Below are 72,089 nucleotides of genomic sequence, written 5' to 3' on the forward strand. Positions count from 1 at the left end.
AGTTAAGTGTGTATGAAAAAACCTTTTTGAATGCATGAATTTCTGAAATTAGGAATTATATTTGTTATACAAGCAATATTACTTAGTTTTAGAAATTTTTCTTGAAATAAATTGAAATCAAACTAATAGTATTAGAAGTGGAACAGTTTCTTTAAACGATTATTAATAGCAATTTTCATTAAATCAGTAAGTATTGCATACTTTTAGGGATATGAAAAAATTAATTTGAAATAACGGTTAATTTCAATGACCATTTTGTTACAGTAACACAAAAGAAGGAAATTTTCACTATTTTCACAGGCATCACTATACTCACTATTGTTATTAGTGTCATTACTGAAGAATCACTATTTCTGTGACGCATAGCTCAATAAGTCCGTAGATGAGGATACAAATACCGAATCCGTATGGTTTTTAAAAAGTACCAACCTTCAAACGAAAGTTGTCAAAGTTTCATTACATTCAGACCATTATTTACCAAGTTAGTGTGAGAACGATTGAATCAACTTTTGTGAATTGAAACAAAATCGAAAAATCAAAAATTCGTATGTTCATTAAGCATTGCTTTTTGATAGTAAATAAAGTTGGGTCAAACCAATGGTTTGTATTGTAGCACTTTTCCCTTCAACAAGTGAAAATACTGCTTTTAAAAATCTATGTATATCCACCACACTATTAAAATTATTTTCATTCATAAACGAAACTATTTCTAGGATTGCCTATATTTAGGATGAACGATTTATGCAGTCTTTGAAATAGATAAAAATTAATATAAAGAGGGGTTAACATAATGCTCGATTTTAAGGGTTAATTGTGTGAGTTAAGAAAAGTAATTATATTTTTTAATGTCATGGAATTTACCGTTAGCTTTTTGCGTTTATAGAAATTTGAAAAAGCTTGAGGTTTCGGAAATATAAGGTGTCAAAAATTCAAATTTTACGAATTTCAAGAGGCGATAACTTGAGAGGGGGTAGAGATGGAAAAAAATTTTAAACTATTTGTTAATGTCTAAAAGCTCCTAAAATTTCAAGCTTCTGCAGGCTAGGGTATAGGAGAAAAACGACATCAAAAATTTGGAAAAAAAGGACTTTAGATAACGGTAAATTTGAGCAGCCATTTTGTTTTTCTAAAATTCAACTATAGTATACCGCGCTAGGGAAAGCCAGCCGCTGCCTTTCTGCGTTTGCAAAATTTCAAAAATGCTTATGGTTTCATTGCAACAAATAGTTAAAATGGGCCATTTTTAGGGCTTTGGGGGGGTATAACTTCTAGAGGGGGGGAGATAGGTAAAAATTTTGTTCTACGGAAATAAGTTTCTAGTGAAGATCTATGCACGTATTAAATTTCAGCTTTCTATCTTTAAGAATGTAGAAGTTTTGTAAACAGACACACGGACACACGGACGGACGGACGGACGGACGGACGGACGGACGGACGGACAGAGTGAAACTAATAAGCACTTTTTTTCAAAAAATTTTTGGAAAAGTGCTAAAAACACGGTGCAAACCAAACAATGGCTTGATAAGTGTTATTCTGGACTCCGCTGGAAAGTGGTTTACTGACTTTAAACATGGTCATACAAACACCGATAATGCTAAACGCTCCAGTCGCCCATGTTCGGCAGTTACTAAGGAAAAAATCCATAAAATCGTCTTATCCGACCGCAAATTGAAATTCAATTGATTGAGAATTTTCAACAAAATATTTTTAGAACCATTCGTATACACAGAACGTAAAAATCTTGTAAATAGACATCAAGACGGACAAATAACCGAATGAATCTCAAGTGAACTTTTTCTTTACTCCATTTTTTTTTGAGCTTTTGTTATATTGTTCCATAAAAATCTTAATTATTGTCTATTTAAAAAAACATAAGGAACAATACTGCAGTAGATTTCCAATAAAAATTTAATAATGAAAAATTTTAATAAAACAAAAAAACAATTTTTTTTGATTTTACAATTATTTTGGTTCAGCAAATACATCCAGTTATTTTTCAAATATGTACATACACACAAACATATATCACAAAATATCAATAGCGCACACACTTAAAACAAAGCAAGGTATTAAAAAGACTCACTCAAAATTGTCGATTAATAAAGAGATGCGTGGTAACAGCAATCAACGAAGTCATGTCTTTGGAACACCAACAAAAATAAAATGGAAACTTCCTAATCTATTGAATTTATAAATTAATTTTCAAAAAATTGCGTGTACAATATTTGCTTCCCCCGATACGCCACTGATACAAATTTTAATATTAAAATACAAGAAATAAATTTAAAGATTTTTATCTCTAACAAAAAAAAAATCTCAATAAATTTAGTTTGGTTTTTGCCAACTTGAAAAATATAAATACTTTTATACATTAATCTCGATTTATTGCTTTTTTGGTTGTCCAAATATTTAAAGATATTTTCAGGAGTAAAATGAGAAAAAAAAACACAATGACTACAAAATTTCCTATATATATATTGTATTTACGGTAAACGGTATACGTATACAAAGTATGTTTATGCAGATATTTTTTGCCTTTTATGTACAATTGAAATTTACTCTTTTACTGTTTGTTAAGAGTGTGTATACGCAATACAAATAAAAATATTTTAAAATGGTACAAATAAAACGAACACACCCACACATTTCTAAAAGAATTTGTAGTTTTTGTTTTTAAAAAACAAAAAATGTCTGAATTTTCTGTTATTTTCTTATAATACTCGTATAATTGTGTACCGTAAAATTAATTTTCTACTATCATAAAATTTATTATATAGGGTAAAAGACCAGGCCAAATTTGTAGAATAAAGAATGGAAATTTCAAAATATAGCAAACACTGTGTCGAAAATTTTTCATAAACTTATTGCATAACAATTGTAAAATTTTATTCGAACTAATCGAGCTCCAGACAGTGCCGTAGTTTGAACCTGGAGTGGCTTTCAATGACATCTTTGAATATATTTTTAATTGGTATAGATACAACATTGCATTTTCTTTCATGTATCCGTCTTGTAATTCGTTATTTAGAAGTCCATCTTTGGGAACGATATAAAGAAGTTCGCTTCAATTAATGAAATGAATAAAAAATTAAAATTGATTTCCCATGCCATATTCTGGGCCAGAATATTGCACATATTATATTCTGAGGCATCTGTTGATATATGTCTGTGCCACTTTGCTGTGTCCATGTTTAAGAACCGTATATTAGTACATATTTTACACAGCTATTGCATATTTTGTTAATTTCGGTGTTCTTCACCGAGAGGAATGGCTTCCCCTATATATACCTTAAAATTTTATAAATTTTGTACTCAAAAATTGCAATTTAAATATTGTTATTTTTAGCAATTTATATTGCATACTTTTCGGGGCTTTCTTTTGGTTTTTATTATTTTATGTAAATTTTTACCTAAAAAAATGCATTTGCCATGCCTTGAACTACAAAAAAAAAACAAAAAAAAATATTTACCTTGGCTTCATAAGATAAAAGAATTTTAATAAATAAAGGTTTACAAGTCTTAAATTTAAAATTTTATTTAAATTTTTTTTCATATATTTATTTGCAATTTGTTAAAGATTGTTTCTCTTTTCCCCTCTCTCTCTCTCTCTCTCTCTCTCTTATTTTTTGATGCAAATATATATTTTGTGAGAAAAAACTGAAACTATATTTGATCTTGTGCTTAACAAATAATGCTCAGAACCAAAAAAAAAATAATAACTAGAGAGACGAAAAATAATTGTTTTCTATGTTTTAATTTTTTTTTTCATTATACTTTAGAGAGAATTGTACGGATATTATTGCATAACAAAATTTATTTGACCCCAAAACCCAAATGGATAATAGAAATTATTTTTTTTTTACTGTTTTATTGCTATATTCCTGTAAAAAACATATTTTATTAAAAGATTATTTTGTAAAGTGAACTTCTACCATTATTATTTCGTATATATTTTATGTAATATTTTTTGATATAAGGATTAACAGCTCTCGTCAGTTAGTAATTAAGTAATTTTAATAGTTCTGTATAGTTGTAAATATCTAGAATAGTTTGGTTATAGTTTAAAACCAAAATTCGTAAAATATCGTTTTATTTATTTCACAGTAATTTATTTTATGATGCACAATAAGAAGGAGCATTTTAAAATAAAACTGTTTGAATTATTTTGTAAAAATTATTGGACTTTATTACAAGAAAGATCAATAGTTTCAGTTATTTGGTTCAGTCCTCTTGCATTATTTGCATTAGCATTTGGAAGCAGAGGAATCTGTTAGTACATATGTAGGTAAATGAGGCATAAAATGACGAATGACCCTTTAATTTTAACAGTAGAACTTGTATAAGTTTAACTAGCGTACTCACTTTTCGTACTTTCTTTTCATACTTATTTTTCATACTCACTTTTCCATACTCAGTATTTGTACTCACTTTTCTTACTCGTTTTTTGTACTCACTTGCCATTCTCACTATTCGTACTTATTTTTAGTACTCACTTTTCGTACACGCTTTTCGTACTCGCTTATTACGCGCTCACTTTTCATACTCAATTTTTAAACTCACTTGTCATACTTATTTTTTTGGTTCATCTTTCGTACTAACCTTTCGTAAAAACCCTTCGTACTCGTTTTTTGTAGTCACTATTCGTACTCACCCATCGTATTTGTAGATTTGTAGATTTGTACAACGGGGGCAACAGTACACCGCGACCACATATAAGAATCTATTGTGCGCCCCATCCGAGTGCGGGCCATGCCCTACAACCCACACTCGAGACCCACCCTCCTGATGAACACAAGCAACTTGTGAAAGCCCCCAGCACCTCCCTCTTGCTATGAGCAAAAGCATCACACTCCCCCAGGAGATGCACCGAGGTCTCTCCATACTCCCCACAGAATCTGCAAGTATCCTCATTTTCCAGACCCAGCTGACTGAGGTGTCCCCTAAGCCTGCAGTGACCCGTCAAAAAGCCGGTGAGGACTTTCGCCTGGTTCTTGCCCATCCCTATAATTTTCTTAAAAGTAATACTCATCGTATTTACTTTTGCAATTACCTGTCATACTCACTTTCCATGCTCACTTTTCATACTCACTTTTCGTATTCAATCTCGTACCCACTTTTTCATATTTGCTTTTCGTAATCACTTGTCTTATTCACTTTTCGTACTTACTCTTCGTACTCGCTCGTTACGCGCTCACTTTTCGTATTAATTTCTCATATTCACTTTTTATACTTGCTTTTCGTACTCACTTGTCATGATCACTTTTCATACTCACTTGTCGTACTCATTTTTCGTACTTATTTTTCATACTCACTTTTCGTACTCGCTTTTCATAATTGCTTATTTCGCGCTCACTTTTCGTACCCACTTTTGTTACTCGCCTTTCTTACTCACTTTTCGTACTCGCTTTTTATATTCATTTTCATACTCACTTTCCGAACTATCTTTTCATACTCACTTTCCTTACTCACTTTTCACACTCAATTTTCATACTCGCTTTTCGTACTCACATTTTATACTAAAACACTTGTTTATTTTGCAATGTATTGTAATTGAATATTTTCATATTTTAAAATATTTTTTCTTTAAAATTAAATAATTTATTTTAAAAAAAAAAAATGTAAATAAACACTAATACTTTGTATAATAACTTACTGAAATTTTTCATAAATTTGAATTTATAACCAGAACTGAAGAGGTGAAGGGTTAAAATAAAAGAGAATTTTGAAAATTAAATATCCGATTTATAAAATTCATAATGTAATTTCCTAAAAATTAAACAATAAATCAATATATTTATACACAACATGTACATTATTACTAATATATGCATGTATGTGTATGTATATTAAGCATATATATTTCAAACATTTATGGAAGAAGATATTTATTTCCTCAATTATTATAAAACAATTTTTATTGCAAAAATTTTATTAAATTTAATAATAATAAGAAAATAATATTCGGTTTACATTCTCTTTTTTTTAGGAAATATTTAAAAAGTATGTTGGACATCAAGTCATTTTTGGCTTTCCAACTTTACGTTTACCTCGTGGATTCAACTCTAATGTTTGACGCGATATCACTGCCCGTGGCTTTCTTATGTCCCAACCGGCCCCATTTCCTTCTAGCGGTCTCTTCAACTGCGAGCTTTCACAGCTCAGTATTCGAAATTCTTTTTGGCCAGAAGATTCCTCATATCTTTTCGAGGAACTTATTTATGAATATTCCCCGTCAAATTTCCTGCATTTGATTCCACAACTGAATTTACTATACTGCTTTGAATACTACATTGAAAATTATTTTCAAATACCCTCTTGATTGCAAAAAAGTTATACGACCAATTCAAAAATATCTATTTCAATTTTAATTCAAAAATTTACCACACAATCTATAGCTTAAAATTTAAAATCCCATTATTGGGCTATTGACCTTATTTCACCTCTTTGTGCATCAAACTTTCCATTACAACTATTTTATATTTAATTTTTAAAATATACTCGTATCTACAATCTCTTACTTAAAACATCTTTTTATAATAAGAAAAATTCGAATACTTGGAAAATATTTTTAGCATAGGATAAAAGAGCATTATATAAGTTTCAATGGTTGTATTGAATTTAATAACCCATTGCGGATGTGAAATTTCTATTATACTCAAAAATTTTAGTAAATTTTAATCCTTCTGTTTTCAATTTCTAGCATTATAACCCTATTAATTAATTCCAATCCATTTATATATCTGATTTATGTATGCAAAATATTTTTATATGTATATAACAAATTTTGCAATATTCTCTTATTATAGAAATCCTCTTTTGACCTAATATTAATAAAATTAAATAAAAGGTTTCAGTATAGAAAAGCAATATTCAACAAATATATATACAATATTTTACCCTAAGACAGGAACACAGTGTACTGCAAATAAATTATTTTGCAAAGACTTCTCATGTGGGTATAGAAAGAAATGAGGAGGCCGATGCATTGGGGAGGAAACGGACTTCTTGGCTCGGAACTCTTTTGCGGACTCGTACCATATACGGTTCGTGGAGGATCAAAATGGAGAGGCGGCGTTCGGAGCTTCCGAGAAACTACAACAATGGGCGCATAAGAAGATCATAAGGTCGAGTAGGAACCTAGTCGCTGTGTACTGTTATCCCGTCTATACAATTTAAAATCTATAAAGGTTTTTCAAGTTTCGTTATGATCTACAGACAAAACAATGCTCATTTTCAGGTGTTAAAACTACTTCAATTCGATTCATTATCCCGAACTGCAACTCGAAAACAACACTTTAACTAAGCAACTTTCTATAGTAATTCTCTATTTCAAAATGCAAAGAATATTCCATTTAAGAATACTATTGCCACAGAGCGTCTTCTTCAATACATTCTCAAATAAGGTACCATACAGATTTTAAAAGCTTTGTTACCCATTCCTCATATAGCATGTAGTATATAGAACACGTTAAATAATCCTACACAGTTTCACATAATAGTTCGACGAAAATAACATTTTGCATGTATTCTAAAAATATTGAACTCAAAAATTGTCTATAATATTCTTCACATACTTTGTACAAAATTATACCATATATGCATATTACTCGTATATGGTATAATTTTGTACTAAGGTATAGAGAAGCTCCTTCCAAATATAACCACAGTAAAACAAAAAACAGATATTTAAAAAAAAATTAATATTTATAATATTTAAAAATAATAAATTTTCGAAAAAAAATATATTTTTTTAATTTGAAGTGCAAAATAAATATTTATTTCTTAAAAATGTTAAAATAAATATAAATTTCCTGTCAGAAAATCAATAATTTTTATAGAAGAAAATGGTAATATAATATTTTGCTTATACACAAAAACATACGTATAACAGACTTGTATGTGTATTTACAATAATATTAATTATCAGACACAATTATTATTCTACGTAAAATATTTATTATGTTTGCATACTTCTTGGATAACTATATTGCATACATATATAAGTACATTCATTTCAATAATAATAATGTTAACCCTTAATCACTGTATGGTATATTGCACAAATAAAAAAAAATATTTATTTAATAAATGCAGTCTGCATAATACGAAGGAGTAAATGAACTATTTTTAGTTAGTTAGTGAGTTAGTTATTTAGAGAAGGAAGGTGGCACCCTAAACAAAACCACCCAGCGCTAGACTAATAGAAGCCCCATCGACATTCATCCACATTACACTCCACGCCACTAAATCCATTCAGGTCCCTTGACAAAGTTCAGCAGATTACCTACAGACAGATCACCCCCGAAAGCACCTCCAATCCTATAAAAACTTAGATCCTCTCAAAAAATAGTTCTCTCCTTCGCATTACGTGTTACATGCTCCACCACTCAGTTGTTTTGTTGTTGCGCAAGTTCGCCCACCATCCCAGAGCAAGTACCTCCTTATCCTAATCTCTTCATCTATAACGAGGGCATTTTATTATTTATTAATTATTTTTACGTCAAAGGTGAAGCAATACTAAGAGCCCAATTTATATTTTTCGAGGTATGTTAACCCTAGTCTGTTCAAATTTGAATCAAATGTGCAGCACTTTCACTAAACTAGGCTTGCTGTCGTTTTGTTCTGATCACATCAGATTTTTTTATTTTAGTAATTCTATGATGCCTTCCAGACTCATCATATTTTATGATTCTTTTATGATTCTCTTATGATTCTGGATATGTAGTGAATAAGGGTTAATATATTTATGATGGAATATTTATTTATTCTGATATTTTTTATTAATTTAAAAAATATTTAATTTGTTTTTGTTTTAAAATTATTACGTTAGTCATTTAAAGGTTCAATAAATAGGTTCAATATATAAGTAATAAAATAATTAAATTTTTCTTAGGAAGGAAGAGATTCTAAGATATTAAATTCTTATTATATTTTAATTAAATTGTAAATATAGAATCTGTGTTTGGAAATAGTTAGAAGAGAATTTTGAGTTTTGCAATAAAAAGACTACATAATCGTATTTTACACTTAACAAAATCTAAAATAATAATTATTTAAACATGTACAAAACAACGTAAAAGGTGAGCAAAAGAATACTTTAACCAAAAGGTTATTTGCTACCCGCCTATATTAATATTCAATATGCCGCAATTCAGCCTGTGTGACTCGTCAATTGGCTCGACAATTGAAAACAAAAAGATATTCAAATATTTTTAAAAATTTATTCCTAAATTTTTTTAAATAGAAATCAGATTTTCATATCGTCTACAAAATCTATTGAAGTTATAAACAGACCTATAAATAATATCCTTGACATTGTATGAATGAGTTTTCATAATATGAAATCCGTTTTTTCCTATCTTACAATTTTATATTGGAAAAACAAAAATAATAAAAAGAGAAAAATTCTAATTTAAAAATAAAATATTTCACTTGTACCCACGTAAAATTTTACCAGAATTACCATTTATTACTGATTGTGACATTTTACATTATTGTGGCTTATATACAAATTGTAATCAATACCTTAGTCTATGTCATACTGTCCACATCCACAAAAATATATCTTTAAGCTACTAAAGAGGTAGGAAGAGAGCAAAACAAATCTTTTTATTGTTATATTTAGTTATACACCCACAAACATTCGTTTGAATCATTTTAAATCAAAAACAAATAAATCATTTTTTTGTTAGAAATATGGAATCGTAGTTGCACTTTTGAATTATGTATTATTAAATAATAGAAAAGAGGGGTACTCTGCAAGGCCACCAACGCGAAGCCCATTCAATAGGTGAACAAACCACGGGAAATACTCCCCTGATAGATCCCTCAGGCTATCGTAAAATGTGGCTCCCTGAATGCGCTTCCTATCACACATCAGTGGTGGACAGCGTCCACGTCCTCCACCTCCATAATATCCTTACATCGCCATTTATTGTGGTAATTCTTAACTGCTTGACTATTTGTGCAAGACGTATACGAACAACGTTTTCGTTCTATTCTCAACCTTACAAGACCCCCCTTTTAGTTTCTTTATCTATGATGTCAATGAATTACTTCAGCGGCAGACCCACAAACGCCCTAGCCCTTGCAAAACAATTCACCATTTCATTACCCTGTACCCCGCTGTGACAGCAAACAAGTAAACGGTCAGCCTGCATATATCGGGAAGTAACATCAGTGCGTCCCTGCATCTCTCCACAGAAAGAGTTCAAATCCCTGCCCTACTATCCACAAAGATAGCCGCATCACACCCCCTCACTGGCCTAGTTACTATTTCCGCCTGGAAAGCTCCACAGCCATCAGGCAGCCTAATCGACTCCTCTAACGCCATTTCGTTGGAAAAGACTTCGGCCCTAGTGTCATCTGTAGTCCTGGTACTATCCGTATAGATGGACAATACAACATGGGTGGAAAAATATTTACCAATTTGTCCGATCTACCACCCATTTTCTCTCAAATCATTTAGCTTCAATAACTTCATTTTCGTAAAGATGAGATGTCGATTTTCTTTTAAAGATCTATGATTTCCGTAAAGTTTCTTCTCCACCCAGTATTCACGTTCTTTATATACACCTTTGTAGAATTCATTTTATTAAACGATCCTTAATTGCCTTAAAAAGACATAAAATAAATTTTTTTTTTTTTAAATTAATAGATCATTAGATATTTATCAGAGAAATCTTCAATATAATATAATCCACGCGTATATTCAGAAATTTTTATATAAATTTTTGCATATCCTTGAAATTATTCCCATCTGGATCTGCAATAAAAAAGAAAATCTTATATAACAATATGTTTTATTTTAAAACAACAATAAAATTATTTTTTGAGAGTTTTCGCAGTAAAAGTCTAAAAATTCTATACTTTTGAAAATTTATTATTTGAAATATAGAAAAAATGTTGAAATAAATTTACGAAAAACTAATAAATATGAGAAAAATCTACATAATTTATAAACCAAAAAAAAAAAATCCCTAAAACGTTTTCATTTTAAATGTTTGTTTGTTAAACGTTGCATTTTATGTTATACTGCTGTATACCACTTTTCTATATATATAAAAAATATTGTGTAACAAATTAAGCAAGAACTTTTATAAATCGAAGTCAAAATTTTTAAAACATAGCAATAATAAATCTTAAAACAAAAGAGAAAAAAAAGTAAAAACAATTTTTCTACTTCTTTTTTTTTAAGATTTTTATTTTATTAAAATAGAAAAACAAAAACAAAACACAGTATAATAAATTGCACACTTCCTATACATTGAAAAATATTCCAAAATATACACACGCAAGCAAACGTACGAAAGGTATTAAATATACACGCAAGCATATATGTGCGTACTATATACGTGCTCTAGGTGTTGTATACGTACATCGGAATTATGTATCATTGGATGAGTGTTTATTTATTCTCTCGAAAAATATTAAATTTTTTACTTTTTCTTAATTTGGCAATCATATTAGCATTTCATCTGGCATCATAATACAATTTTTACACCCACATTCATACACACAATTCTTTCAAAATAATCCTTAACATTTCGATTCGTATGTGAATATTTCCTTGGAAATTTGATTTTCTATACTCTCCACTAAAAAAGTAATTTGAAAAATTTTTGTAAAACTATATTCGAGCAAGAATATTCAGGGAAAACCTTAATAAATTGTATGAAGTTCAATTACAAACAAAAATTATGACTTCGTAGAATATGACGATGGTATAAAAATAGCCAACAAAATTATAAGACTCTAACGCAACCGAAAATGTTTGCCTGCATTAAAACATTTGCGAATAGTCCGGATTGTATCAAACAATTTTTCCCGGATAATTATAAATAATTTTCATAGGAAATAACTCTGGCACACCGACATGAAAAAATTCTCCATGGTAGTTAATCCTATCAATAAAATCCAACTTGAAATATAATGATCCTGATGCTAACGAGAGTACAAGCTTCAATAAAACACAAACTTAAAAATTCTAAAAACATTTTCATCAATGAAGTCACACTTGATTCCTTTAAACACTAATTATAGAGTCTCCAGAATGATTTTTATTTTTCCGCCCATATTAAGTAACATATTCATCTTTTTCTTTCTCATTAAATGCATAACAGTATGTAGAGTATTATCTTGCACTTCAACTTCAGCCAGATATTCTTTTTTCAATTTATTTTTTGAATAAATATCCACTGACTTCTCTATTTTTTTCTTTATACGGGAGTTACCAAAAATATTATTTAGAACAGAATAACTGAACTAACAACAGAAACTGAACGAACAACAGATTGTTTTTCTAATGCTCATATTTTCTAGTTTGTTTCTCATTTATGCATTAGTCGTTTTTCTTTCGGAATGGTGAGAAGGGGTAAGGTGGATTTTGTATTGTGACTCCAGATTTGTTTCTCAACTTATGTCATTTCAAAACATCTCACGATCAGATAAGTTTCTTCTTTATTTATTTATAAAAGTTTTATATTATATTTTTTCTTGATTTCTTTTATTTTCCATTCAACTTCATTGTATTCTACTTTCCAACAATTCAACAAAATATAAATAAAAGAAAAACTTTATTGCCAAAGAAAAATATAGGAAAAAAAAACATTTTTCTTTAAATTTCTAAAAAAAGAAAATTTCCAGTGATTACCATAAACTATTCGTTCTATTTTAGTAGACTCTTAACTGGCACTAGCAATCGTCTATATAAATGCATAATTTAGAAAATAGGTTGTTGAACAAAAAAAAATTATATTTTAAATGATTATGAAAAAGCCGATTTTCGTTTCTTGATAGGCTTGTCGATTACTCCATATCAGAGTTCTCAATCGTTATGCATTCGGATTGAATATTCGTATAAGGATTTTCTTATCGAACAAATTCGAAACAATTAACTTTGATAAAGAACATTTATGAACAAAATTATTATACAGAGAAGTTGGTTAATGTTAGTTGGTCCTTCGGCATGAGCTTTTCATAAAACTAGTTTATTTATCCAAGTAACTACTCGGAAAGTGCTCTCATGTCGCAGGGATATTTCAAATATAATTCACTATGTTGATAAAAATAATAAATTTTGCATTAATGAATGAATTTTCTCAAATCAAACTACATCAAAATACATCTTCGAACTAGTTTGATACCATAATTTTTGTTTCATACAAAGCAATTTTTTGTTCAATTTATAATGAGCTTTCGATCTTTACACTCATCATTCGCTTCTCGAGTTGAATTTGTTTTCTTATATTATTTCAGTATCTCAGAAATTTTTAAAACTTACACTACTTCGAGTTAATTGAGATTCCTTTTAAATGGAGCACTGTATGAAATCCAATCATACAGACAGTTGTTTTTCTGGTGGTATTCCCACTACAGAGTAATAGAATAGACCCAGACAAACAATAAATGGTAAAAAATGTCTTGCGCATCCTGCCCGCTTTTTTCTCTCATATCTAGTATCGTATAACAAAAGCTCTAGATATTTCAAACAAAATCCCGATTTTCGAAATGTGATAAACGCCATCAGTTTATAACAATTCCGTATGAGGTCGCTAGCAATAATTTTTATGTCATATTCTACTTTATTTTCAGTTTTCAATAAATTTGTACATAAAATTTTCGTTTTTTTTTGTATTGCGCTTTCATTCGCATTTCCGTTGAAAAAAAAAGGTAAACAACGAAAAATAGTTTGACAACAACAACTCTTACGGGATAGAATAAAAAAATATAAATAAAAGGTTATTATTGTGTTTTTTTTTTTTTTTTTGGTAATATTTTATGTCATTTGGCATTTGCGTAAAAATCTGTAAAATCGAATTGTTTTCCTTCGAAAACAGAAACAACACACAAATCCCTTTTCTTTTTTTCCTTCTTCCTTTACAATTTCATTCATAAATTTTCGTATTTCTGTTTTCGTGCTTGCTGTCTTTTGTTTATTTTTTTAAATGTGTTTTTTGATGGGTTTCGGAAATTGGAAAATCCTTTTCTTTTTATTCTGAATATTATTTGATTTTCTGCCATATTTCCTTTTTCTTGTTGCTTTTTCACTTTATTTTTTTTGTTGTGTTAACTCTTCCCTTGTATATATTGATGATATATGGGAAAAGTTGTGGCAAAAATCCTTTTACATCCTGAAATATTTTATTTGATCCAGAAAATATAAAACAAAAAAAAAGCTTTAGAAAACGAGATCACAATTCATGTGGACATTTGCAGGAGAGAGAGTTTGTCTTCCAATCAACGTGTATAAGTCCCAGCTTTATAAATCTATCTGTAATTTTCAAAAATAAAATTAAATTTTTGACATTTTTAAACACAAATACAAACGTATATAACAATATAATATATACATACACAGTTATGTTATAGAAATTACAAATAATTTTAAATTTTAAATATTTGCAGAATTGTTTATAGTGATTTCGTAGTACCATGTTTCACAAGTACGTTCTTCAATATGTACTCATACATAAATGTAGAGAATTGTGGATTGATATTGGAAAGGATAGTGGTTTTTAAGTTCGGGAAAATATTTTTTTGCTTTTACTTTTAAAACAACAAAATTCAAATCAAATAATTTTTAAATTTGTATTTGATTACATTTTACATGGAAAATATCATAGTTGTTCTTATACAAATTGAATTTGATTTTTACGTGTACCAATACACAAAAAACGCAGAGCATTTAATAAATTCTGGACTTAAGTTAATAGCTCATGGTTAAAAAAGAAAATGTACCTTGCTCTTTAAATTTTTCAATAGTGGTCAAAGTAGGAATGGGATTGTATACCTTAAGACACTATTTTCAACATTTTATGATTTTCTGTAGAGCAACTTAATAATGAAGTAAATTCCTAGACAAACACGAATATTCTATCAGCGCTAATACCTTAGTACCTCAGTATTTCCCTCAGTACTTCCCTTCTCATATAAGGGAGGATTTCGCTATTACAGCGCCGGATTGGTGGTCTTCCTTACAGGGTGCTTGAGTTTTAGGACATGCCCGGCACTCAGAGGGCTGGCACGACACATCTTTATACGCAGTCACGTTGCACTGTTATCCCCGTTGGGCAAAGCTAAAACGACCTAATTTTATTTTGTTTTTTATATCCGTAATATTCATGTTTCATAATTTATTGACCAAACTACGTGCGAAAATAATTTACCAAAAACAAAAAGAATTGATAACATGGTAAACATTTGCTTATTTCTTATAGCATTTTCAATTATGGTCAAAATTTTCTCATTTAAATTGTCGATTTTATTTTTTCAATTTTTCAATAATATTATTTTCATGTTCTTATAATAATTTAATTTAACAAACATTAGTCAAAAAATATGTTTGAATAAAATTTACATTGTAATTTTGAAATTGCAGGAAAATTAAAAAAAACTTATTGAAAACGTTCCAATAAATCGTTTTGTCAACTTCATTTAAAACATTGCATTCCGTTGTCAAATAATCCTGAAATTGGGAATATTGCAAGAAATTGTATGAGAGCTCACGATACGATTTTAAAATTCCCGTTTCCCTTCCCCCCTCCCTTGTCCCACCGCCTGGGGAGCCGGGATCCTAAGACCCTTGTAACCTCGTCACATAGGATCTTTTGTGATTTTCGGCATCCATCCGAAAGAATTTAAGTATTCCGTCCACACAGAGGTATGAGACATCAAACAGGGCCACAAAACCTCCTACGAAGTACTTCAGTCTCAAGTGAACCACTGCCTCACATTCAAACAGCAGCATATTCTGACACTTCGTCATCCTCTTAGCAAAGACAGCACTGCCCATTCTCTATAGGTGAAGAATGTAGTTCTTATTAATTTCTGCATACTAACTAAAAGAAAACAACAAACGGTGTCTTTTCAATTAAAGCTTAATGACTTTCATTAACACAACACATTTGACAATAACCATTAATCATTCAACTAATTAGAAAAAAATTCCAAATTAAATTTTAAAGCTGAAAACTGAAAAAAAAAACTATTCCATTAATGCAAATTCACTAAAAAAATTAAAGAAAGAATATTCAAATTTTTGAATACTAATTTTGAATCTCTTCACGATGTGGATTATAACGACTGATTTTCCTCTATAAAATACACAAATATACACTTAACATACACTTACAAAAACTATATAGTCTAATGCAGAAAAATAAACAAAAAAAAAAAATCGCTTAAAAACCTTAAAGTGTATTCTTTTAAAATTTAGAACCAACCATCATCACCCATTACTCTTACTTCTTAATACAAATAATATTCTTAAATTAGCAAAAAGTAAAACCAATTCACAAAAAAAAAGGAAGCGTACATGGTACGATTTTGCAAAATGTCTTGTGAACTGACAAAACATATAATTAAAATGAGAGCATAAAATGAAATAGAAATTTATTACTTTCCATAGTAGACTATTACCTTTCCCTTTAGGTTTAAATCCTTTTTTTTTTTTGAGTAACTTACATTTTCTTCAAATATCAAAAAGAAGAATGTTGTAGCGGAATTTTCTCGATATTTTCAAAATTTAGGGGGTATTCGCCAATTATTAGGTTAATCTTCCGCTTTTACGTTCGGTGATGCTCAAATAAGTTGTTAACGTTGGTAAGTATAACACAATTCATATTTTGATTTTTCTAGCTGAAACTAATCCATGCAAATGTAAACTTTATACATCAAATTTTAAAGCGCAACTCTTTTTAAAAGATTCTGACAAATTGTTAAACTAGATCCAAGAAAAAGGTGATTTTCACGGCCCATTCAACAACATAATCAATCGAATTCGATATCATTCCAAAAATCTTAATTTGCATGTTCCGGACTAAATTTACACATCCAGTCTCTGAAATGTAAAAAAAATTCTTGTATTAACTAAAACTAACTTTAACTCACCTACGTCAGCAAATGTTGATAATTTCATGACTCCCAACATGAAATTATTTAACAGATCGGGAACCAAAAACCAAAGGATTTTACTCCTTTTCTATATTTTACATTATTATTCTCCAACCATTCAGAACCATTTTTAGAGGATAACCCGAAAATCCACCTCAAAAGGAGCAAAAAAGAAAAGGAAAACTAATATAAATTCTGTGAGCAGTTCATTTTTTGTGTTCCAGAAAAAAAGCAAAAAGTTAGTTCAAGATAAAAAAAAAACAAACAAAATGAAAAACTTGATGACTTGTCAAATTATTTCGTGTTACATTCCACCTTACAGATTATCATTCTTTCAAGTTTCATCTTAAACTTTGAATATTACCCAAGAAATCCTGATGATAAATTTTTTTTTTTTTGCATATATATGAACATCAACATACACTTATAAAATTATGTACATATATTTATGTATAAGAGTTATATATTGTTAGAGGTGAAATTGTTATATGTCCAAATTCAAGTATATGTGAAAATTCGTTGCTTAATTATGAAAATATTTGGAGACAAAGGTTTGAAACAAAATGGAAATGCCCGTGCGTATTAAAATATTTTGATGAAAGTCACGAAATTAAATTTTAATTTAAAATAAATTTAAATTACTCAGCGTCCTCCATGATCACATTTACATATTTTAAAAGCCAACAGTAGCCAAACGTTTTCTGCTTCTGTTTCCATGAAAACAATTTTGAAATTCAAGGTATTTAATTAAAATTTATTATATTGCGTCTGGTTCATGATCGAGACTATTAAGCTATCCAAGCTTTACAAACCGACTGACTCATCTCCCTCTCTATATGAGAAAAACAATATACGAAGCCATTTTGTTTTATGTATAGCAGTTATTCGACAATAACTCAAATAAATTATATCAGTAATCTATTATTATTATTATGTTAAGTTAAAAGTATTTTACTGTTTTTAAAAGTAGAAGGATTTTGGAAATTTTTTAAAATCCAAATAAAACTAAATTACCATTTCATATTATATTATGCTCGTAATGTACATAAAAATAAGTACCTACATATATGTGTACATAAAGTATGTAGAGTACATAAAAAAAACTGTTATTTTTTTTTTAGTTTACATCTGACAGGATGCGTTAGTAAGAATGTAAAACAATTCGAATGATTGTCATTTTCGAGAATTTCCTAATCTCCTATTCAAAATTATTTTCCTAAAACTCTCATTACGATTTTTTGTTACTATTTTGAGCCGTTCCACATTAAACAGGCAATAGTTGCAAAATTCGACATATCTGAATTCTGGAGATCTGCTCATTCTGAGACCTGTGATTTGCTTTAAGACAAGCATATCAAATCACCCTGTCCAATATTTCAAAAAGTACCCATGGTACATAGTATATATGCAAAATGAAAAAAAAAAAATTCTTGTACAAGATGACGAGTATATTGCCATGATAATGAAACTAAAGGATTCACGTAAAATATAATCCTTTTTCTCCCGAAGCTTTTTCCTTATCACAAATTTACTTATTTTTTTTTTTTGCTTTTACTTTTTATGAATTTACTGAATTTTATATTTTCTTTACTTAACTTTTTTTTCCTCTTACTATGTACAAATCTTTTTAATGTTAAACAGTTTATCTTTGAGTTAGAAGACGAAGAAATACACATTCAGATTATTTCACACAATATTATACAAATTTACTTAAATACAAGGTGATTTATTGTGATTCAGTTTTAATCGTAGTAAGAGGGAGGAGCCCCGTTTGGACACCCGTGCGAGGTCCATACGCAAAGCCAGCAAGATAGCCCATCAGTAACCCTTAAATTAAACGTTCGAAAACCCTCATACCAATCAACCATTCTAGAAAAAAATAAGAATCCTAAAAACACCTATCGAAACAGGTTAACCTCCTTAACGAAACCATTTCGATTAGTACCTCCATAATTTCGGCGACCTTTCGTTAAGGAAGCATGCCCATATCGCAGTGTGTATGCACAAAGAACACGTTGCACGTTCTTGTACTCCATTATCTTTTTCCTACATTCCGCTATGACCGAAATCTGATAAAACAGTGACCCTACAAACATTGAGAACTATCGTTAGCACGTCCCTCAAATGTCCCGTCAAAACTAACTTAACTGAATAACACTTTAAAGATTCGATGACTGCTATCAATAAAGATCAGGTGCCAGTATCCCCGCATGCAAAATTCCAGAGCCATGAGGTAATCTAACAGGCTACAGAAACCCTAGGTCCTCCGAGAAGATTTCCGCCCCTTGATAAATCCGTGTCTGTAGACATTCCCGAATGCATTCAAAGTCCTCCAGAATATCATTCCTTCCTTCGTAAACCACAACTCTGTAATACATATCACGAACGTTAGATTGTAGATTGCATATCGATAATTAAGACATTGACGCAGCCCGACCTAAAACATTTATTGTGTGCCCTCTTAAACTCCTAGTGTCTTTCCTAGTAAAATTTAACCACACTCTTGAAAAAACTAATTAATAAGTTCAATAAAAATTTTGGATCAACCTGTGCAATAATGTACTTTAGTAATAAAATATGTAAATTCGAATCGATGAATCAATTTGTATAGGAAACTGCATAATAAAGTTTGAATTTTTAAGAGTTTTTCTTTAGACTATAAAATCTTAAAATTTGTTTCCTTAAGAATTAGTTTAAATTGAAAAAAAAAAATTAATCAAAATGCGTTTCAATATTTTCTTAATTTTTTTTATAGATAAAAATAGAATAAAAGATAAAAATGATGTTATCCTGATTTGAGAATAAAAAAATTCAAAAAACAAAAAAGCGAATTTCGAATTTTAATGATTTTGGTATATTTACCAAGGTACTATGTAATTTCTTAATTGCTATTAAGAGGAATAAGGAAAAAAGTGGAGCTTTTGATGAGATCATCAAAAAAGAATAAAATTGAACAAGTTTTTTTTATTTGCAAAGCACTAATGGCCCGCATTCGATTTCATATAATCAATCAATAGATTTTCAATAATTTTTCATCATATTATTACGATTGGACAGTCTTTGTATACCAGCGTTTCTCCTAGGTAATCAACAAATTATCAATTACAATTACAATTAAATTTCAAATATAATTATTAAGTACCCATACAGTAGTATCTAATTAGGTAGGTTAGTTATCTAATTAGTTGGTTATTTGCCCAAGAAATTTTTGCCTGGAGTTTTCCAGCGTCGGTCTGGAATGTAGGAATTAGATGGTCGTTTCCTTCTTTCCTTCGTCACAGCAGCTTTTAGAGAAATCGTATACGGGACGGTCTATACCGCTTTCGTGTTTGCCAATCAGACAATGACCCGTCAGAACCCCTATTGCAGCATCTGCCATCGAAGAGAAATAACATCCCTTGTGCGACGATATGCCAATATAAACTTAAATATTAAATTATTGTATTGGAGCTGGTGTCGCTTTAAATATGTCAGAAGTTTTGTCAAATGACAAATTGTATGTGGTCTGATTTGTGTGACGTCCTCATATGAAAATTATTCCATACCATGTTCAAAAACTATAAAAACTTAAATTTTAATACAAACTAACACTTAATTCATTATTTATCACAACATTTCCATAAAATAATAAATTTAATTGAATTACTTTAAAATCACTCTAAAATTTACCATTATTTTTTATTATTTTTAAAAACAAAACTTTAAATTGTTTCATAATTCTAAACAAAAAATTTTCACTTCATTTAAATTTCAATTAAAATTCGAAATAGTTCAATAGGTAAGTAGCTATGTGCTTATAAAATAATTATTAGTATTGTCACTATAAAGTATACACTTATATATTGAGGATCAATAATTTGAGTACTATCCTTATTTTACTAAATATAAAATAGAGTTATTAAAAATCTTTAATCTAGTTTGAAAAATTTTTTGAATAAAATTATTGTCCTTTTTTTCATAAAAAACAAAAATAAATATTGTGAGGTATTAAAAAAGAGGATATTCATAAATTATTACAAAAACTTTCAAATAGTTGGAAGTTCAAAATTAAAAATTTGTATTGCAGATTTTTAGGATAAAATTCAAAACCTTGCAGATATTTAGGATTAATTTAAATGTATTGCAGATTTTTAGGATTTGGTTGAAAATATTGTAGATTTTTGCATAATTTCAGGAAAAATATCTTTAAAAAAATAAAATTCCATGGTATACGAGCTGGACTATATAGAAAAAACTAAGCATAGAAATACATTCATAGTGTGTATTAAGAAGTTATAATGATGTCGCCATTGCAGTTCAATTGAAGAGTTTTAAATCAACGCTTCACGGTAATTTTCAATAACCAATGAAGCTTATACAGTAAGATTCGAAATAACAGTAAGGGAACCGATTCACCGATTGAGGGCAGGACAATATTTCCTAATAGTGTCATCGCAGCCATTCGCAACTTATTGGAGCTGAGTATTAAGTTACCACACAATAATAGTAGACCACAAAATAATAATTGGAGAAAACCCTACCAAATTAAAATTTAACATCACAAAATATTTGGAATATTTTTGCACAAAAATTTCACCATAGCTCATCTGCTATTTATAATAAATTAAAACTCATACAAAACCTATGATTGTGCTTTAACTGCTTACGTATATACTTGTACCGAAAGCTCTTATACACAAATTCATCATTTATGCAATTTACACATTCTTAAATAAAAAATTTATAATTTATTCAAATTTATAATGTTACAAATAGCTACATATATAGAAAAAAATTTTTTTCTATTCACATTTAACATCTATACAAACATAAAATTTTAAAATTCAAATCTAAATATTCATTAAATGAATACAAATGACATACATATAAAAATTTATTATTTTACACACAATGTCATATACACCTTATAGCTTACATACAGACATAAATAATAATCCCACATGTCATACAAATTTATGTATAAAAATTTTCCAATAAATAGAGATAATGAAAAAAAAAAATATTTCAAGATTCTTGAACTTACACAAGTAATAATAATATGTTATTGACATTTGTTATACACATACATAAGCACACATGACACATATTATCAAAAATATTCTATAAATTCCAAGTATTCTATTATTAAATACATTTACGCATATTATGCACACATAATGCTTTCTATACAATGATTAATTTTACATTGAATATTGCATAATAATGTAAACAAGCACATACATATATATAAAAATTTAATATTGTCAATAAATGTCAATATTATGTAATTAAGAACACAATAATTTTTTTATATCCTTGACATTATTTTATTGCACATACATTCTTATTACAATTTAATACTTAATATATTGTGTAAGTTTTATTTTATACAAATTTGCTCTTTTTTTATTACCATATAAAAGATGTTATTAGCAGAGTCAAGTCAAGGAATCAAATGTCAAATACATTTTAGGATTTCCAACATTTCTTACACAAAATAAACGCTTTTCATATTTTACTAGACATGTTTTGGTGAGATTTTCAAAAAGTCGCTTGGCTTTTTGTTCTTCGAGAAAACTTGTTCAGAGAATTGCAAAATTTCTAATAAAATACAATGGTTTTCTCTTATTAGGAGTAAGATACTTCAGCAAAACAGCTTCATGGGCTCGAAGAAATGTCCTATGAGCCCTTGTTCCTCAATTTTTGTCTTCCTTTTTTTGGTTTGTTCCATGATCAACCGCTTATATAAAGCTAGGTAAGGTTGACGCGGCCTCCTGAATGAAACATCTAGGCCACTTAGACTCGATGTGGTGCCACCGGATATCTCCTTTTTTGTCTCTCATTTGAACCACCCCGAACTCCCCCAAAAACCGAAAAGGATCCCTAACATTTACATTTTTCAAGTAGGTCGCGCACTAGCGAACTTGAAAGAAAATCTTTTCCTAGAGCTCAGAAGCGTTGGACATAAGTACCCGAGGTCTGTTACCGTACCCTTCTCGTCTTCATAATAGAAACTTCTACGAAAATCTTTTGCGGAGCGGCCCATCCTCCTTGCATGTTCGCCAATCAGAAAAAGGCCCGTCAGAGCTCCTATTGCATCAGCGATATCCTCTCTTCGGAGAAATGTCAGATCTTTTCTCAGAAGAAATTCTAGCTTTCGCAACAACTTAATTGTGACTAGCTTTTTAAAGTTTAAATTTTTTTTTTATTAAATTAAGGTTGAGAGTTTAATTTTCAAATCTTTTAAAACATTGTTTTTTCTATACTAAAAATAACAAAGGAATAGCAATGCTTTAAAAATTCTTGTATTCCACAGCGCCTCCAGTCATTTTTAATTTTTTTTTTTTTGCAAATTTAAAGAAAAGTCATGAAAATTTTCGGAAATGATGTGAAGTTTTAGTCGTTTTATTTTATTTTTACATTTTTTTTTTTGTTGTTGGTTTGGTTAATTGTATATTTTACCCTTAAGGTTTAAACCTTTTTATTAAAAAAATTTTGTTTGTGGTAATAATGTAATTAGAAAATTTTCCACTCTTTTATTTTAAATTATGTTTTGTTGTTTTTATTCTGAACCGCGCGTAACACTACAAATGATTTCTTATTAAGTTATACGTGCTAAAAATTTTTTATCTCTACTAAAATTTGTTTCATTTATTTTGTTTTTTTTTTGTTTGTCTTAATTTTTTTTAATATAGTAATAACTTTAGGTTGCGGTTTATAAAAATGGTACATGTTTTTTTAATCATACACACACACATATAAGAAATACGTAGTATGTATTGTATGTGTGTTTGTAGATTATATGAAATATCGCTACTAAAGATAAAACAGGGAAGGTATTATAAAAATTGATTCCGATTATAGAGATTTGATTATCAGAATATCAAAATGTAGTCAAGCTTTTTAAAAAAGACCATAATAAAAATTTGAAATCACTCCAAATTTACGAATAACAAATAAGTTCTAGCCGAATATAATGTGGTCCGGCTTCCAATGAAATCTCACAACACTTAATAAGCAACAACTTGATATTAAATTTAACTTAATTTTAATTTTTCCCCCATGAAAAAGCAGAAAATATTGAACAATACTGCGAGATCAATGAAAAAAGCAATACAAAATTTGCAGACATATCAAAAACAACCACTTGAAAGAACTAGTTTCTAGAAAATTTCCTTTCTAGGTTTTTTTTAAATTTATTTTTGTTCTTGAACTATATGCGGTTCGATATCGTACTAAATATTTATTTCCAGGTTATTTCAAATAAAAAACATTGATCTAACTCAAGAGATCTAATATATTTCATTCTGCTAACAACATTTTGATTGCTAATCAATGCGTACGCCTAGATTCCGGCATTACATAAGATAAAAAAAAAAATTGAAAATCCTCACAGCATACCATAGGAAGGATAGAAATTCTTTAAGTTTTTATGAATATTATACTAGAATTCGGGGCGCATATCAGTTCAATAACTTCATTACACATTGAAATTCTTCAAAATCCTTGTATTAAATTACCTCACAAACCGCATTGCATATACTATGGCTGATTAAGACATTACTATACCTATACGGAAACGGAACTAACTAATAAAATTTCTTGAAATTAAATATTTAAGTTCTGTTTGTTACCGAAACTGACTGATGAATTAATATTCAGAGAACTCGGACATGTCCAAAGAGAAACTGTAGTCAATAAAAAGTCCGGCCGGTTATTTGCTTACCACATCAGATATTTTTATAATTATAGGCACAACTTCATCATAAATAATTATATAATTTTTCTTTACGATTTCCTTTTATAGGTGGGGATATAGTAGATATTTTTTTTTTTGTTATTTTTACATGAAAGTATACGAATATGTCAACTTTACTAAAAATAACAAAATGATATGAACACATTTGCTTATGTTATATAATATATAAGTATGTATATGTATAAAAATATAGAATTTTTTTTTAATATAGTAAACGTATGCATAAGAATACAAGGATATTGTTATAGAATTAATAATGTACATACTTTTTTTTTTTTGCTTCTAATTTTTTTGTGGTGTTTTAACGAAAGCACCCGAAAACACAATAAGAATAAAAAAAATTAAGATTAAAATCTAATATTAAAAAACAAAAATTTTGTGTCGTATAAATTTTGTTTGCTTTTTCTCCTTGAAAATTACTCCTTTGGGTCCACTTATCTTAAAAGTTTTTAAATATTATGGAAGAAAAATTTGTTTTTTTTTTTGTTCTTGTGTATATTTTTACTCCATTTCCTTTTTTCTTATTTTAAATTTTGTGTAATAACAATTAATTTTTTAAAAAGAAAAATATTGTCTTCAAATTTAGTTTATTCTTCTTCAAAATTTTTTATAATTGCTATTGTTCTTGCGGTATCAATTAAAAATAAAAACCGAACAGGATACAAAAAAGAGAAAACCTATACAATTAAATGACACCCCACTCGCACTCACCTGCTCTCAAGCATCTAAGAAATTTATTAAATAAAATTAAATTTCATAAAAACTTAGGGTAGTAAAAAAGATTTCTCTCAGAAATTTCATAAAATTTTAGATTTTATTTAAAAATTTCAGTTTCTTCAATTGAAAATCCTTGGATATCCTTGCAAAAAATCAAAATTTTTTTCCTGTAACAAAAAAAAAAAAAAAACCAAATTTTTATTTATTTAATTCTCAATTTTTTTTTTTCTTGGTTAAAAATTTGCATTCAAAATAAGTTTCCTTTTTTGTTACTATTATTTATAATTTAGTCCAAAAAAAAAAAATCTGGAAAAATCACAAGAAAAATAGAATTGAGAAACAAAAATGAAATTTAATCCTTATAACAATAATTTTATTTTATTTTTTTTTTGTCGAATCCTTTAACTTCATTTTTTTTTTCTGAAACTTTTATAACATGACCGGAAAAGTAAGAACGTTTCGTATATAAGTAGAAAACTATATAAAGAAAAACCATAAAAAGAAAATTAACTAAAACCGAGTAATTCTAGAGGAAAGTAAAATTTTCTTTCTCTTTTGTGCACTTGCACATTTACATATACAATTATATTATGCATTTTATGCATGTTGTATAACAGTTATTTTAATATACATGCTAGTATACATATGTAATCAAGTTTTAGTTATTAAGGCTAACACTATTATTAGCAATAAAAGAGAAATAACCGGAAGTAAAAATGTAATTCATGGTTGAGCTTCCTTAATTCTCTGTTTTTTTTTTTATTTTTTATTTTATATAACAAATTTAATCCTTTCTACTACAACAATTTTAAAGTAATTTTTTTTTCTATATTACCTTAATGTACTTTTAATAAATTTTAAGTGGAAAAACAATAAACGGGTAATTTTTTTTTAATTTAATTTTAATTAAATGAACAAAGAATTTAAGAGTGACTTATGCGACATCTATGTAGGATTGTAAGAAATTTAAAAGATATCATAAATGAGTTGTTGTTTAATTTATATATAACGCCATATCAGGCGCCACTTTTACAATTTTTGAATTAAGCTATCATAAATGAAAATCAATGATACACAAAGACTCAAAACGTAGTCAGAACTTTTGAATAATTGGTGACTTTGACCAAAACCTAAAAAATATCTGGTCATAAATTCCTAAAACTAATGAAACTGACTAACAATTACATGTCTACATTCTGTGGAGGAAAGCAAAAAAGTGTCGTACTAGCACTTTAGGCTAAACCGAAAGTCTTTCATTTCGAACCCTTTCCTTTTTAAATCGAAAGATCTAAATGTTCATATGCTGCTCGAAACGTACTCTATATTTCATGGTATAGCTTCTTATTTCTCAATTTACTAAACAGCTGGCGATTTGAAAAATGCTCTTTCAATTTAGTTCAGTTAAAATTTGGGGTATTAAGTGATGTTTGATTACATATTCAGCTCTTACCATAATTTTAATTTGATTTACTTTTAAGGTTGCGGTGCCGGTTAATTTAAGACTCGCACATTATTTCGCTAATTTTTACAAAAAAAAAATTTAAAGTTTCCCATTGAATTTCACTTTAAATGTCTCACTTATTAATTGAATATTCTATATTGTAGATATAGCTACTTATTATATTAAAAACAACTGTCATTTTAACAATATCTATAACTTTTAAGAGCACAATTTTAATAAATAAACCAACTTAATTGTCATCTTTACTTAATAATAATTCATTTTAACAGATTTTAACATTAATATTTCACCAAAAAAACTGAAAATAAGAATAACAGAAAAAAGAATTAAAGAAATTTATGACATATCTATGACAATTTTCCGTTTCATACCATAACATACACACATACGCACAGATGCGTTCCTCTCTGTGCTTAATCATATAGGGTTTTCATAGTAAATGTTTTTAGCATTTTAATACCAATTAACAATATCAGTTAGCAATAAATCAATATGAAAAACAACAATGAAAAAAAAAACAAAACAGAGTTTATTTAATAAAATTTACTAACCAGCAGTGGTTTTTAATACCAGCCTAAAAAATTGGTTCACTTCTGTTTATATTAACCTCCTTTTTTTTCTCATAATAGCCATACGAACCATGTATGTATTTTTTTTTTGAGCTGGTATTAAACATTTATGGTAACGTTTCTTAGAGGATTATTGTGGTTAAAGTAACTACCTGAACAATTTGCAAGAAAAAAATGGCAACAAAAAGAATGAGTTCTCCTCGTAAAATGAATCGCCACAGCCTCGATCGGATATAACCAGATTAACACAGAAACCCCCTCCCTTCCAAAAAAAAAATCATGTGTCAGTTTATATACCTTTTGGGGGGTGAAGCCGAACGACTTAATTCCCTTTGATAAGTAACCTTATATTTGTCTCCGACTACACAGCACGCAAAGTCAGAATCACCACAAGAACAAAAGAAACTCCTCGTGTTAACACACCTTAGCTGTCCTCATTCCAAAGACGGCCTTGCCCTAGGTTGACTTCCACCATAGTTGTTGCTAAAATACTCAATATCCATAGCGAGCGAGTAATTTTAAAACCCCTATTCTCTAAGATTCCACTTATCGCATCGTGCGGCCATTCGATTGTTATTGAAGAGCCATTCGATAATCAAAAATGCACATAGTGCAACCACTCTATACACTTCATTATCTCTTAAAACTTACCTCTTAAGAACAAACCAACCGATACAAAGCCGTTTCGGTCGATTACCAAGTCTAGTACACATGGTCATCATGGCTCAATGGACTCTTAAAAAATTCAGTCGTCGGAATCTGTTTGTTTATCATCTTCTTTATCGCTTTCAGAACAAATAACGTAATTAAGAAGACTAATCAATCTGAATGACATGGGCACCAGGTCTCTTCATGGCTTCAGTAACACCCAAGAGAAAAAGATAATTTACTTACCGTTGAATAGATAGTAATGTACTATTGCGAAATCCTAGGATTTAGCAGAATCAATTTAAATATTTCTCAAATATCATAGAGCGTTCGCGTGTTTTTCCTTTTTCTTTTTTTTTCAGCTTATTTTATGTATATTGCCTTCGTATTTATGAGCTGAACTGCTGAGATTTTATGTTAAAAATTATTTTTGTTCTTTATTAAATATTTTGTTTTTGTATTTTACTTTTGGAAAAAAAAAAAGAAAAAACCAAACAAAAAGGACAAAAATTTAAAATAAAATTTAAATTAAAACACAAAGATCCCACAAGCGACGGATTTTTTCCCTCATATATACAATTTTGATACCATGGCGGCCGCCATGGTATATGATTTTGCATTTTACATAATTTTGTATTATTGTTGTTTTTTTTTTATTCTTATTATTATTTTTAAATTCCTATCCATTTTCTGTTCTGCAGATAATGTTGCTTTTGGTGGTTTTTTAATACAACACATTTACAACATAGGACCTTTTTTTTTGGCTTATTTATATACCAAAAAGGAAAACAATTACGATATAAAAAAAAAATTATAAAAAATTAAACTTTAACATGTTTATTTTATTATGCAAACGCACAAAAGAATTGTGTCCTACCGAAAAAACTGGACAAAAAAAAAATATGATTGCAATTGATGTAGATCCCCTCTAAAATTTCTATTGTCAATTGAAAAGACTCAGAGTAGAGATAATTTGTTACTATTTGAGAAATATCCTATAGGATAATATGTTAATTGAGAGCATGCACTTTTATATAGCCAGGCTGATCACAAATTTTATGATAAAAAAAATCGTAGCAACACCAAATAAGCCTGGCAAACGATTCTACAAAATATTTCATTGTTTTACAGAAAATTTAAAGAAGTTTTCGAGCATAGGATCTGAGGCACCTTTCGTTTTGCCCGTCTCCATGTTAACTAACAATGCCTCCCATTAGCCATAAACTTGGTATTCTACTTGGTGTTTATTAAGCAAAACTGTTCCTTTCATCTTGCTCATGGATGTTCTCTTTCAGAGCCGCACCAATAAGATCGAAATCGGGTTCGTGCTATAACTAGCTTTTGCACTGAGCATTTTCCGGTGAAATATCACTTGCACAAACTGTACTAGTCGGACTTCTTTTTGCATGGATTCTGCCGGGATGACAAGAAAACGATCATACATATTTTGTTTGACGTTCCTACTCTGGCCGACAGGAGGCGCAGGTAGCTTGAACGGGGCTTTTCAGTGTTAGAGAGCTCATGTTCAACACCTTGAGGGACATCTCCGGGTATTTACTTGGAATCGGGATAATTTAAGAGGGATATGGGACGCCTAAAATGATCCATGGCTGAATACGCCTAAAATGATCCATGGCGATGAATTACTCTTCAGTAATCTACCTTAATTCCTTCGGATTTATGTCATATCCCAATGTTTTTATGAGAGATAAAATCATACAAAAAATTTTGTTTTTTCTTTTTTAGTTTGCTTTTCTATTTTAAGTATGGACATAAAAATATGCACATATCTAGATTTACATACACATAACCATTTTTTTTTTCTTTCACAATTTCATTTTCTTATTTCACACTGAAATTCATAATGGAAAAAACACTTTTTACTCAAAATATATAAAAAAAAAATCCCCAGAAATTTAAAAATTTTTAGAGCTTAAAAATAGCTTAAATTCACAATTTTAATATTACATTGTCAAAATTAAATAATATAGTAAGTAAAACATTTATGTATGCCATAACTACATAAATGTACATACATATATAAATAAATAATCGTATGCAAATATTCTCAAAACATGTGAATAAAAATTTTGACAAGAACAAGATAAATCTTTTTTAATAAATACAAAAATATTATTGCATGTAATCCTAAAGTTATGCAAAAACAAGAAATCAAAATTTTAATAAAAGAACAAGTGTAGTAGATAATGTAGTGAAAAATGTCAAGATAATATTGTGGAAAATATTGTTCTATAGAAAAAATACCTTGTAATGCTGAAAAAGTGAAAAAGAATTATAAAAGATTTTAATTTTCTAAATCAAATCGGAGATGAAAGATTCAAAAAGTTAATTAAATTTTTGAAGTTAAAGTCTAAGATATTACAAATTAAGATGAAAGAAAATTACAATAAAATAGTTTTTTTTTTCCTTATTACTCCAATTAGGAGCATAGCTGCAAGCTATCTCCATTTTGCTCTAGCGCTTTAATTTGTAGCTATGTTTTACCTGCTTTTGCGATTTCTTTTTCTTCCTATTCCAAGTATTTTTTGGTCTTTCAATATTTCTAGGTCTCTGGGGGCTCCATTCTCTCGCCTGTCTTGCTATAGAGCATTCAGATCTTCTTAGAATCTATCAGGGCCATCTATATCTTCTTCTCTTAATTTGTTTTTCTATTGGTTCTTGTTCACATACTGACCATAAGTTATTGTTTGTTATTAACATATATTTGGCCAGAACACTCTACATACGATTTGGAGGCACTTGTTGGTGAATACCTGTAACTTCTCGATTTTTTTCTTATTGCCTAATCAGGTTTAAATCCCTTATAGCATGATGGATTTCACACAGGCATTGAAGATTCTAATTTTAGTTCTCCTCAATATTTGTGTGGATTTCCACACGTTTGCAAATGTTGTTCTGGCTTTATTTAATTTGTCTCAATATCCAGTTTTGTGCTTCCGTCTGTACTAATTATAATTCGCAGATGGTTATATTTTTCCATTTCCTCTCTCAACGAGTTCTCTGAAATAGGATAGTAGTCGAATACTTTTTGGCCGCCTTTTACATGTTCAACACCTACTTGCAACAACAACATGAAATTGTACAATTAAAATATAAATTGTCTTGCGGAATTTGGTCCAAGTATTTGCAAAAGCGGAACTGTTGAGTTATTGATCCACTCAAATTAAAAATACTGGGGATCATATTTATTTTCCGTTTTCTTCTGCAAGTAATTATTGTTCAGAAAAGAGGTTTGTCCTGTAAGGTATCCTCCTTTTATGTTTCTCAAGTTTTCAATCTCAACTCTACAAATATATCAAACTAAATAAAAATTCAATAGTAACTACAAAAATTGTCTGATTTTTCAAAATATTTCATTAAAAAAATGGAAATTTTTAATAATTTTCTTCAGACCTGGTGCTGTAAACCAAATTTCCAGCAGAACTTAACTCTTAATCAAAATTAAATAGAGAATTAGTAATTCAATTTTCAATATGTACGTTTGATTCTACAGATTTTATATAATTTTATGTAGAGTACTTGTGTGGTAAAAGATACCGAAACTATTTAAATTTAAATAATTAATTATATTCCACTGTTATATTTATATAACAGTATAATATACATTCTGTTATATTTATATAACAAAAATGAATTATTTAAAGGTCATTTTACATAATTAGATCATAAATTTTTAATGATTTATAGCCTCGTTTTTATACATATTACAGCAATCTAAGATTATATAAACAAATTGTTAAATGAATAGATTTTAAAATTTCTCAAAATTTATCTTGAATAAATCATAGAAAAGAAGAAGAAAAAAATGGAAAATTAATATTCGGGAAATGAATGATTTATTCAATGTTATTAATTTAATAAAATCAATTTAACTTCTTTAGCGAATTTCCTTGTAATATATGCCTATAATGATAAAGAATAACTTCCAATTCATTACAATATTACAGCCATATCAAATGTATATATGTATATGCCATTACATAATTACATTAAATGTACGTATAATTTATGGTTCATTAAATGTTATTTAAATATTTTAATTGATATATATTAATTTTGTATATAGAAATTTTCATATAAAATTAAAATCAATTAAAGTTATATTATATCCTTTTTTCGTTAACGCAATGACACTATTACAAATATTAAATCTCAAATATCCTTACATGTAATAAATGTGAAAATAATGAAAATTATATTACAAATGTACTTAATGCTATAAGAATAATTAAATTTAAATGACTTTGTAATCAATTAAAAAAAATGATTTTCTGAGGGTGATGACAAATTCTTAAAGTAATTTGAAAAATATTTACTCATAAAACAAAATCTCTGCTGCATTAAAATAATAATTGTTTGATTCATTAAAGGTTCTTTAATATATAAAATAATGTTTTATATTTAAATTTTTATTTAATGTCAGTAAGTGATTTATTTTATGCGAACAATGTCCCAAAATTAACTGTTATTTACAAATATAGAGGCATTTTAAGCAATTTTCTAGATTTGCTTTTGCGTTTATACAGTCCTCAGCATAATTCTTGCCCAAAATTTGACAACAAGATGACAACAAAAGTAAAAAATAGAAAGTTAATTTAATAAATTTAAGCTTGTACACAAAGCCTACCTTATAGCCTGGGCTCTAACACATGAGCAAAGATTGTGTATTTGCGTTCGCTAAGTGCTCAACCCGCAAAAAAAAACGAAATTCAAAATAAATGACTGCATCGGTCATGTCAGTAACTCTTTTGTATTCCCTATCGTTACATGGTCTGCAAAAATTGTTCGTAAGACTGATCATTTTCGGTCATATTTACCAATATTTATTACAGCACGTTAACATCTTCTCGTCAGGTAATTTAGTTGCCTTTGTGCAAACTAAATTTTTCCTTATTTCCCATAATGTTCATACCAACACAACGAATGTTGTTGTTTTGGCCCACACTCAATTGGTTTGCAAATCAACACTGAATTGAGCAATAAGATTTATTTACAACAGCATCTGGTAATTTAAAGTATCAGATTCCAGCCACATATGCATTAGGAGATGAGAAAAGACTTTTACCACCTTTAACAAAACGCTACAGACTCCAGTAGCCTTTTGTGTCAATTAAAATATGTACGACCAGGAAATTGCAAATTCCGTTTATTGTTGCTATTACCATAAAATTTCAAAAATCGAATCACAATGCCAATAACGCGTTCGCAATACATCGAATTAAACAATACTTAATATCTGGTATCTTATAGTATACGGTTTTAACCAAAAATATTTTACATATTTATAAATTGTTACAACAACCACATTAATAAATTTATAAACAGTTAATGTCACTAAATAAATCACAAATAATAAACCAAACTGATAAAACATTTTATCATTTGATGAAAAATCGTATAAAAGGAACAAAAAAGAAAACAATCACCATCAATTATTAATCCAAAATATTATTCGACTATAAATATACATAGCTCTATAGAGCCTACCATCAACTAGATCCTTACATACATACCATATATATAATAAATCGAATAAGAATAATGAAAACAAAGGCTTCAATAAGATGAGATTTTCCTTAAGGGTTCGCTGTAATTAGAAGTCATTAGAATAGTATAAAAAAAAGAAGAAAATAAAAAAATATAGAAAAACCTTTTAAGATAAAATATTGTGGATAATAATGCCCAACAGTAAATTTTTTCTTGAAATAACAATAAAATGATTGCCAGCTCTTCTATTTTTTCGAGAAATATTCAAACTGAAACTGGAAATTTTTAAATCAATGTTCTGACAAAAATGCAGTAGACATGCCGGTAATTAAAATGCCGGTAATTTTTATGACTTAACAAACAATATTCCAATGGTTAACTCACTGAAAATATGTGCACTTTATGAAATCAAATAATTTGAATTCTTCGTACGCAGGCGAAACCCTCAGACTTTCGGAAACCCTTAAGCACCATTGATTTTTTATCTTATTTTATTTTTTTATTAATCATTTATATAGTATTTTTCTTTACTAGGATTATAGCGTATAACACAAAACCAAAAAATTTTTTAGAAAAAAAAAATATTTAAATAAAATGCTATTCCATTAAGTGGGGGTTGGGGGCCGCAAACAAATCAACAAACAAAAATATTTTGAATACGTCTTTTGAAGAAAACACAAATTTTTTGATTTATTATCCTTGACTTGATTCTCTAGTTTCTCAAAATATTATTCATATCCTTATTTTTTTGGTGCTTTTTTTTTTTTTTTTTATTCAGAAAAATTTCCTTAATTTAACATTTATCATTTTGTGGCTAAAATAGGTTAAGAACAAAAAAAAATAACGGGATTTCTTCGCTTTTCCGATTTTTTTTTATTTATCTATATTTTTAAGGATATTTTCGATAATGAGTAAAAAGGTCCTTAATAATCTCAAATTTTTTTATTTTCTTTTACATATTTTTATAGATATTTCAAAAAAAAGGACAATATTTTCATATCCAATGTATAAAATAAGTTTTATGACAAATTTCGAATGGAAAGAGGAGCGACCGAAGAGAAACCGAAAAGAAATTCGAAATGGCATTTATGAAATATTATGACAGTACGTGAACAATAATAAGTATTTATCGTATTTTTTGAGAGGCAAAAATTCCAAAAGAAAAAACGCCTTAAATTTTTCTTTTCCAAAGCCTTATATTATTAAAATTGATAGTAAAAAAAATATAATGTAGGTACGTACAATAAAACTATCGTCATTTTGTTCTAATATTAATAATATAGATCAATTTAAAAATGATGATGATAAGGAATATGTAATTTGAAGGAGTGAAAAAGTACAAGTATAACAAAAAAAAAGTCACAAAAAGTCATCAAAATGATGCTGATTTTTCAAAAAAATAAAAAAATATAAAAAAAAAATTCCTTAGCTTCCCAATATTAATTTCATTTTTATATTTGTACCATTTGAAAACTCATTTGTTTTAGTTTTATTAGAGAATCCAAGGATATTCAGATCCCTTTTTTTATATTTAGATATGTTTTTAATATGCGTGTATGTAGTGACATAAAAAGAGAGAAAAGGAAAATATTATTTTCCTGCTGCTGCTGCCACCTTGTACTCTTACTACTCCACTGCTTTATTCGGGATTATTAACAAATATAAAATATGATAATAAATAAAAGTTTGTCATAAAACGATGACCCTTTTTTTTTCCTCGTAATAATAATAAAAATGGAGAAAAAACACTATGAAAATATTTTTTTCTATTATTTAAAAAACAATAAAGAAAATGTATACAGTATCGATTCTAATAAAGTCCTGGTATTATCCAATGTATAACAATAAATTCAAAAGCCAATTTCTTTCAGTAGGATGTAGCAAAGCAATAGCAAATCAGAGACCCGCCAAGTAAATAAAGTTATTCACACAACGTAGGTTGTACAAATGATAACGTCTCTGTAAGATGTACTAAGGTCCGCTCATCCCCCTCACAAAAAAATTTTTGATCAAGGTCCAGCTTCGTGGGGAGCCTCTTAAAGTTGCCCTGACTTATCAAGACACCCGCGAAAATTCTTACCTAATTTATACCCAACATTATTATTTTCATCTTTGGCACATCGAAAGACAGCACTGAAAGACCACTCCAATCTACACATTGAAAAATACTAAAAACGAATTCAGCGATGCCAGTCTGCCAGTTCGACACGGTCAAAATCTTCTGTTATCGATAATTTCTTTTGTGATTTAGTGATTACAGATACATACGCACAGAACAGTACGAAACAAGCTAGGATGCGTTTTTACAGATTCAAACAGTTGGGGTTTTGGGCAAAATATACTCGCTCCCACGCAGGTCTTTGACTCATCCATTGACGACACGATGTTGTGCGACCCAGCTGGGTCGAACCTGCTTTCCAGCTTCTTTTCCTTTTTAACAACATGGTGAAGTTTTTCTCAAAGCTATACTTTCTAACCATATCCTTTCTTTTCTTCGTAATCTTCCACAATTTCCAAGTTATATTAAGGGAAATTCTATTATTCTAAAAATAAATTTAAAATTTCTTACACTTACCAACTGTATATGTAATATTTTTGATATGTACACGAAAACCCTTTAAGTATTTAAATGCACATCAAGTTTACAATAATTTCAACCGCATTTAAAAAATTGTTTTGTAATTTTTGTGGTAAATAAAATTTATTATGATGAACTAAAACAAATAAAACTTTTAAAATTTTTAATTAAATGTTCACAAAACATAATAATTTGTAATTAATTATAATAAATAAAAAAACACCACAAAATGACCAACCAATATTATCAGCATATTGTACAGTTCATTTAGTAAAATATTCAACTATACATCTATGAACTAGCTAATAGTACTTTTCCCCTCAAAAATAATACTAACAATCAGTTAATTTTTTTTTGTCTCCAGCACCATAAATTAGAATCAGAATCACAGGCTGTAATTAACAGCACCTATATAAAAAAAAAATCTATAATTGTAATTTTTCTAATTGAATAAAACATTACTATTAAAATTAACATGGTCGAAATGTTATCTGTGGTATTGTAATTAGCAATTAATGTGTGATAAGCAAATATGCACCATCTGTACTATAGAAAAATGTATCATCGAATTCGTAAGAAATACACGAGTACTGCAAAAAATTTTTAACAAAGCAAGTTCAGAAATAATCTCTGTCTAATAGTTTAAGCAGGGAACCCAAGTTGCACTTCCAAATAATTGTACTGGTCTCAAAACCGTACCATTTAAATTTAAGATGATAAATGAAAATAGGAAGCTGAAAGTGAAAGAGAAGGTGAGAGAAATATAATTTATGATTAGTTTAGTAAACACAGTACAATAAATTAAACTCTCCACAGAACTTGTTTCAATTTAAATCTGAAAAATTAGAGTGACATACAATCATTATCTACCTGTCAAAATTGTCACTGTTAGTTTAATTCGAAATTATTTCTGCTTGAGTACCTTCATATTTTCTAACATTTAAAACAACACAACGAAATATTTTTTTTGTAATTAAAACTCTACACTCTATTTCTCCAAAATATATATCAAGAATTTGTTGATCACCCTACACAAATTTTGTACTCGGAACTCAAAGTTCCGAGTATATAATTATATACTCTTATATTTTTGAATAATAAAATTTTTTCTTGTAAATTTTTCAACAAAATCTAAAAAGTTTGGAACAAAGTCTCCAATATGAAAAAACAAAAAAAAACCACAATATTTTCACTAAAAAAAAAATTCTAATTTTGTTATTCAAAAATTTTTGTTGAAAATATTTTTTCTTCTTCTTCCTGTTTTTATCTAATTCTCATAGATTTACAGAAAAAACTTTGATATCGAAAATATTAAATTTTTTATTAGCTAAACTCCCCAAACGACACAATCGTTAACAAATTTTGATAAATAAAAATTTAAAGAAAATTTGAACAAAAAAAAAAGGACAACATTTGCATAACTCAATCAAATTTTCATTTTGTTTATGATAAAAAAAAAAAAACGAGAAACGAACCAAAAGAATAAGTTTTTGATAAAAAAAAAAGTAAACGAATTTTGCAACAGGCAACAGCAGTTTGCTAATAAAAAGTTTTTTTTTTAGAAAGAGAAAAAAAGTTTATAAATTTTATCTATTCATATTTTTGCTTCTTTTTCCTTCAAAATTCAAATTCTGAAAGGCGAAATTATATAAAATGCGTCCAAAACAACAAGCAAAAGAAAAACTATAGCGATACCAAAATATTTTTGTTTTAAAAGTAAAGTTTTCAAATATAATAGATACATGTATAAATAATAAATAAACGGGATAAAAATAACGGTTAATTTTTAGAAATGAAAAGTAGTGAAATATTGTGACAATTTCAGCATAATTTCTTAAACAGGACAAATGTTTACAATATTTGTGTAATATCTTAGATCACTGCACTAAAAATTCATTCAGACTCATTACCCTTCCACTCACTTGTATAGAAATCTCAACCAGTTTGAGTCAACCGAAAAATAATTAAATAATAAATATGGCCAACTAATCACATCTCGATTCGAAAATGAACATTCAAAATGACAACACTATTGTCGTTATACCTATAAGAATATATAAGGATACATAACGAGTAGGAAAGCCTTGGAGTGGTACTATTCAAGCGTTTGGCTCAGTCGAAAATGGGTAGAACGAGGACGGCAGTCTTGTTGACGCTCCCCAAAGTATATTGATATTTTCAATCGTTGCCAGAGTCTTGGGGTTGTAAAGAATGTGCACCTGTTCTATCCAAAGACAACCATCTGTTTGAATCTGGCGGAAATTTCTGTGGCAATTTCAGTATAGAATTTAAGTTAAAGTTTCAGAGTTATTCTTGGACGACATATTCGGATTTGTAAAGCAAGTCCCATATGAAACCATTTGATGATTGCAAGGTATTCTAGAGAGTTTTCAATTGACTTTTGGGTTACCTAATGTTATGCGTTCTCTCGAGGCAGGTGTTCTTAAGTTCGAAGAAGTAACGTGTATTTCCTTAGCCATCTCATCCAAGACACAATATTCTATCACAGTTCCGACAGTAATACCAACCAGAGCTTTCCTACTTCCAGCTAATAGAGCTTTCATTCTCGATCCATTCCTCTTAGGCCCAAACCATTAAATCTCATAGCACATTTAATTTAATATAAAAGTGCATTAAAATTATTATTAAAATGATTAACTTGCACAAAAACCCTTCAATATACAAATGAAAGGATCATCCATGTGACGTCGCGTTATAATATCCGTTATAATATGCTCAACTTAATTTTGACTAAGTAAAATTAAAAATAAATTAGCATATGAATGAATAAATAAAAGTTTCACCTCTAAAATAAAACTTTTTTAATTATATAATTTTTGAGTTTCTCTATTGTTATGCAGAACAGTTCATTTTCATAATACACACCATATTGAACCAGTTGGTATCTATAATAACAATTTATGATTGCATACATCGTGGTTATAGTTTGGAAAACAATGATTCACTATGATCAACTTATCAAAGAATTAAAAGCTTATACTAGAGCGATTTGAAATTAAGTGACGGAAAAAGTCATTGATTTTTAATGTAAAATTGCTTGAACTTTGCGGATTTTTCTCATAAAATACAATTTTCATTGTATCACAATTAATAAATTATTTCCTTTGATTCATTAACAATTTTTTTAATTTTTACTATAAGATGGTCATTCATTTACAATATTGTGTAAACTTACAAACAATTTACTTACATTAATTATTACATTGTATTTTGCATACTGCACTATACTGTGCACATTATTACAACACCCATAATATAATAGCATTCCCTTATAATATAAAAATTCCTTCAAAAAAATATCCTTGTAAAAAGCAATATTATGTGATCCAGGCACAAAGGACTTGTAATTTTCATTGTTTATAACATATTATTTTACATTATTCTTATTATATCCTCGTATTATTCAGATATTATTAAAAAATTTTTACACCTCTCTCTCTCTCTCTCTGTATATAGCCACTATATATATAGCCTTACTTTTATAAGAGTAAAATTTTTTACTTTTACCTGTAAATCTATTCCCATTGTATATGACTTACACCTGTAGAATAATTATGTGGTTTTTAATTTTATATAGAATCTTGTATAAATTTTATATATATACTTATATCCGTTGTTGTTCTACTTGTAAAAAATTTTCCAACTATATATTGAAAAATTTTTTTAATTATAATATGTAGTAAGTAAAATGAGACCGTGAATCGTGTTCTATTTTTAAATGCAATTAACATTAATGTAAAAGTGCTTTGTTTTGCAAAAAAAAAAAAAAAAACGAAAAATGAAAAAAAAAAATTGCGTTACAGAAACATAATACCTTTGTACTCGTATATCGTGCATATCGTGTGTGTTAGTGTAGTAATAATTTATATGAAATTGCATTTAACTTCCAGATGCTTTAAAAAATTATATACTTTGAAAATGAGGCTAAAAATTCATTTTGTATACCGTTAACATTCTTTAAATTTCATTTTATATTATTATATACTCTCACATATAATTCACTTACCTATATATATAAGAGCGATGCAGGTATAAAGACAACATTGGAGAAGTAATCACAGCAGCAGATTAATTGCTAAATTTACATCTAACCTCCTTATTTGAATATGGGCGATCTTTTCCAAATTTTTTTCGGGCACAAACGTAACAGGAAAAGAATAGTAGAATAACAGATTATAAGAGTAACAGGCAGTAGTAAGAAGCACAATAATGCAGAATATTTCCCAAAGAATAATACTATAGAGGAAAGATAAGTGGCATTGTAGAAGAAAAAAATGAAATAAATTCATAAAGAGGAGGAAGCAATACACAATAGACTGACACAGTTCGACTTGAAGTTGAGCAAAGTTTTTTGATATTAAATTTGTTGTAAAACAGCGACTTACTTAGTAGAACGAAGCCTAAATACCAAACAATTCACAGTGACTCCCACTATTGCATTTCAATCAAACACTGTAAAGGGTTTCGACCACTCGTTCAAAACATGTTGTTGATGCGGTACTGAAACAATCAATATTAATTTTAAAATATCATTTTATCTTAATTAGCAGCAAATATGAATTGTCAGTTTCAGGTTATTAGATGATCGCTAGATCACCAGATTGGCCTCAATCGCCAAAAGATGTAAAGATTTCGAAGACCTTTTCGAAGACATTTCCAGTAAGTCAAGTTTGCTAATTTTACAATACAAATCTGAATGCGATAAAAATATGCATCTGAGCCAAATTTGAAGTCTGCATCTGTTTGCGTTCCAAAATGAGCGCATCTAAATGACGCTGATAGAGGGCAGTACGAACGAACATTACTCGATCGATTTAGAGTATGATTTTGAACAAGAATGTATATATACTTTATGGGATAAACAAAAATTTTCTTTTCGGTTTTACAAATGTCGAGATAAACCGCACAGCACCCTATAAAATCTATATGCGAGTTTAAAAACAGGACGTCGCCTTAATGAGAAGACTAGTTTATCCGTACCTAAAGACTACAAATTGCAGGAGACAAAGTAGTACTCGTATTAACTATAAGAGAAATAGTAGCGTTTCTAGAAAAATTATAAAATTCTCAAAAATGAAATGTTTTTAAGAATAGCACTTAATTCACAATAACAAATAAATATGTAGTTAAGGCATTACAAAATTCAATAAGAATTAACAGTTTCACCAAACCTTCACTTTTAAGCTAAAATTTTAAATCAACTTCTAAGAAACCTACTTCATATTCTTAAACTCAATGTATTTCACATGATTTTTTTTTAATATCAATTTAATCCTTACTTTAATAATCCCTTATAATAGGTAATTTAAAATAAGTTTAAAATTATTTTCTTCATAGTTTCATTTTCACATTTTTTTTTCTTTTTTTTCAATTCAGTTTCAGATTTTTCTCATTTTTTTCTTTTGCTTTTATTCTTTTATTTTCTCTCTCTTTTCACGTTATTATTAACAAAGGAAAAAGGATGCCATATTTCACGAGTATTTTTAATTAAATGTTACAATTAAAATATATGCAGTAAATTTCTATACACACACACACACGCTTATACACTATAGACTGACATATATATATTCATAATGAGTTTGAATGTGATAAAGTCAATGTGATAAAAAAAACGCGAATTACTTGATAATGGATAAGAAATTTCGTTTTTCCCGTTTTTTTTTCTCTTCTCTCAGAGCAATTTTTATTTGCAATAATGGCAAAAAAAATTAAATGGGGAAAAATGCAATAACCCTTAAGGCAATGGAATTTTTTTTTTATTCATTCACAACATATAAAAATATTTAAAATAAGGATGAAAAAATAAAATTTATTTTTTATAATATAGAAATGGAAACAAGTAAAAACGTTTCAGTCGGTATAAACCGATTGAATTATACCCTGCACCTTTCGTTGTTGTATAGCAATTACTCAAACCTGTGAAACCATTCTATAGAAACTTTACGGATATGTTTGACCTATAACAGACACACAACTGCCAAGTTTCATGAATCTGACTTTATTATTTTTCCAAATATTTAAAATTAGCTTTTGGAGTTGTATGGCAGGTACCCCAACCTGTCAAGCAATTCCACTAAAACTTCAGAAATATATCTGACCTATAATTGGACACATGACTGCCAAGTTTCATGAATCTGACTTTATTATTTTGCCGAATATAAAAAATTTGCGTTTGGAGTTGTATGGCAGCCACCCGAACCGGTGCAGCTATCTCATTAAAATTTTTAGAGCATATGTAGAATATAATTGGACCCATGTATACAACATTTTATATTTGTACCTTTATTAGTTTTTGAAATATTTAAAATAAACTCTTTGAGTTGTATGGCAGCTACCCGAACCTGTCAAGCAATTTCACTAAAACTTCGCAAATATATCTGATCTATAATTGGACACACAACTGCTAAGTTTCATGAATCTAACTTTTTTATTTTTCCAAATATTTAAAATAAGCTTTTGGACTTGTATGGGAGCTTCTCGAACCTACCAAGCAATTCCACCAAAACTTCAGAAATATCTTTGACCTATAATTGGACACACGATTGCCAAGTTTTATGAATCTGACTTTATTATTTTTCCAAATATTTAAAATAAGCTTTTGGGCTTGTATGGGAGCCACTCGAACCTGTCAAGGGATTCCACCAAAACTTCAGAAATATCTTTGACCTATAATTGGACACACAACTGCCAAATTTCATGAATCTGACTTGATTATTCTTCCAAATATTTAAAATTAGCTTCTGGAGTTGTATGGCAGGTACCCGAACCTGTAGAGCAATTCCACTAAAACTTCAGAAATATATCTGACCTATAATTGGACACATAACTGCCAAGTTTCATGAATCTGACTTTATTATTTTGCCGAATATAAAAAATTTGCTTTTGGAGTTGTATGGCAGCCACCCGAACCGGTGCAGCTATACTATTAAAATTTTTGGAGCATATGTAGAATATAATTGGACACATGTATACAAAATTTTATATTTGTACCTTTATTAGTTTTTGAAATATTTAAAATAAACTCTTTGAGTTGTATGGCAGCTACCCGAACCCGTTGTCCGAATTAATCCAATAACAATAGGGTTCGTCCTTGGCACAAAAGAAACAACTTGTGAAAGTTTGGTGTCGATTGCATTATTCGTTTTTGAGTTATCGTGCGATCGGACGGACGGACGGACGGACGGACGGACGGACGGACGGACATGTCTAAATCAACGCAGAATTTTACGCTGAGCAAGAATATATATATATGTCCATACCGCAGATGACTCCTTCAAGTAGTTACAAACTCCATACCAAAGTTAATATACCCTTCACGAAGTGCAGGGTATAAAAAAAGGGGTTGATAGGTTGGTTGGTTGGTTGATTTTAAAGGTACAAAAAATAAACTCACAAAATAGCTTAATTCGATTTATTTATGTTGGGAAAATGAAAAAAAAAATTGTAAGTGATACACGCGACACATTTATAAAAAAAAAAAATTGGTTTATAAATAAATTTATTTAAGTGTTGCATTAAAGTAGGTAAGAAAATATTATTAAATTTATTAAAATTGTATTTTTTTTTTGTTATAGTTTGTCAGCTCTGAGCAATTCAGTGGCTTCAAGCACAAACGACTTAAGTCTGTTTTAGTGATTTCGAGATAAATGCATTTTAAACTTTAAATTTAATTTTGAAAAAAGTTATGAAGTTTTTTGAGCCAATTTTTTTTTTTATCGAAAGATAATTAAAAAAGGAAGCGATTAACTCATAATCTGAAGTAAAACAACTAATAGTATTCTCATAATTATGAAAAAAGTGAGATAGGCGGTTATACAAAATTTATAAAAAGCATTTTGCAAAGCATATCTCGAGTTAGGCGATTTGTGAAAAATTACTTTTGCATTTTTGTCAAACTTAAGTCGACTTAAGCTGTTGTTGCAAAACTGAAAATATGGTTTTAGGTGACTTAAGTTATATTAAAAAGGAAAGAAATATATATATTATTTTTAGGTTATTTGATTTTTCACTCTTTTTTCAAATCATTGTCATAAAAACCATAAATTGATGCAAGAAATGAATAAACTTCAAGGAAAAATTATTTTTAAATTTTTAGAAATTCATGTATTATTTCGAACACTAAACGCTTAATTTTGATTTATTGTTCTTATTTGCACGCGTTATAAAAACCTAACTCAACATAAGAAGCCTTTTGGAATATAATTGCATTTGCAATAATCGCCTAACTCGAGATGAGTTTAAACAACCAACAATTATTATTTTACACAAACCACTTATGTCGAGTTAGTATTTAAAAAAACTCAAAATTAATTTTGCAACAAACGCTTAACTCGAGATAAGCGGTTGTAAAAATTCATACAAATAAAAAAAAAAGTCACTAATTTCGATTTGCAACAATAGCCTATCTCGAAATAAGTGGTTTGTCAAAAACATAAAAAAGATGTTTTCTGCTCTTAACTCGATTTAGGCGATTAGTGCAAGTGCATATGGTTGCCATTTCGAGTTAGGTCATGTGTGAATCCGACAATAACTCCGGCTGCAATAGTCGTAGAACCACCAAAATTTGTGAGCATATGAAACTCAAAACGGAGAATTCGCTGGTAAACATATCTCATTTTTGTCTTAACTCGAGTTAGGCGGTTTGTGTTTGAGGCCACTGAATTTTTCAAGTATAATGTGATTATTCTGAATTTTGGGAGCTATTTTGTATTTATTTATGTACGTAATTGGGAATTCAATTCCAGGCTTTAATTCTATACCTAATCATGAATTAGGTATGATAATGTTACAAGAATGTGATATTCATTGCGTATTAATCAAATAAAAATTAAAATAAGCTTTGAAAGCAGCGAGGTATGGGAGATATGTCATCTCTGGGAAATGCGGCAAGGAGCGGCACCACCATCATGTTGTACATCCACCTCATGATAGAAGAGGATCATCCCCACGTTCTATTCGAAATGGCCCTGCACACCATGAATGCCCGAGTAGCCTTTGCTATTACCACTTCTTCTACACCAAGGTATTTCACCTCCGTTTTCCCTTCTACTGTCTCTCCGCACACCTGTATAGTGCGCAAACTCTCAAGCTTTTTTGTCGTAGTAAAGGGCACCATATCGTCTTGCTAGGATTGAGTTTGAGCCACACCAGGCATCTTGGCACTATGTCGCAAAGAGCCTCCTCAAACTCCCCCCTTGCGATGATAACAATATCATCAGCGTATGCTTGGGTACCTAAATCCCGACGGCCAAGCTCCTCAAATAGGCCATCCACAGAAAGACTCCACATCAGTGGAGAAAGGACTCCTCACCGTGCTCCGCCCGACTAAAGTTTCTGCAACCCTTGTAGTGAGCATCCCGGTCATCCAGAGCGACGTCGTGGTGTCCACGCTCCTGTTCCCCAAGGGCCTCTCTGTCACCTCGTGCGAGGTGTTATCGAAGGTCCCGTCAATGTCCAGAAACGCACGGAGACGCACTAAATATACATACACAAAATATATATATAAAAATATTAAAATAAACATTAATATTAAAATTTTATTTTCATTTAATTAATAATTAATTTAACACATTAAATGCAATTTTATGTATTCCATGGTGATTTCATCTTAATTTTAATTCAATTGATAATCATGCCTTTTGTAATTGACTATTATATGCCTGTATGTATGTATATAAGTTGATAATCGTTCAAAAATTGTTGATTTAATTGAAATATCTCATTTATTCCTTTATACAATAGATACAAGACAAGAAAAATCAATTTATTACCAATTAAATTGCATTTTTCTCTTTACAAAGAAGAAAAATAATAAAGGATTCATTCATAAAATTCATAAAAAAAAGGCAAAGAAAAAAATTAACAATAAATTATTCATCTCACTAAAGAGCCATTAATTCTCTTATAATATAACTGTTGTAATAGAATTCCCCATAAGTGACAACATACTGTAACACAAAAAGAGAAAAACAATAATAATGATAAAAATTGAGAGCGAAAAAAAAGAGAAAATCTTAAATTGATAACACATTCATTATTGAAATTTTGCTTTAATTTAATGACTTATAAATTGAAAGAATATTTTAAGGACCAAAATAAAAAAAAAAATGACAATAAACCAATTTAAATAAGGATGTATACATAATCATCTGTTATATACGACACAATATTTAAGTATACAGGATGTTCACTGTACAATACTGAGAGGGTGTAATTGAAATTCGAATATAAAATATTGCAATTGTAATTGCTATAGAAAATTAGGGTGTCATTTGTTTTAATACATAATAATATTTACGATTTAACTAAAAATTACGTGATTAGGAACGTAGGGCAAAGGTAGTACGAGCTCGCCATAGCGTCCCACTCCTTGGATCCTGGGCCACAAAAATATAACGGAAAAAACAGGCGGATGAGCTGGCTAAGTAGGTGAGTTGGCACATGAGTTGGTGTGGCTCAGCCATGAATATTTCTGAGGACGAACAGATTTTCACTGTGAAAATGATTATATTATGATCGTAGATAGACATATATAGCACAAGTAGAAAACACTATGGACATGCAGGACGACAAGCAAAGTAAAATAACACTTGATGACAGTCAACAAGGAATATTGACGTTCAGGAAGCATGCGGCTGGTTTAGAATTACCCTTCAATACAACGTTTGGAAGCATCCGCATGGATGCATTTTCAATTGCCTCTGCGAGTGTCCGGCCTAGGATAAAATATAAAATTTGTAAATATTTAACAAGTATTTAATAATAGTAAGTAATTAATTACTTTTAAAATATTTATGATAATTACTGATACGATGAGGTAATTTTTCAGCACAACACCAATTTTCTGCAATATAAAAAGTGAAAAAAATAATTGAAATAGTCCTAACCAAGATCAAATTCTCTAATTATAATATTTAAATTTTAAGAAAAATTTTCTTACAACGTACTACCGCTGTCTTCTTTCACAACAATTTCAATTAGAGTTTCTCCACATCCTAAACAAATTGAAGGGGCTACTCTGTAAACAAGGTTACAAACACAGACATACATTATTAATAATACAAAATCGTAAAATTTTTTTATTACCTCTCTAAATACTCCTCTCATTTTTACTCTCTCATCACATCGATTACTTTTCCAAAACCTATTATCATACCTACAAAAAAATTAGTTACTGTAAAGTGATAGCTTCCATAAATAATGTATGTAAGTATATGTAGGTACGCATATGCATCATATTAGAGAATAGACAATTTTATGATAACTGACATGAAAAGGACTTCACTTTTTGCAATATCTGTAAATATATATTAAATCATACAGACACATACACAGTTTTAATACTTAGTTGATAACCAAAAAAATATTTTATGGAATATTCTTTTCAAAAAAAGAAACTGGGAGACAACGTAGATCAAAAAATTATTAAAAGGTTTTTCTATAAAAGAATACTAAAAAGCACGTGATACGAAATTGTTATGCAATTCAATGTTCTACAGCTCCCTCTACAATTACAAATATACAAACTTAAATATGTTCACCTCCGATTTTTTATATATTTTATATCCCTAAAATTTAGACATAAAATATTTTAAAGATCAAAAAACATTACCAAAATATTATCCATTTAGTTATATTGCACCAATATATAAAAACAAGAGAAATTATATTTGAAATATGTGAAAACGTCAGTTCTTAAAATTATAGGATACAAACGTCATGAAATTTAAACTATATTTGCAAACATTTAGCATTTTAGTTGGTGCCAATTTAGTTCATTTTAGTTCAGCTCAATTCAAAACCGCTCAAAATACGACTCAACAAATTGCACTTACCAATTAAATTGATCTATTGAGTCTCGAGGGGGTGTTGTAGAGGCACCCTCCACACCTATAGTCAATAGATCCTTTAAAAGAACTTAACAATCTGCGAGAATGTTAAAGTGAAAATCAGGAAATCCATTAGAATTGGGGACAATAGTCGCAAAAAATATTTTTTTCGCACACAATTGAGCCTTTGCGCTGGTCGCTGTGTCCTTTTAACCCATGTGGACAGTCTACAATCTACGATCTAGTCGACTTATCAACGAAACTCATATTATGTAACCTTAGCATTTAAAAATAAATCCAAATTTTATTTTGATAGTAATAATAAAAGAAAGTGAAAAAGCAAACTTTAAATAGAAAAAGAAATCTACAAATGGAAACGAAAATAAAAACAAAAACATAAATTGTAACAGATAAAAATTATTACACATTACAACGAACACACACAACCACTGACTTACCGTTATGCATGTATTCTAAGAAAACGTATAAATAAAACAAAAACGGAACAAAAAAAAAAAATTATTTTTTACGACTTTTGTCACAAATTCTAATGGATTTTCTGATTTTCACGTTAACACTCTTGCACATCGTTAAGTGCTTTTCCAACTGTAATTTTTTTCTTTTTCATCTTGCTACTATACATTTTATGATACGCCATCCTCTCCCATTTTTCCCTCCATTATATATTTTGTGTAGTTCACATTTTTCACACTACAGTTCTTATTCTTATACATATTTATTTCTTATATATAATAATTGAAGGACCTATATGTATACGCTCAAATATATTCATTACACAAAATTATGTATGATAATAAAAACTTCCAAGGATTATGACTTACACATATTATGAATATCTTATGGAAATTCTCAAAAAAAAAAATTAAGATTCTTTACACCTGATTGTTAAAATTATATGACATTATTATTGTTATTCATTGTTTTTCTATACATGATAGTAAAATGCCTTTAAATATATTGATAAGGTAACTATAGAAAATTTTTGATAATAATATTATTATTATTACACTTTATATAATATAATTTATAATTCATCTGTGCGTTTTACTTTTGTGTATTTTTATTAGATTCTCCTCGTTAAAATTAATACGATTCTTCTTCGACTTTAATTGTTATTTTGTAGTTATTGATAATGGAAAAGGTATACTGTAATATTATAACAATGGCAATATTAATAATAATGGCGGATAAAATCATAGAAATAAATAAAGTTGAATAAAAAAAACATAATATAGATTAAGCAATTTGGATAATTTTGTAGTGATTATATTGAATTTTACCCGAATTAGAATTTAGAATAACTAATAGCTTTAACACAGCTTTTAATGTGTTCTTTAAACACTCTTTCACTATTTATTTAATCACCATGACACTTTGATAAGTTGTTCAAAAAACTCCTGCGTATTCTAAAAAAAACCGATTCGTTCAGAATTTATAGCAACAGAATCGATATTTTAAGCCGTTTCAAGCCCTGTTATACTCATATTGAAAGCCGACAAATGTGTGCACAGGTAAAGTTACTGAAAAATGTAGTCACACGGGGAAATCTTAAATTTCTGTTCCTGGAAATTCTTGAAAATCAGCCTTATAAAAGCCCAACGTTGTTGAAACATCAATTTAATTTCCGATGCGTAGCACTTGTGCAATAACCATCAATTAAGCTGAAGCACGATTGTTAAATTAGTGTTTAAAAAAATCCGTATTTCTCGTACATACAATTATATGCGGCCAACCTACTCGTCGGAAAACCTTCTAATTTATTCGTATATATTAAAAAATGTTTCCACTTACTTTCTTCTTATATCCCAGGAACGCCGGCCGGTAAAATATTAAAACTATAAAAATAACTTTAAAAATAATTTTACAAACAAGCAAAACACTTCAACAATTTCTACATTTTCATCAACAAAAATTTTGTTAGATGAAAGTTATGTGATTATTAATATAAAAGGATTCCCAATTGTTTTTCTATTAATAAAATATACACATATATTTAGCAACTACAATATACATACTTACATTTATACACAGAACATCGTAAGTTATATGAAATGGGATAAGAAATTCAGAGTAAAATTCGAAAATAAATTAACATCTCCCTTATATAATTACGTCAACACATATATGACTATATACATGAATAATATATAAGAAGGTAAAAGAACAAGTATAATAAAGAGCAATGAATATCATAATTTTCTTAATATGCAATGTCCTTAAATTATTATCTGCGTTAGGTACAATGTAAAAAAGGTAACAATAGCAAATGGGAAGAAGAAAAAATAAGGATATTTGTGCGTTTATTGTTATATGTATTTTTCTTTCTGAAAAAAAAAGGATATGAAAATAAATGATGAAATTGTGATCGCTTAATTTAACGAGAACAATAAAGTTATAACCGAGAAAATATATTGTGGAGGAGAATAAAATAGATACACAAAATATTAAGAGAAAAAAAAACAACACACATGTGTACATAAACTTTGGTTACAAAATAATAAAATGATAATAAAAAAAAATATAAAATAAAAATCCTCTTAATAAATATTATAATGGTTATTTTCCCACAACAATCAAAAAACCAAACAAGAACAATAAATTTGAACATTATAAAAAACAACGTAAAAATAACTTCACTTACTTAACTTTAGGATCGCCTTCAAACTTCAAACATCTGAAATATCAACAATAACAACATTTCTGTAGGAGCCAAGTCAGATCAAAAAATATCGGAATTCATCCCCAGATGAGATCTGAAACCAAAAGATAATCAACCCTTTTCTCGGACATATTCCTCCTATTAAATCCTATAATTGCAAACTACCCTTATCCAAATTAAGATGTTATACAGGATCCGTGCCGATAATCAGCTTGTCTAAGGGGCCAGTCAAATTCCATTCACGAACGAAGTCTCCAGATACTTGGCAACCTTCGGATTATAAAACCTTGTCTAAGTACGGCGAGTCTCTGCCTAGATGGGTTTCCTTTATCCGCAACTCTTGGGATCATAATGGAAACAAATAAAACAAAAACATCGATAAGTTCGGCACTCATAAAATAAGCAGAAAATGAATTTGGCAATAGCGTTTTCTCACAACAAAGCTAGTATATTGCAAAAGATGAGTCCACTGGGTCTTTAGAGATTGTTTGGACAAAGACTATGAAGATATTAAAAAATTTTATATATAAATTAAATCACTCTATTTACAGGATAAATTCAAACTAAAATGGCATCTAGTTCTGACACTGCTGTTAGGCTTTATTAACTCACCATATTATGAACGATCTATTAAAACAACTACACCATTTCTATATAATTTGCGAATATATGTTTAACAATGAATAATAAAATTCATCTTTTTATTTTATTTCTTATATTGTACTCTTTTATTATTTATTTTATTTGTTTTCTTTTATATGAAAAGAAAATAATATATAGGTATTATTTTTACACACGCACACATCATTTTGTTAAACAGACACATAGGACATCCTTTAAAGATCCCAAAACGCATTATTCATCCCTATTTTTTTTTTCCGATAAGATTGTTTTCGTAATGAATTCGCCTTTAAGAGATATAGAAAATTTTAGTATAATGTAGGATATTTAGTAAAAAAATATAATAGAAAAAAAAGCACATACTAAGAATAAAATAGGTAAAATATTATTGATATTTTCCTATACAAAATACAATATAAATTTTGAAATAAAGAAAAACCAATAGATTTTTTGCAATAAAAATTGATAATAGAAAGGAAATTACTTGGAAAATTTTAAGAAGTTTTTATACCATGTATTCAAAAACTAAGTAATAAACATAAAAGAAGCTCTACACACCCTATTTAGAAAAATAAATGTAAAATTTGATTTTAGATAATTCACGCTTAAATTCCTCATTTTAATGTATGTAAAGTATGTAATGTATATGTAATTCGCAAGTATAGAATTTAATTTTTGTTTTGACGTTATAGAGGTTGCATATGGTGGAACAGAAGTGTTGCAACTTAGTTATGTCAACCGTTTCGATTTAGAGAACATTTTCCTACATATAATTAACACAAACATTTAATTCGCCGTATTTTCTTAGTAACACATGTTCACATTAAAACAATTCTGAGATAATTCTATTGAAGTGAGGAAAAATCCCTTAGACATATATACAGAGTTGGATTTCCGAGCTCAGACGAAGTTCCTTTAAGCATATATATACAAAGCCGAATTTGCTATTTACAGGCGAAATAGCTAGGCGAAAATACTATGGAATTTCTCCAATGGATTGTTTTACATTTAAATTCTACCCAAAATCGATCATATACATGTTAGGCCCCAATCCCAACCGTGTCGTTAAGCAAAAGTCCGTTTAGCTTAAAAATAAATTCGACACTGCATATATTTTTATATGCATATAGTTTCATATATAAATGTGCTATAAATGTATACGTCCATATAGAAAACATAATATTTTTCTCATCTCTTCTTAATATTAAAGTATACCTTAAAGTTGAAGTATCAACCGGCCAATGCCGTTTTATATATATTATTATGCCAAAAATATATTATATACAAAAATATAGAAAGTCTATTGACTTTAAAATTTTTAAATACAATACACACTCAATTATGCACATATCTTAGCAAATCTTATACAAATATATTCATTTATATAAATAACTACATTAATATTCTACACATAACATAATTATATATATATCATAATATGTCGCACACATGTTTTCGTTTTTGAGGCAAAAGCCAGGCAACTCATATAGCCAGAGACCAAAAACATAATAATCATTTCTAGGTATGCATGTACACATAAAAATTTTGTATTAGAAATTGAATGAACATTTTTTGTTTTTTGTTTTTGTGGTTCGACTTTTTCGACATACAACATAAATGAAATTTGATATGAACTGTAAAAATTATTTTGCATATTTTTAAATTTCTCACAAATTCAAACCAATACAAACGTATGTACATAAGCATGCATGTACATAAAATATGTGTCTTAAAATAAATATATGTATTCTATCTCTTTTTAATTACACAAAAAAAAAATTGCCTTTCAATTATTTAGATGCTTATATGTATATAAAGGCTTTCTACTCTTTTTATAAACTACTAGAAAAAAATTTGAGAGCACATAAATTATTTTGAGAGTAATTTATGTAGGAAAAAAATAATATTTAAATTTCTATAAATTTTATGTGTATTTTTAAAACTCTTAATTTTAAAATTAATTTTAAAATATAGTTTTAATATTATGAATTTAAATAAATTTCTCAAATAAACAGTACAATATTTTTATAATGAATATTCTCTTTTTAGAGTATTTCGATTTTTGAATTTGAAGTTGAAGAGTGAAGAGTAATATGCTCATTTTCGTTTGACAAAGAGAAATTAAATCAATCCTGGAGTAAATGATAACTTAACCTTTACCACAATTTATAAAGAACGATTAACCATACTTTACGTCATATTGCACTCACTAAGATAGTAATATTTTAAATTATTTAAAAAAAGTCTCCAAATTTACATATAAGTAATCAAATTATTCTAAATTAAATATTTTGTCTTTAATAATCAAATTTTAAATTTTACTTACTCATTTTAAGTATAACTGCAATAACTAAAGCGATAGCGATGCTTGCAATAACTCCCCGCACGCTCTCTACACAACTCTCCATCACTTTCCTTATGATTCCCAACGCTCTTTGAAATCATTGTTTAATTTCTCTTTCAATTGTGAATTTTTTTTTAATATCCCGTAACTACAGCATCTACAGTATTTAGTTTGTAAATGAAATGACAATGTTGTTGGGTCTATTTGTTGTTATGCCCGAACATGCTCCATACTTCTTTACATTCCATATGCTAATTTAATTACTATTGAATGCAAGGAAGCATGGAACTTTCAAAGGCGTCTTATATTCATTTTGTATTTTTCCGGTTTTTTTTATCACTTTTTCAATTTGTTTTTTCAATTATTAATTATAAATATTAAAAAATATCACATTTTTTCTTTTTAAAATCTGTTATTGTAAAAATTACATTTTTTTTGTTATATTATTTTTTTAAGTTCAAATATTTGAAAAACATTTTCATTTTAAAAAGACAGAAAAAAAATTCCCATAATATTTTTTGCATTAAAATTCCAAAAGATATTTTAATTCTCTTCCTTTTTCCAGCTTTACAAACACTTAGATATGGATAAAAAACAAATACCTATTCCAATTTTAAAGGAAAAAGAAATCTTCAAGACAGAATTTATGATTTATTAGACCAGACTAAATTAATTTTTTCATTACATTTTTTTTTTTTTCTATTTGATATTTTTTATTAAATTTTTCTATATTTTTCCCACAGATTTTTTTTTTCATTTTACTTATGCAGTACTTACTCTTGCATTATACATATAAGGTGGCTTTTCTTAACAATTTTGCATAATTTGTATTTATATAACAAGTTCACGACTATATAGTGAGAAGAGGATACAATTTTTCTATGTGTATTATATAGTCAGCGCCGGATCTTCTATCTATGCAAAGAGAGCTTTTGCAAAGGACGTCGGCAAACAAGGGCGTCATTGAAAACTTAAAAAATAAAAAATTTTTCATCTACGTGATTTTCAAAAAATATAAGTATGCAAAACAAAATATTAAAAGTTTAATTCATTTGCAACCGCGTAGGGCGCTGAACCTGAGGGAACCGGGTCCGTATATAGTAAACAAGTAAGTATAAATGCAAATATCCTGCCTTATGCAATTTTTCTTCTTTTCCTCTTTAATTTTGTCTTTTATAAATAATTTTGTGGAAGAATTTTTTTAAGTTATAAAAGAAGAAATTGTAAAAGAATAAGAAAAAAAGTTTTTTTTTTCTTTTACTAGTGTTGTCATATGGGCACAATATGTGTTAAAAAAAATGCACATTATATGCATGTCATTTTATTTATGTACATAGTATGTATGTAAGTATTTGCATAAAGTGAAGAAATTGTCTTTTCAATACTTTTTTGAGTTTTTCCTTGCCAACAAAATTGTTTTCATGCATTTATTTTTAATTTTTATATAGCCATTGACAATAATTGTTTTTATTATGAAAAATGAGCAAATAGTTAATAACTTTTTTTTTAAATTCCCTTTAAGTTTGAATGCATCAAAAATTTCCACAAAAATATAATGGACATTGAAGCCAATATGAGCTGAGTAGGTAAAGAAAGTTTTGAGGAATTCAAGAGATTTTGATTTTTGATATATTTTCCGAAGAGTAAAAATTTGTGCTATACTCTTATAGGAAATAACTGTTATACTTTTTCCTTTTATATGCAAACTTGTAGTTATATATATTGAAATTTGTTTCTTTATCTCAAAATTAATTAAAATTTTAAAATTCACAACTTAACTAATTTAATAGCAAAGTTTTGTAACTGGTATAACAATTATTGTTTAAATAACGTTAGTTATTAAAGCTATAGTAAATTTATAAAAATTTTTCGTGACCTAGACTAATACAGAACTATTTTTAATAAAGGCTGGTAATAATATTATACCTACTGATTCAATCGAATATAATATTATTGAATTCCTGTATATTAGAAAAATTATATTAAATAATTGAGAAAAAAAAAATATTTTTTAAATTTCTTTTATAAAAATTTCCCATATGTAAACTATTTAAACCACGATATTAAATTTTTAAATTGAAATACATACATACATACATCCAAGCATAGAAAATACAAATATTATTCTTATATTGTTGAAAAGTGCATTTTTCAATCGACAAACTATAAAAATCCTTATAAAATATATAACAAAAAAAAAAATTTCTAAAATTATAAACGAAAAAAAAAATTATCGAGAGAAACAGATGCCAAAATAAAATTAAATTAAATATTTTTTTTTGTATTCTCCACCCGGTATGGCACTCCTTCTCATATTTTCTAATTTAAGAACATGAAATTTTTTTTATATTTTATTTTTTTACTTTTATTTGTTCTGGTTTTCTTAATAATGCAAGTTGCAACTTATTTCATCTCTCTCACTCCCGATTATTTTCCAAGAGTAGTTACTAGTTATTAAAGACAAAATATTTAATTTAAACTTGAGAGTTGCAAAGCAGTAGAGAATTTTTTTTTTTTTGAAAGAAATTCAAAATTTTTGTTTTTATTTCTGGTAGCGACAAAATGGTCTCTACAAATATTCAATTGTAACTATAATATTGAAAAGTACTAAAAACAAGAAATTTATAATCCCTTAAAATAAAATGACTAGGTACCTTAAAAAATTATATAATTTTCTTTTTGAAATAAAATTTTAAACTTATAATTGAAAAATAACAAGAAATTTAAGAAAGAATTAGAGAAAATTTTTGAATATTTGAAAAGATTATTGCAAAAATTTATTTAAAATTATTATTTTTTTTTTAAGTTCTTATTCAATATTTAATTTGATGTCATATTCATTCCTAAATTTAAATATCTATATATATTCAAATATATTTTCATATACAACCAACTATTTATTTGTATATTTGTATGTACGTCAAATGTAAGCACATATACACGTAAGTATTAATAATATTTTGGAAATAAAATAAAGTGAAAATCTTTTAAATATAAAACCCAAGGCAAACCCCCGCAATTTTCTTATTTTAAATTTTTTTATTAAAAAAAAACATTTCTTTTAAATTATTTCTAGAATTCTTAAATCTTATACATAAAAATATATTTTTCTTTCGTTTATATATTTTAATAAAATAAAAAAAATAATTATTTATTTTAAAATATTATTTAAAATAATAATATATGAGAAACAAAAATAAAAAGTAATTTGCAAAATAGAAAAAAAACAGCCTAAAAACTTAAAAATAAAAATGAAAACCCCATATACATACAATAAACTCGATGATTTCATAATGAAAATTTTTTATATTAATAATGAAGAAAAAAAAAAACAAATTTTTCCATAATTATATTTTGAAACAATAGCCAATTTAAACAAAATTTTTATTAATATTTTAAATTTAATTAAATTAAATGGGCAATTTTTTCTATAATCAAATTCTCGATTTAATTAATTTAAAATAATAATTAAGTATTTATTATGAATGAATTTAATTATACATGTCATACGTATTATATATATATATAAAAATTATTATATTTTAATAATGAAATTATTACAATTATTTAAATTAACAATTTATTTTAAAATCAACAAAAATTTTAAATATAAAAAATTATTTAATTTCAGATTTAATTATTTAATAAAAATTTAAAGTTAATATTAATAGTTTATTAAAATATTTTTTCATTCTAACTATGAAAAGAAAAATAATGATTGGCAATCTTATATCTCTTATTAAAATTTAATTACATTGTTTAATATTAATTATGAAAAACTATCTATTAAGAACATTCAAAATTATTTATTATAATGTTTAATGAAGTGATTATAATAATCGTTATTATTAAATAAGTTATAAATTATAAGGATAAAAATAATAGTAATCGTGAATTATTACATTTTTATAAATTTATTTTAAATACTTTTAATTAAATACTATCCATAGACATAATAAATGAATTAATTAGTTGAATAATTTAAGAAATTGTATATTAAAAATTTGTCTGAAATATGGGGAGGCACTTCGCTTTTAAATAAATTTAAAATATCTGTGTTTAATTAAAGTTTTAAATTATTAAGTTCAAAATTAATTATATCTCGATTTTCACACAAAAAAAAAAACAGCAAAAAACTGTTATACTCAATAAAAAAACTGTTATACTCAATTAAAAAACTGTTATACTTCTGGAAAAAAACTGTTATAGTCAATAAAAAGTACTATACTCAATTTGAAAACTGTTATACATCCGAAAAAAAAAACTGTTATACTCAATTAAAAAACTGTTATACTTCCAAAAAAAGACTTTTAACCATTATAAAAGTGTAGAAAATCTTAATATTATCAAACTTATTGCATTCTTCTCGTAATTGTTATATTAATACTCACTTTTTATGAATGTTTAATTAAAAATTATTATTGAAATTGTTATATAAAATTCATCAATGTAAAATGTAAATATCAATAACAAAAAATATTAAACCGAATATTATTTAAATTTATAAGAGATTTCTATTTAAATGTTTAATAAATTATTAAAATAATTTATTTAAATGATTCATTTCCTAATGTCACTTTGACATATTAACATTCATACACTATTGAAGCTATATATTTCAATAATGTCTTATATGTATATTTTCCCTTTTTTTTTTGCTTTTTATTGCTTTTATTCTGAAAGAGTATTTTTATATATTGTGTTATATACGTATATAATTATATATAAAAGCTATCGAGCTTAAATGTCGAATATATATGCAAATAAAAATTAGTATTAAATAATATATAATTATAGCCGAGCATATATATTTAAATAATTCTCAAAAATACATTCATACACAAATTCCACAAATAAAATTCAAAAAAAAAAAACTGATTCTTTTTTCATTCCACAGATTCGTTTTTAGCAATAAAATATTCAAAAGTATATAAATAGCAAAACAACTACATTCACAATTACACGGAAGCAAATTTCATGTTGTTCGTATACATGTGTGTGGTGCACATATTAAAAATAAAATATAAAAAAAAATAAAAGTAAAAATGAATGTATTAAGCAATAATTTTATTTATAGAAAGGAATAAAATTCTCTGTTCGATCTAAAAATGAATATGAAAAAAAAAAGTAGAAAATCAAACAAAATTGTTCAACCTGCCAAAAATATCGTTCTTATCCGAAATGTAAGTATGTATGTATTTCAATGTATTTTTTTTTTTGTTTTTCTTCTCTTATATAATTTTTTTTCTTGAATTTTCGATTATAGCAATATCTTCATACTTAATTTTATTTTCTTTTTGTTTTTTTAGTTTTCATGTGGAATGGAATCCACACATGTGGAATGGAATTTTTAAATAAAATTAAAATTACAAAATATGGACATATTAAATTCTCATTCGTATATTCATAATCGGAATTTAATATTAAATTTACTGTTATAAACACAACAGTACAGCTAGAAATATCACATTTCAAAATCAAGTTCCACATTACTCATATTAGATTCCACATCAAAAATAAATTTGAAGTAACACACCTTTTTTTTATTTATTGGGAAAAATAATTTAAAAAAATATTACAATTATAATATTATTACCAGAATAGTATACCATAATTGTTGTTGATTGATGATTGGTGAAATAACTGGGGAATAGAGTGAACCAGAATAAAATAATTAAATTCACTTTTTTCACGTTATCCACATACATGTATGTATGTATGGGTGCGCCTTATATGATAGGTTTTCGTAAATATTTTTTTATAATATTTCAATTTCAATTACGTAATAAATTAATTTTATTAATTAATTAATTTATAAAATCTTATTTAAATTTTTTATATTAATTTAATCGAGAAATTAAAAAAAAAATAATTTTATTTAAATTGAATATAAATTTCATAAGAATTTTTTTTCTTGTTCCACATTTCACTTTTTATGAGAAATATTTTTTTTAATATTTTATTTTTTGTTTTTTTAATTTTTCTTCTTTTTTTCTTTTAACTGCTATACCCAAATGTATGTGCCATATATACATTTTTAATTTTATTATTTTAAATTATTGGAGATCACTTAATTTTTACAATTATGAATATTTAAAAAAAAAATATTCTAAAAATAAATTTTGGAATAGAAAAATTAAATTTTTAGTTTTTTTACATTTGCTTTCAAAAAAAGAAATTAGTCAAAACGATCTAAAAAGATCGTATTCCTATGATCCTAACGAATCGCCGTCTAATTTAGTAATGCACTAAGGGATGCAAAATATTTTAAGTTTAGTTATATTTTTTTTTTATTTTTAAGTACAAAAATCAAAAAAACAAAAAATAAAATACAAATAAAAAATTAAAAAGAAGCAAAAAAAACTTTTATACATATTTTTTTTTGTCGATTCGGTTGGTGGTGAGATATTTTCAGCATCCACACGAAGGATGAATAATTTCTACGTAAGTGGTATATAATTGTATCTGGCAAGTTTAGTATACAAGCAACAAGCAATACACTTAATATAACAATAATGGAAAGACAACAACAACAGCAATAACATCAGTAGCAAACAAAAATAACAACCAAACAAATGTATATAGATTGTTAAACTGAAAACGAAAATAGCCAAAGAGTCAAAAAAAAAAAAAAATTATTGTAAATATTATGCGCAGCATCCCAAGCAAGGAGCGCAATCGCACATTGACTTTTTTCTTTAAAAAAATTTAAAGAAAAAAAAAACTTGTGGTACTCTTCTTTTTAATTTTTTTTTTCATTAAAGTATTCTTATTTTTCATCTATATCTCCTTCTTTTCTGATTCAATTCGGATTTCTTTTGATTCTTTTTTTATATGTACAATATAGAATTCAGTAACATATAGTTATACTCTTTAAAAATTAGAATTAGATATCGAAATATACATCTACATTTAAATTACATATACATACATATTATGTATGTGTAGCTAGCTCTAGAGCAGAATTATATATACTTGTACATATACATAATGTAGTTTCACTTAGTTTAAATAATTTATATTATGCAAACCTTTACAAAGGTGTTTATATATTCCAAATTTTTAGCATGGCCGTCTCCAGAAAATCTCAAACATATCCAGAAAATCTGATCAAAAAACACTTATGATGGATGTCAAATCAAATCAGTGTCAAACCGATAAGCGTCTACATTTCCACACGTTTCCTTAGTTGTACGAAGCCCTTCATGTTTAATGCACCTTGCCACCATTTAATATCCATCGTGCAAAATTTATGAGAGACTCTGCAAATCCTCTTACTCTGTCCGAAACACAGCTTAATGGTGGTTATATTCGGTGAGAGCCGGCCGTCGAATTGGTATGAATAAAACGCCTGAATCTCCATCTGACTATAATCAATACAAAAAAATTGTGTATTGAAATCCGTAGGAAACATTTTCAAACTCCTAAACAACTGATGTACGTCTTTATTCTAAAGCCGACAAAATCAACTTCAATTTTTCGGCTCACAATTCAATGTCATTCTGTCAGCCATATTCTTCTCTTCCTTCCGTTGAATGGCTAATGTTTTAAACTTATATCTTATTCTGTATTCATTAAATTGCCACGACAAATTAGTGTGAATCTACGATAGCATGTTTTGAATTTTCATTCACCGAAGATAACAACTCCTATGGTAGCAATTTTAGTTAGGGATTTCACCTCATTATTACATATATACTACAGTGTTGTACAACACTTTAGCATTCCTCCGTCCATGGTTTTGGCCTTATGCCCACAACATTAGTAACACCTAAACACACAGTTCTCTGCAACACTGTATAATACTCGCCACTCCGCCAGGAATAGAATATTTTTTTTAATATCAAAATTGAAGTATATAAATGTATATGTGCCCAAAAATGTAACAATGACCACAAGCAAGGAGAAATAAATGCAAGGCGTTCAAAAAACTATTTGAAATTTTTGATGAAATTTTTAATTAAACAAAAAAAAATACACCTAATGTGCATACAGTATCTATCTACATACATACATATTTATACAAACTACGCAGGTATACTTAAATTGTTTTTGGCTAAATGGTATAATGTACAGATACATACTTACATAATGAGTACATAAATACAAAATAAAATTTGAAAATATTTTTAACATTTTTGAATTTCTGAAATCTTAATTTCATAATTTATTATTTATGACAAACAATTTTTAGAATATGAAAATTTGTAATTTAATGTAGAAAATACAAAAATAAAATGAAAATTTTATTTTCTTAGCTTATTTCCCTTTTTTGTTGTAGTGAAATAAAAAACCATGGAATCAAAAAAGTTTACAAATTTTTTCTAAAAGAGATTCACCATAAGTTTATAACGCCACCGCCTAATAATTTAATGCTGTCGCTAAAGGAATGATCACCTTTGTTGTATTCCTTCGTCGTACATAAATGCACTCAAAATAAATAATTATGTGATTAACAATTTTAATATTATTTAAACGGTCATGAACTGCAATTTTTCCGATTTCGAAAATATTTTGAATAGTTTGAGTTAACTTTTATTCTTATGTTTGATACCAGCACAACCTTCCTTTAAACATAAGATTGACATAATATTTGACATTAATTTGACAACCAAGTATTTAGAGAACATGAACATTAAAAAATTGTACAAAATCTATCTCTCGAATTATTATTTCGTAAATAGCCTAAAGTTGACCGGTATAATCGTACCTTTCACCGAAAAACAATAAATTCTTGAAATATTCTAGGTCATTTGAAAATAATTTTTAGGAAAATTATAAGAGAAAATCTTTTGCTTTCACAAAAGAAAAAGAAAACAAAAATTAGATTTTAAATTTAGCCAAATAATTTTATTGATTGTCTCACTTATTTGTTTTTAAGGAACTCACTCTTCTTTTAATAACTCAAATTATAAATATTATTAAAATATTTTATAAATACGAAAAACAAAAGCATAAAAAAAAGTTAAAAAAAAAAACAATTTGACCTGAATACTTTCTAACATAGAAAAAATTTTTCATGGAAATTGACATAAAATAAAACATAACCTGAATTATTTAATTAAATCAAATCATAATTAAAATCTTAAACATGTTAAAATATCGAATAAATTTTAGATAATTGAGACATGTTCGGCAATAAAACAATGTCCCGTATCAAAGCTCCAATGTCTCTCCGGTGGAGAAATATAAAATTCCTCATGCAAATTAGGTCCTACTTCGTTCTCTGATTCATATACTTCCCTAAGCCTATCTGTGACTAATTTGTTCTATTGCCGCGTTACGCTGCAACTTCATTTACGTACTGAAAGACATCCTTTCAGTGCTTGGAAAGCTTATTTTCCCTGCAGTTTTCTTTCAGCTACGTTCATGAACCGAATCAGGTAAATTTCGAACTGATCCACCATTCGTTCGAAAAATAACTTATAACCCCGTACCGTTCTAAAATTTGAATTTTCGAGTTCAACGCTTCTTCTAATACTAAAAAAATCTAAAAATAAACAGCGAGATACTTTACAAAATTTAGGAAATGGATCTGTTTTTATAGACTCATTCTCAATTCCTACCAAAATCTTAAAGCCATATCTTATAGTTCCAATTAACAAATTTTACTTCGATAACTCAATATTTCTAACATTTTTCTTTAATTTATTTATTCAAGTAATTCATTTTAAAAAAAATCTGTACAAACATAATTTAAAAAAGATTTTCATAAATTAAAGTAAAGGTTATTTTAAAATTTTCAATTACTTCATATAGTTATACAGATATAAATGTACATACTTATGTAAATATGTATGCATATTAAATTTAAACAAATATACATTCAATACAAACATAAAATTAAATAACCTCTCTCTTATACTAACTATCCACGTATATACATACAATAAAAAAATCAATTTTTTTTTTCAAAAATTCGGAAAATTCTAAATTAATCCAAATATTACATTATTTTACCGACATAAAGGTACATATGAGTCTATATTATATACTTAGTAGTAGCACAGCATTTAAAAAGAAAACAACACAAGATCAGCGCCACTACTCTGCGAACTCTAATACTTAAATTGTTCAAATAAAAAACAAAGCATAAATACATGGCATAAGATTACAAAAATTATAAAAATAATAATTATTACAACAAATAACATCAACAAAAAAAAACCATTAACAGACGGCCTGAAACAGCAAAATTACATACATAAAATTTGTTAATGCAAATAATAAGCAATTTCGAATCACCTTTAGTGTATGTGTACAATAATACTGCATAAATAACATGATTTTCTGATATTTTATACACAAGCATATATAGGTGTACATACTCCCAAAATATATTAAGCTTTTCCTTATTTACATTATTGCCACATCGACATACACACGTATGACTTTTTTCCTACAATAAGCAATTGGAGAAACATAAGAAGCAGTACGCCAAAAATACATAATTTTTATTTGCATGTTAATTTGAATGTGTAGATGTAAAAACTACAAAAATAAAAAAAGAAATCAAATTAATGAGTAATACACCGTCTGTCAGGGGTCTAAAAATGGCCACTGAAATTTTAGTAAAGAATTTTCTAATTCTGTTCTAAATTTAATTTTTTATTTTTTCTCTCATTTTCGTTTTTTTTTTATATTTTTTTTCGTTATATATCAAACACACATTGTTTGTTTTCTTGTATTCGATTGTCAATATAAAAATAAAAATTACATTATATTTATTTATATTGTCTTCCAAATTTTTATGATTTGGTATAGAATTTGATTTAAGCATTGAGAAAACTCTATATTTTGCAACTGGGAGTGTGCGTGTCTATTACTGACGTTTTAATCCAATTAAAAGAGACAACCATAATATTCAAAATCACATCAAAGAGTACGGTATAAATAAGAGTTCATAACACTCAAAGTGCTGCAGTTAAATTCACAGTCCATTGTTGGTTGCAAATTCTTCCCCATTTATTTTGTTTAAAATAAATCATAAATATTTCATAGAAAAGTTTGGATTTGAAAAATGATATACAAACAATAAAATTGTCATTGCATAATTGCAGGGATCGAAGTGTCAGTGGTTAAGTAGACGTCACTTTCTGCTTACGCCCAACTTACTTTTTCAATTATATTTCGTAAGCCGTATCCTTGAAGTTAATAGAATACATCTAAAATATTATGTCTTCAGCTACATATTGTATATCATCTCCAACATAAACTACTTATATTTTACAAAATTAAAACCTACTACCTTATCAATTACTTTTTTCAAAAGAGTAATTGGACGGGTAAGTTGTTAATTTACAAAAATGTATATAAAAGGCTACAAATATATTATAATTTTAAAATAATCTTAACAAACATTTTAGAATATTAAGTAATTTCTATGTCAAATAAGAAGATATGTACTTAATATCTGACACGTAAAGTATATTTCGATATGCACTCCCTGCTGCCATTATCGAATCGGCTGCCAAAATCTTTAAACCAACAACTAAACCATGTGTCATCTTATTCTAAAAAGAATCAGGTGTAATATACCTTCAAATTAAATGAAAGGCATTGCATGATGAATTAAATAATTTTGACAAAAAAAAATTAATAAGAACGACAGCAACAGCACTGCTGATTGCTGATCCTAAAATCTTCCTGATCTAAGAACTTCCTATAATAAATGTATATTCTTTCCACACCATACTAATATAATTTGCATATTGTAATATAGGTACATCAGCCCATATAAATTAGTATGTACGTACGTTATACATAGGTCTTCCATATTCTTGTATGTATATTTTAAATGTATAATTGAATTATATATACCTACAAAAAATAGAATTAAAATCAGACTCTGCATAAGTATTCTGACTAATGTAATTAAGAAAAAAAATTTTAGATTATTTTTTTTTTGCCTGCTTCCCAGAGTACACTCACTCACAATTGCTAAATTAAAATGTATTTGACCAACTAGCTAACTGTTTGCTTAGCTGCATATTTTATTTTAGCAACTAAAATAAAATATTTTAAGAGATCTCCCGGTATTTTTGTATTTTGTTTTTTATTTCTTCCCTTTTTAAAACAAAAAAAAAAAAAAAAGGAAAATAAGAAATGTAGAAATTCAAATTCTAAAAATAAATTTTTTTTTCATTCGATCACTTAAGTATCAACTTAGAAGAGCTGGAAATATATTTTAAGATTCTTTTGAAGAGTTGTTACTCTTCGCAATATGCTGAGGAATAAATTTCAAAATACATTATTAAGAAGAATATTAAAGGAACGCTTTTATTCTGCGTGTACCTACAAAAAAATGAATAAACATTTGTTTTGCAAATGTTTTTTTTTCTTTTTTGCGCTCTTAAATTATTATTTCTGTTTGTTTCTAATTGGAATTTAATTTTATACCAATATGCTTAATAACTAAATGAAAATTAGTTTTAGATTACTTGTGCTTTTTTAACATAGAAATATTTTTGACTACTACAATCATTTATAATCAGCATACAAAAGGAATAACAACAGACCGGCACTTGGTCAGGAAAACATTCAACGGCGGGATTTCGATTTGTATTAACCTGGTAAGTAATATTGGGATTATTCTCGACCAGAGCTTTGGTTTGAAAACTTACGTTATTAAGGTTAAAAATAGAACGAATTTCAGATGAGCCTTCGTTATATAGAAGGTAAAAGAGTTGATAACACACAGGTCATACAGATATAAGGGTATATATCGAGATTTATAACCACACGGTGCTATAGATATTCCAAAGACAGACTCCATTCAGATAAGATATTTCAAATTTGCATTATGTGATTTAGGTTGATCCAATAAGCTTGTGTTGCCAAGTAGGTTGATAGATTTGTAAACGTTACAATCTCGTCGTTATGTAGTTATTTGTTATATATAGCTACTTATTGTAGAGAATGAGTCGAGCGGATACTGTATCCGCTTTCTTGTCACAGCAGCCATTGGTAAAAATTAAAATATTGTAATATGATTTCGATCAACAAAATTGCTTGTAATTCCTCTTAATAATGAGGAACTCTTAATTTTCTTTGTGACGTTTTCCGACTAATACAATTGACTACTTAAAAATTTCTAATGTAACATTTGGAAATTTTTATATGTTGCCAGCTTTATGAAATCAAAAAAAATTTATATTATGTAGATAATTTTTATTTTATTTTCTTATTTTCTTAAATTTTATTCTATGTATTTGTATACCTTTAGCTATTTATTTTTAAATATAAAATTTATGTTAATCCTTACACATAAGAAATTTCTTATGTACATACTTATGTCAATAATAATATTATATACATGTATGTACCTAAATCTGAAATTAAATAATCTTTAAAATCATTAAAAAAATATTTTTGTTTTTCATAAAATTTATTTGTTACTTAAAAAGAGAGAGCGTCAATTATTCTGCAAAATAAAATTTTACAATATTTTTGCCTACATTTTATGTACGTATGTTGATACACACACGTAAGCAAACGTATACCTAATATACTTGTATATTATCGTATATTTGTATTTTATGTAAATAAATATATAATTTTAGCATTATAAATCTTCAAATTTTTTTATATATTCATTATTCATTTCGCCAATTCTTCTAATAAGAATTCTCTAATAGGAAAACTGCTCATAATGTTCTTGTACACAAATTGTACCCAACATAAACGACGGTATACTCATAAATCATACATGTGTGTGTATGTATGAACACATTTTCTACTACAAAATAAAATTAAATTACAAAAAAAAATTTTTTTTTTAAATAAAAATAGCCTAGAATTTTTTTAAATTATTTCTTATTACATGTGCACAAAATAATAATTGATTGTTGTTGTCGTTTTGTAGAGACTAAAAAATATTAAATCAATGCATAAGCGCATATGTTGCACATAACAAAGCAAATTTCATAAAAAATTTATTGATACAAAACACATCCAAATACACACACATAGAAATAAATTATATGCCTAAAAATATAACCGTTTTAATACAAGGCATATATGAATTTATGTAAATTGGTCGGCCAATGCACTTATAGTTAACTCTGCCAGGGTAAATATAGTTAAAAAACTATGTTAGAGAAAATCAAATAAAAAAAAACAAAAACGGCTAAGAAGATGCAGGAGGTAATAAAATGTAATAAAAGACCAACTGTGAAGGATATATTGGAATATTGAGTTCGTTATGATTTACAATTTTGAAAAAAAAAATATTTTATAGAAATCAGAAAAATAAAAGAAATACTCTTGTGTAACATGTGGTTTTAATTAGTTTTGATTTTATAATTATCGAGATTTTTTATTTTTTTTTTGCTTCTATATTCGACATACAGAGCAATTCCTTGCATAATCCAAAATATTTTCATATTTTTATTAAATGTTTATTAAATTAATTGAAGAAAAATAAATCCATGTCACCATAAATGCATAAAAATTTCATTTTTTTAATTAAACTAATTATTTTAATTCTATAAAAACCTTATCGTAAATAGTTCGATATTATTATTGTAAACACAAACCAATTCATAGAAAATATGATTGATTTCTGTAATAAAGTTTTTGAAACTTTTACGATAAATATCACTTTCACTTATTGATTTCAAGACTGAGGCTCTCAGAATATATAGGACGTGGCTCGACGGGCCATAACTCCATCCTGGAGGAAGTTGGATTGGATGGAGAGCTCCTGTAGGTGTCGGACTTCTTAATCAAGACGATTAAATGCGAGAGGAACTTTCAGGTAATAATACCTGAAAGGGAATCCGTCGAGGCAATTATAGCCTTCTTGCCGGCTCAGGCGTCCGTGTGGTAAACGGATGGCTCTGAAGGCGATCCCGGCACGGGTGCTGGTGTATACCGCCGCAACTATAGGTTCTATGCGCCTTTAGGTGAAGCTCCCTCTGTTTTTCAGGCGGAGGTCTTCGCCCTCAAGGCATGTGCTATGCGGTGTTTGCGCGGCGGCTCGCGGAATTGTTCCATCTTTATAGCTCCCGACAGCCAGGCTGCTTTGGCGGCACTGAAATCATCAACTTTTAACTCGAAGCTAGTCTGGATTTGCTTCAACAATCTGGAAAAACTGAGTGTGAATAACAAAATCACTCTTATGTTGGCTCCTGGCCATACAGGAATACGTGAAAATGAGGAGGCCCATCATCTGGCGAAGTTGGGGGCAAATACCTCCTTCATCGGGCCTGGTCCGAGCATGGGCCATTCTATGGGGTTTCTTAACCAGGTCATGGCTGCTTGGGTGCTCGACGGATCGCGGGCTTTCCTGGCATTCGTCAGGACATCGTAGTTTGTCACTTGGCATGGGTCCTTTAATTCATATTTACAAAAAATTGGCAGATCAAGTACACAGCGATATAGATTCTGTGACCGGGAACCGGAGCATTCCACTCATGTCCTATTTGAGAGTGATCGTTTTACGCGCTCTACATACAAATTTCTCGAGGCCTCGGACTTGGATTCACATGAATCGTTGTGCATGGCGGACCTGTTAAAATTTATCGGCAGCCTTAATCTTGAGTTCTAATGATCTGACGGGAGAATGCACAAAAGACCTGTATGGTCAAGTTGCTGATTAAATTCAACCCATACGTAACATAACATAGTAATTTGATACTTAGAATAATGTCCCATTATTCCATATATATCAGTGAGGAGCGAAATTCTCAATTATGATAAGTTTTTTTTCCAATTCAACAGCAAATGGTGCCCTTTTTTTTGAAAATATTAATTTAATAAAAATAATGCTTTTCAAATTATATTCAACGAAAAAATTATAACATTATTACACTTTTTCAAATGTCCCTGTTCGGGCGCCAATTTTTCAATTTGTAAATTTTTCATTAATAAACTATTTTTTTTTTGTTTTAATCATTAATTAAAGAAAATTTTATCGAATAATTTGCTTTGTTAAATGCAAGTTAATATATGTAATGTCCAAGCTAACTTAAGAATCACATTATTTTGCATAAATATTGTGTTGAGCGTAATTGAGTGTTAATGTATGCATAAATATTTGAGCAGCTGTTTAATATAGTATTGATTTAAAACTACTTGTTTTTTCATCATAGATATTTGCCACGAAAATTTTTGTTCCAGCTCGGGCGCCAGTTATTACTATTTTCAAAAGTCTCGAATATTTAAACGTAAAATATCAGAAAATTGTTGTATAAACCTTCATTATTTGATTTTTTCGTTAAGGACATGTACTCTTCTTGAAAATATTCTTTTGTTAAACTAAAATATATGTACGAGTATAGTGTGTAAATAAATCATTAAATTGTTAAAAATAACATTTTATCATGTTTTTCCACAAAACATTATGATTTTAGTTTTAAATGGCAAGTACTTTTTGTAATTCATAAGGATATTTTTGGCAAAACCATTTTGTAATGAAATCAAATTCTTTTATTTTCCATAATATGACGTATAAAAATTTTTATTAGACACTAAGGAACGTATAAATAGGAATATTCTCAAAAAAAAAAATGAAAATTTTCACTTTTTTAGAAAATTTTCTGAAAAAAAATTCCAAACTCTTTTGTGAAACTATTATATGCAACCATGTGATGCTCGTGAAATGTTCTGCTCTCATTCTTGTTACTTTAAAATATTGTTCAGTTAAGTTTTATGTTATTCACTTTTCTGTAAAGTTGATTTCTTTTTAATTTGGTTCTCATATTTAAATATACAAACTATGATAATGTAATTCGCTTTAATATTAAAACCCTAAAAAAAAACGCACAGTCAAACAATAACTAAAGCTTGTAATTCTATTAAAGAGTCGAAAAGCTTGATGTTAAAAATGTGTTTTCCCTTTTTTCTTTCTGAACTTATTAAAAATTGTTATAACGAAAAGAAAAAACGAAATCTATAAAAATATTATTTTAAGAGAACCTTCAGTACGTCAGTGTATCCAATATAAGTGAGAGAGAGAGAGAAGCTTAACACGGTACTGATGCAAAAATTCAAGTGCACATTATAAAAGCATCTCTACACAAAAAATATTTAAAATAAGAAAAAAAAATCTCAATTTTACAATGTTAACTATTATTTTTTATAAATGTGAACAATCTACTGAAATTTCAAAAATAAATATTAAAATTAGGTTCCTAAAAAGAGCCGATTTTATTCAAGCCGACAGTTGGGAGGCGTGTACCAATGGTATTAAAATCTGAATGGACAAAAGGAATAGAATAAAACCTGACGAATATCAGTAGACGTCAGATTACTGCGATTAGAATTGCATTAAAAAAAATGTACAGTTAATGGAGTTGGAACCTGTGTACTGAACATGAGATGCTTTTGCTCTGATCACTGTATGAAGAATTCAGAATTATGAAAAAGTTAAATATCTTAATGTTATACGTTTTAAGTTAGACTTTTTAACCAGGACTAACTTCTGACAAGCAGAATTTCTAAGTAATGGATTCCTAACTTTGACGACTCTTAACTTAAGCTAAAACACAAGTAATGATTTGAACAGTGAAATAAAATCTTCGGAGTTAATTGAATTGAATGTATTTGAACTCCCACAGTGTCGTTTATTAAATAGTTTTCATTGATAATGTAAAAACTTTTTGAGAATTTCGTTGATCATATTCCGAGAGCCATTCCTCCTTTAGGACGTAAGTACGTCATGATTATAATTAGATTGTCCATTTTTCATATCTGTTACACGAGAAATATTTAACCATATCATTTTTATATTTCATGTTTTCATATACATACGTACGAGTTGTATTTGTAGCATATTTTGCCTTCTTTCACTGTTATACAATATAAAAACGACAATATTCTAGCTGCTTATTTTCCATTATGTTTGTTTTTTTTTGTTTAAAGCATGGCTAAAATAGACAAAAATTAAAATTATTCAAAAGAAATTTTCACAATTTTTTTTTATTTTTTTTTTTTTTTGAATTTTACATTTTTGACGTAAAAACTAGAGATATGAAAATAAAATAAATGTTTTTGGCAGAAAGAAAATTTTAACATTTTAATAGTACAAAGAATGTGCCATGATATTATTAAAATAAAGTCGTTCAAAGTACAAAAATATAAAATATAAAAAAAACCCACACAAAATAATAAAAAAAATTGCCTTTAATACTAAGTACGTACATGAGGCAAAAGTGTTATACATACTTATAAAATAATTTAATTGCACTTCAACAAAATATTCTTATCTTTGACAACTTTCCATAGTAATAGAGGTGTAAATTTTAAATTTGAAAAGGGCTTGGTAATCATTTTTTTATAAAATCAAAGAGCAAGACTTTAAATAGAAAAATAAAGGAGGTTGTGGAAGGAAAACAGTAAAAATGAGCTTGCGCTAAATTGACCATTACTATTTTTATGAAAATTCACGAGTATTGTAGATCTCTTACAGGAAAAGTAAGAGCAAAATTTCCGATAAAAATGCTAATTAGCCTAATCTGATCTAGCGTTAAGCGAGT

At 27.8% G+C, this 72,089-nt stretch overlaps 1 long non-coding RNA gene across 1 annotated transcript; it reads right to left on the reverse strand.

Moving 5' to 3' along the window:
* Positions 1-46,363: 46,363 nt before the first annotated feature.
* On the reverse strand, positions 46,364-47,166 carry LOC129616109 (uncharacterized). The gene is made up of 3 exons (XR_008697514.1): positions 47,077-47,166; positions 46,918-46,980; positions 46,364-46,852 (listed from the first exon to the last, which is right to left on the reverse strand). It is a non-coding gene; the product is annotated as an uncharacterized LOC129616109 (long non-coding RNA).
* Between the last annotated feature and the right edge of the window lie 24,923 nt (positions 47,167-72,089).

The sequence above is a fragment of the Condylostylus longicornis genome, unplaced genomic scaffold, assembly GCF_029603195.1.
Source record: "Condylostylus longicornis isolate FDR11 unplaced genomic scaffold, ASM2960319v2 ptg000005l, whole genome shotgun sequence".
NCBI lineage: Eukaryota > Metazoa > Arthropoda > Insecta > Diptera > Dolichopodidae > Condylostylus > Condylostylus longicornis.